This window comes from Aquarana catesbeiana, linkage group LG02 (genome assembly GCF_042186555.1).
Source record: "Aquarana catesbeiana isolate 2022-GZ linkage group LG02, ASM4218655v1, whole genome shotgun sequence".
NCBI lineage: Eukaryota > Metazoa > Chordata > Amphibia > Anura > Ranidae > Aquarana > Aquarana catesbeiana.
This window is the reverse complement of record NC_133325.1, coordinates 658,657,861-658,729,949: the sequence shown is the minus strand read 5'-3', so window position 1 is coordinate 658,729,949 and position 72,089 is coordinate 658,657,861. Positions and strand designations below refer to the sequence as shown.

General features: G+C 45.2%; 1 protein-coding gene across 1 annotated transcript; it reads left to right on the top strand.

Moving 5' to 3' along the window:
- Positions 1-34,089: 34,089 nt before the first annotated feature.
- LOC141127652 (uncharacterized) lies at positions 34,090-64,729 on the top strand. Its single transcript, XM_073614355.1, is given in 3 exon segments — positions 34,090-34,227; positions 34,229-35,455; positions 64,592-64,729. Coding segments are annotated over 3 exon segments (1,488 nt in total). The 5' UTR covers positions 34,090-34,104.
- The last annotated feature ends 7,360 nt before the right edge of the window (positions 64,730-72,089 follow it).

Genomic DNA, 72,089 nt, shown 5'->3' with positions numbered 1-72,089 from the left:
AACTACAAAAAATATTTTTCCGTGGTTCTGATGGCAATCTGTGATAGCAACTATAAATTTGTCGCTGTGGATATTGGTGGGTATGGCAGCACTGCTGACTCAAGAGTGTTTAGGGCATCCAGAATGGGGAGAAGGCTTCTAGAGGGCAGGATGAATTTACCACCTGACAAACCACTTCCTGGAACTTCTGGACCTGATATGCCTCATGTCCTTGTGGCTGATAAGGCTTTTGCGCTCTCAAAGCACATTTTAAGGCCATATGCAAAACATAATTTAAACAACAAAAAGAGAATCTTCAACTACCGACTTAGTAGAGCAAGGAGGTACATCGAATGCACATTTGGCATACTAAGTAGCAAATGGCGCATATTCCACAGTGCCATGCAATTGAAATTGACCAATGCTGAAGGTGTTATTCAAGCATGCTGTGTGCTGCACAACATAATTCGTGAGAAGGAAGGCATCAGCATGGAAGATGAAATCCATTTGCCCTCTGTCAATTTTTGTGGACCGCGTCCAAGCTTATCTGTTCTTGCTCAGCGTGACCAGTTTGCAGACCATTTTATGTCCCCTGATGGAGAGGTTATATGGCAGTATAATCATGTTAAAGCAGTGCCAACATTGCTATTCTTCGCCTATGTAATCTATCATCTACTTTGTTTGAAATTTTTTATGTAGTGTATAGAGAGTACAAAAACAAAATGCAGTTTTTAATGCAGTCAAATATTTTTTATTTATGTCATATAAAATAAAGTGACCACAGTATATATCTAACAATATATTACAAACATATTTTTCTTACATCCAATATCTCAAAAAAGTGAGTAAACACCTCACATTGTATAAACAAACAAACTATGAACATGGATTATTGTAACCATGTCCTGTGGTCTGATGTGACCAAGATAAACATATTTGGTTCAAATGGTGTCAAGCGTGAGTGACGGCGACCAGGTGAGAAGTAGAAACACAAGTGTGTCTCTCCTACAGTCAAGCATGGTGGTGGGAGTGTCATGGTCTGGGGCTGCATGATTGCTGTCAGCACTGGGGAGCTACAGATCACTGAGGGAATCATGAATGCCAACATGTATTGTGACCTACTGAAGCAGAGCATGATCCCCTCCCTTCGGAGACTGGGCTGCAGGGCAGTATACCAACATAACGACCCCAAACACCTCCAAGACCAACACTGCCTTGCTAAAGAAGCTGAGGGTAAAGGTGATGGACTGGCCAAGCATGTCTCCAGACCTAAACCCTATTGATCATCTGTGGGACATCCTCAAACGGAAGGTGGAGGAGCACAAGGTCTCTAACATCCATCAGCCATGTGATGTCATCTTGGAGGAGTGGAAGAGGACTCCAGTGGCAACATGTGATGCTCAGGTGATCTCACAGCCAAGCCAACAAAAAAGTGGCTCAAGAAGATCTTGGAGTGACCTAGCCAGTCTCCAGACCTTACGTGCCGGTTCACAGTAGTGCAATGACTGACATCGCATGTAATTCACAGCCCATTGCTATTCACATCACATGCAATGTCTGTCATCACACTAGTGGGAACCAGCACTTTAACCTTCGATAATATCTGTAGGGAGCGTAGCTGAAGGTTTGAATTACCAAATTAAAAAAGGACCAGATGGTGAACGTTGCGCTCGAAAACAATATTAACCGGTTCAATACAGAGCATTTTCACCCCCTTCCTTCCCAGACCAATTTTTAGTTTTCAGCGCTGTAGCACTTTAAACGACAATTGCGCGGTCGTGCGACATTGTACCCAAACAAAATTGACGTCCTTTTTTTCCCACAAATAGAGCTTTCTTTTGGTGGTATTTGATCACCTCTGCGGTTTTTATTTTTTGCGCTATAAACAAAAGAAGAGCGACAATTTTGAAAAAAACACTATTTTTTGCTATAATAGATATCCCAATTTTTTTTAAAAAAAACAAATTTTTTCCTCATTTTCGGCCGATACGTATTCTTCTACATATTTTTGGTAAAAAAACCCGCAATAAGCGTCTATTGATTGGTTTGCGCAAAAGTTATAGCGTCTACAAAATACGGGATAGATTTATGGCATTTTTTTTAAAAAAATATTTATTTATTTTTTTTACTAGTAATAGCGGCGATCGCAATTTTTTTTTGTGACTGCGACATTATGGCGGACACATCGGACACATTTTTGGGACCATTCACATTTATACAGCGATCAATGCTATAAAATTGCATTGATTACTGTGTAAATGTGACAGACAGTGAAGGGGTTAACCACTAGGGGGACACAAGGGGTTAAATCTGTTTCCTATGGAATGCTTCTAACTGTAGGGGGCGGGGACGTACAAGGGGAGGAGACCGATCAGTGTTCCACTGTACTGGGAACACAGATCGCTCTCCTCTCACCTGACAGGACGTGGATCTGTGTGTTTACACACACAGATCCACGGTCCGGCCCGGTTAACGGGCAATCGCAGGTGCCCGGCGGACATCGCGGCCGCCGGGCACACGCACTGGGTCCCGAGCAACGCGGCGGCGTGCGCGCGCCCCCTAGACGCCCGGGAACCCGAGGCCGTCATATGACGTCTACCCAGGATGGGAGATCCCATCTGTGGACGTCATATGTCTATACGCGGGTATTGAAGTGGTTAAAAAAGAAAAAATTGAAACAAATCAGAAATTGAAATAAATCAGAAAAAAAACATAAAGTGAGTGCAGCGCTAATAATACTGTAAGAAAAACACAAAAAATTCAAAATGTGTCAAATATTCAGAAGTGGTGAAAAACCTGAGTAAGTGAAAAGGAAAACTAAAGCCCCAATGTAAAATATATGATATTACATAAATAGTGAGCCTCATTGGACAATGTATGATCTATAGATGGCAAATGACATGAACAAATACCAAATATTATTACAAATGGTTCAAAAAGTATAAATGGTGAAGTCCACAAACATGATTCAGATGAATGAAAACAGGTATCCGTGAAGCATCACATAAACTTGACGGTAAAATAATACAATCAGAAAGTGATATAGAAATGTATAAATTTAAGCTGAACTAAAGTCCCAATAATAATAGACAGTGATTCAAAAGACATCCATGTGGGTATGAAGATAAATTGTAGCCATGAAGTTGTAAACAAGAACCCTTCCTCCAAGTAGACCTGTACACCCGAAGTGAGTATGTAGTCTCTTTTACCCCAAAAAATTACCACAACAGCGGTCTCACCAAGCACAGGGAATTCGGTCTCCCAAAAACCTAGCAGTGGATGTCTCCAGCTCCAGGATCTTTAGCACTCGAAAACATAAACAAAAATAACGGCCATTAAGCAGTATATTCTTTTAAATACTGCACTATGGGCACTATTTTTGTTTGTTTTCACACCCACATGGATGTCTTTTGAATCATTATTGTGATTTGAGTTCATCTTCATTTTATATATTTCTATATCACTTTCTGATTGTATTATTTCACTGTCAAGTTTATGTGATGCTTCACGGATACCTGTTTTCATTCATCTGAATCATGTTTGTGGACTTCACCATTTATACTTTTTGGACTATTTGTTCGAATATTTGGTATTTGTTCATGTCATTTGCCATCTATAGATCAAACATTGTCCAATTAGGCTCACTATTTATGTAATATCATTTATTTTACATTGGGACTCTGCTTTAGTTTTCCCTTTTCACTTACTCAGGTTTTTCACCACTTCTGAATATTTGAATTACCAAATGTCATCCTGGAAAAATTCACTGGTAGATGATCTGCAAAGAGGAGTGGGCCAAAATCCTTCCTGAGATGTGTGCAAACTCAGTGACCAACCAAAATAAACTTCTGACCTCTGTTTTTATCATGGGTATAATACTATTGCCCCACATGCAAAAAAACGTACTAGCTTAAAGATCCTGGTAATAAGGCTCTTTGGGGGAATTTGAATATGTATTTGTCAATTGGGAGGAACTCGGAAAGAGAGGCTGGGTAAGAGGCGCCACTTGAGGTGGGGTCACTACATTATGTACACTGGTGGTTGGTTGCTGATGGGGGGGGTAATTAGGATACATCTGATGTGATTACAGGTTTAGTGGAGCTGGAGTCAAAGCATAACCCTGGTAGGGGCGTTGCTCATTTATGAGCGGTGGCATAGGGTCACCTGAAATTGCAGCCCTTACACACACACCAGTGTAATTATACAGTGACATGTGCACCTTCATCTTTCTGTGCATGGGGACCTGTGTCAGTTGGTGGTACAGACTCCTCGGGTACACTGCATCCTGATTTGAGGGGTCAGAAAAAGGATCCCTTGTGTCAGCCCTCTTCCTTTCCCTCATGTCTTCCATAAATTCGTTTATAGCACCTTCTATGTCTGGCCTTGATTGTCCTCCGGGTTGCCTAGTTGCGCGAACAGAACGATTCTGTTGAGGGAGAAATTTTCTTAGAACATTTATCAATGAAAACATTTTAAAATGAGTCATTTTGTATGGGATTCTTACAGGCACGCGTTGTCTTTCCTGTCTTTCCTGGGCAGTTGTTCTTGATGAAGCAGACTGTAGTGACGGTTCTAATGACATGGGTCATTCGGCACCATGCTCTGCCGGTATATCTTCAGGTACAATTTCTGCAGCTTGGATTACATTTCCCGAGTCCGAATCCCCCTCCTTCTCTTCCATTTCAGAAATGTTGGTGCTTGTACTGTAAAAGATATTTTATTTATTTAATTTATTTCAGGTACTTATATAGCGCCGTCAATTTACGCAGCGCTTTACATATACATTGTACATTCACATCAGTCCCTACCCTCAAGGAGCTTACAATCTAAGGTCCCTAACTCACATTCATACATACTAGGGACAATTTAGACAGGATCCAATTAACCTACCAGCATGTCTTTGGAGTGTGGGAGGAAACCGGAGTACCCGGAGGAAACCCACGCAGGCACAGGGAGAACATGCAAACTCCAAGCAGGTAGTGTTGTGGTTGGGATTCGAACCAGTGACCCTTCTTACTGCTAGGCGAGAGTGCTACCCACTATACCACTGTGCCGCCCGATATGTTGATCGATAGATTACAGGACAGCACAGTAGATTTATTACAATACACAATCCATGTGTCCCATTACTGTTCTAAATGAGTCTATGATTTGAGTCGACTAATTTAACCACTTAAGCCCCGGACCATTTGGCTGGCCAAAGACCATAGCACTTTTTTGCGATTCTGCACTGCGTTGCTTTAACTGACAATTGCGCGGTCGTGCGACGTTGTTCCCAAACAAAATTGTTGTACTTTTTTCCCCACAAATAGAGCTTTCTTTTGGTGGTATTTGATCACCTCTGCGGTTTTTATTTTTTGCGCGATAAACGATATAAGCGATTAAAAATGCATTGCTTACTGTGTAAATCTGACTGGCAGTGAAGGGGTTAACCAGGAGGGGGCGCTGCAGTGTGTCCCAGGGATGTGTTCTAACTCTAGGGGGGGGATGGGCTACGTGTGTCTCCCGATCACAGGGAGCTGGGATCAGTGTCACTAGGCAGAACGGGGAAATGCTTGTTTACAACAGCATTTTTCCCGTTCTTCCTCATCATGAGACGATCGCGGGTATCCCCGCGGACATTGAGTCAGCGCGACCCACGATCACACTCATTGATTTTGCGGCATGGTCGCGTGCGCAACCACACGGAGGCAAATTTAAATTGATGTACCTGTACGCCCATTTGCCTGTACGTGCCATTCTGCCAATGTAAATGCTCGTGTAGCGGTTGGCAAGCGGTTAATTTTGGGGAGCAAAAAAATATTTAGTTATTTACTTACGCTCTGAAGTCCAGCGTGTCACTATTTTTTTACCTGCATATGAAAAGTAGACAAAATTAACAGAACATAAATTATTAGGTATACTATTTGTAAGCCATATATATTCAGCTGTAAAGATGCTCTAAAGCAAACTTGTTGACTACCTATGAAGGCCCTGGAGCACCAGGACAATGACACGTGACACTGATGTGGCACTGATGGCATGTGACACTGATGACAGATGGCACTAATACATGACACTGATGACAGATGGCCCTAATACGTGGCACTGATGACAGATGGCACTAATACGTGGCACTGATGACACGTGGCACTAATACGTGACACTGATGACAGATGGCACTAATACGTGACACTGATGACAGATGGCACTAATACGTGGCACTGATGACAGATGGCATTAATACGTGGCACTGATGGCACGTGACACTGATGACAGATGGCACTAATATCTGGCACTGATGACACGTTGCACTGATGACAGATGGCATACGTGGCATTGGGGGACAGTTGGCACTGATAGATGGCACTGGGGACAGATGGCACTGACAGGTACTGTACATGTGGTCTAAAGTGACATATGGGTGTACTACAAGTCTCACCAAGGCACCCCACCCCCATCCCCACAAACTGCTTACCACGTATCTTGCACTGCTTTGCATTCATTGTGGTCCAGTTTGGTGTGACCTCTTGGAAGATTTCTTCCCAAATCCTAGATTTGGTAATGCGGTCACTGTAGTCACAGGATTTCTTGTCCCAGATAGCTGGCCTGGCATGCACCAGGTTAATGAGGCGCTCATGGGATACATCTTTTGCCATGCTTCTCTTGTCTTCTCTTTTCTCTCTCTCTCTCTTTCTCTCCACACACTGGGCTCATGGGCTGCATGTGACTTCCTTTTAGACCACTACCTAGGTCATAGGCTACTTTTTTATTGAAATATAAAAAAAAAAACATATTTAGGTAAAAAATGGATGTCGGCGGATCGGATGTAAATCGGATCATCCGCTGACATCAGTTTTACATCCGTTACGATTTTCATATGGAAGAAAAAGTAGGGTTTTCCTCCGTCATGATAAACGGACCATAGCAGAGACGGATGTCAGCGGACGTTCATCCGCTGACATCCGCTATTCCATAGGGATACATGTATGTCCGTTTTCATCCGATAACGGAAGGATGAAAAACGGACATACGGATCGTTCATGTGAAAGAGTCCGAAGGGGGAAGGAAAGGAAAAATGTAATGGGAGAAAAGAAAGTGGTGACAATAAGGGAAGGGGGGAAAGGAAAGAAGGAGAGGGGGAGGAAGTGTCAGGTCACCGTGAGGCTAGGTGACAGATGCACACCGTTGGAATCAGGAGTGCACTGCAAGGTAGCGGACCCTATGGCTGACTGCTGCGGATGGGAGTCAGGGTGGTAAGGAAGGCAGGGCCGCTGGAACACCAACATGGATCCCACCGGGGTAAGAGCGTAAGATTCCCTAGGGCGCGGAGTCTAAGAGCCAGCAGGTGTTCACCAGAGCCTCTAGTGGTGAGGATGGAATGGGCTGCAACTGGCTCCAGGTTGCGTCCCCCAGCTCATACCCACAGTAGGCAACAGGGGTATAGGAATAGTAAGGGAATAAGCCAAGGTCGGGGCCACAAGTAGACAAGGATAACAGAGTTCACGCCAATGGTTCAGGGTCACAGATAAACAGGGATAGTCGGGGACATGCCAAAGGTCAGGGTCACGCGCAGGCAGGAATAGTTGAGAACACGCCAAGGTCGGTAACAGAAACTAACGTAGAGCACGCAGCAGGCAGGAAACAGGAAGCCAAACACACAAAGGTTGATCAGCAGGGCTGGCCGGCAGTGCAGAGGTTAATATAGAGTTCTCTGAAAGGAGCTGGGGTGGAACCATGCTAGAGGAGAGATTATAAAAGCAGTCAGGTGAGAATCAGCTGGTCTCTAGAGATGAACACATGGAGACAGGTAAGCTGACAGACAAAACTCTATTGCATAACCATGACAGAAAGGAGGAGTGAAGAAGGGAGAGCGAGAGTTAGGAGGAGGAATGGGGGGGTTTGGCAGAGGGGGTTAGGGGCAAGTAATCCGGGCATTGGGAATGGTAATAAACGGCAGGATTACAAAAAAGGTTTGAAACTAACAGTTTCATTGAGGCCAGGGTATATCATGGCCTTCAGGCCATGTATCCATCTGGTCTCAAGCTGCAGTAGGGCATGATCCACACTACCTCCTCTGGCATTCAGAGGTAGATGGTCAAGAGCGGTGAAAGAGATCATTTGGGGGTCAAAGTTGTGATATAAACCCACATGTGTGCTTACAGGTTTTACCTTTTTTTTTTTTTTTTTTCGTTGAACAAAGGTTTTTATTTGAATACAGCCATTGTACATGTAATCAAGAGAACATTTGCATATTTAAAGTGCATTAAAAGATCTGTAAGAGCAATAAAACATCTGATACAGGTATGCTTAGTGACGAGGTGTAGAGTGAACAGAGTTACATTGTTGTAAAAGTTTGTTGGATAGAACCGTACCAAGAACAGACAATCTTGCAGATGAGTATTCAAAGTGTTGACAAGGGTCATATTTAATTGCACGTTTCTGATTCTTGTAACCAACGATCCCAAATTTTATTGTATTTGGATGCGCATCCTCTATTAATGTTTATGTACTTTTTATAGGGTAGTGTCGCATTAACTTCTGTCTTCCATTCTGCGAAGCTGGGAGAAATGGGTCTCATCCATTTTCGTGCAATTATTTTCCTAACTGAGAATAAAACTTCATGCAAAAATATTTTAGTAAATGTATCTACTGTGTCTGGGAATATCCCTAAAAGACATTGCTTCGGATCTAGTGTTATGGGAGAACCCATGGTATCGTGTAGAAAGGTTACGACCTGTTGCCATAGTTACTGAATTTTAGAACATGTCCATATTAAATGGTAGAACGTACCTGATTCTTGTGCACAGAGTGAGCACAAAGTGGACTGGTTACGTTTATATCTGGCTACCCGGATAGGGGTGAGATACGACCTATGTATTATGTAGATCTGCGATAATCTATCTGAGAGTCTTGGGGACACCACTTTGCAGGTCTCTAGGGCCTCCTCCCACTCTTCATTCTCCATGAGGCCCACCTCTCTCTCCCAGCAAAGCTTTAGCGCAAACGCTATCTTGGAGGAGATAGGAGCCAAGAGCATGTTATAAAATGCAGATATCAATCCCCGAGAATCAGTGCTCTTGATTATGGCCATAATAGGATGAAGATCGGATATGGGGGAGACGCGGGAGAATTGTATTTGGGTTGCGTGTCTTATTTGTAAGAACCTGAAGAACATATAATTTGGGAGCGAGAATTCCTCTTTGAGTGTGTTATAAGTTTTAAGAGAACAAGCGTTAAGAGAACAAATGGTGTAAATAATACACACCCTTTGTTTCCCATGCCTCGGGTTCAGGGATATGTAAGAATTCTATCATATTTCTGTTATGCCATATTGGTGTGTAATCATTGTATTGAGGTAACCCTAGTTTGGTGGAAGCAAGGTCCCAAATGCGTCTGTAGTGATAAACCAGGGATTCAATGTCTCCTCTTGGTTCAGTTCCCTTGCAGCTCGCCGAGATTGCATATAGCGAGCCACCTGTGAGCCGTGTTCCTCTCGTGCAGAGTAGTATCTGGAAACGTGTATTGTCTGTCTTATCTATGTGAAATAACTAAGATAATTGGGATGCTATATAGTAGAGATTGAAATCTGGTAGGGCCATGCCTTCCATATCTGTTGGGTTTTTGAGCGCTTGCCATGCGAGTTTGTGTCTATTATTTCCCCAGACGAAGGATTTAAGAAGGGCTTCAAGCGATTTAAAGTATTTTAATTTGAGGTAAATTGGAGTATGCCATAATACGTAAAGTATTTTGGGAAGAAGGACCATTTTAATCAGGTTTATGCGGCCCCATATCCCCAGTGGTAGGCGAGCCCATAAGCGTGTTTTAGCTCTGACTAGTGCAAAAAGGGGTTCGATATTAAGAGAAATATAATCGGCTGGGTTCCTAGATATATAGATTCCTAGATATTTTATGGTATTTACTCTTTGGAGAGGAATTTCTATCTGTGGTTCTGGTGGCGGAAAGCTGTCTATGGGGAGGATTTGAGACTTTTCCCAATTGATTTTCAATCCAGAGAACATTCCGAAACGTTCAATAAGCTGAAGTGCATTTTGGAGAGAAGGGCCCGAGTCGGCAAGATATAGTAATGTGTCGTCAGCATATAAGCTGATTTTTTTCTGTTAGGGGACCCATCTGCAGACCTACAATCTCAGGGCATGTTCGGACAGACACGGCTAAAGGTTCCGCAGCTAAAGCATAAAGTAATGGGGAGAGAGGACAGCCCTGCCTCGTGCCTCGACTGAGGTCAAACACCTGAGAAGGCCATCCATTCGCCACCACCTTAGCCGTGGGTGCCAGGTAAAGTAACTGGACCCACCTAAGAAATCTGGGTGCCGAAGCCGTATCTCTCCAGGCATCTCCACAGGTACCGCCATTCTACTGAATCAAATGCTTTAGCCGTGTCTAACGTCACTATCACCCGAGAACCTGCATTTTCATGTGTGGCTTGTAAGTTAATGAACAATTTCCGTAAATTGAAAGATGTGTTGCGGCCTGGCATAAACCCTGCTTGGTCTGTGTGAATTTGTGAGAGTATTACTTGATTAAGTCGTAGAGAAAGGACTTTGGCTGATATTTTGACATCCACTTGTAGTGAAGATATGGGGCGGTACGACTCAGGGCACCCAGGGTCTTTCCCTGGTTTAGGTATGAGGACTATAGTCGCCTCTCTCATAGACGTAGGCAGTGTGAATGTCTCAAATAAGTGATTATATAGGGCTAACAGTTTGGGAACTAAAATTTCGCTATATTGGGAGTAGAATTCTATAGGTAGGCCGTCTGAGCTTGGGGACTTGGACCTGGCAAAGCCGGCAATGGCCTCCACTATTTCTTCCCCATTGAGAGGTGCCTCGAGAAGTTCGACCTGGTCCTCAGTTAGTTGAGGAAGCACCACCTCCTCAAGAAAGGAATTCATTGGTTCAATATCTGTCGGACTTCTAGATGTGTAGAGGTCAGTAAAGAAATCTCTAAACATGGATGTCACTGTACGAGGTTCAGTGACATATTGTCCGTCTGGGCCACGTAGCAAGATTACCACCGGAGGTCTATCTTCGCAGTGAACCAAATATGCAGCCTTTTCCCCATGCTCGAACCGTTTCTGCTTAGCAAAGAACAATTTTTGCCTGGCTTTCTCATACTGGAGTTGAGTCACTACTCTTTGAAGTTTAAGTGTACTCGCATTTATAGAGGATGGGTCATTCACATAGGTCTGTTCCGTGAGAGAGAGTTCCGTCACCGCTTTGTCAAATGCCTCCGTGGAGTCTGATTTTATTCTATTAATACGGGATGTGAGTTGCATGCGGGCATGTAATTTAAAGGATTCCCAAATTGACTCCACAGGGGCAGATTTGTCATTAGTGCTAAAATATGTCTTCCATTCATTAGCGAGGTCATCGTCCTCAGGAAGCAATGAGAGCCAGAATGGATTTAATCTCCAGTTCCGTATTGACTTATCTGTGGGTATGCCAATCGTAATTCAATACGGACTGTGGTCAGATAATAAGCGTGGGGAGAATACTGTCTCAAGCAAACGTGGTGTAAGGCCTTGCGATATTAATATGAGATCGATTCTTGACATGGAATTGTGAGCAGTGAGTATGCTCTCTTATGGGGAAAGTTGTGTCTCCATGAGTCCACCAAGTGGAAGGAAGAAATAAATTTTGAGAATTTAGTGTCTCTATCTATTCCTGAAGTGAGGTTTGAGGGTTGGAGTCTATCTAGGAGGGGATTTAGTATGGTGTTAAAATCTCCCAACCATATCGCCTGAACTGTGGGAAATTTTGCCATATACGCAAGTCCCTGTAGGATTACATGCATTGAAAATGGTGGTGGAATATAAAAGGCCAGTATAAGAAAAGGTTCTCCGTGCAATTTAGCGAATAAGATATAGTAATGTGTCGTCAGCATATAAGCTGATTTTTTTCTGTTAGGGGACCCATCTGCAGACCTACAATCTCAGGGCATGTTCGGACAGACACGGCTAAAGGTTCCGCAGCTAAAGCATAAAGTAATGGGGAGAGAGGACAGCCCTGCCTCGTGCCTCGACTGAGGTCAAACACCTGAGAAGGCCATCCATTCGCCACCACCTTAGCCGTGGGTGCCAGGTAAAGTAACTGGACCCACCTAAGAAATCTGGGTGCCGAAGCCGTATCTCTCCAGGCATCTCCACAGGTACCGCCATTCTACTGAATCAAATGCTTTAGCCGTGTCTAACGTCACTATCACCCGAGAACCTGCATTTTCATGTGTGGCTTGTAAGTTAATGAACAATTTCCGTAAATTGAAAGATGTGTTGCGGCCTGGCATAAACCCTGCTTGGTCTGTGTGAATTTGTGAGAGTATTACTTGATTAAGTCGTAGAGAAAGGACTTTGGCTGATATTTTGACATCCACTTGTAGTGAAGATATGGGGCGGTACGACTCAGGGCACCCAGGGTCTTTCCCTGGTTTAGGTATGAGGACTATAGTCGCCTCTCTCATAGACGTAGGCAGTGTGAATGTCTCAAATAAGTGATTATATAGGGCTAACAGTTTGGGAACTAAAATTTCGCTATATTGGGAGTAGAATTCTATAGGTAGGCCGTCTGAGCTTGGGGACTTGGACCTGGCAAAGCCGGCAATGGCCTCCACTATTTCTTCCCCATTGAGAGGTGCCTCGAGAAGTTCGACCTGGTCCTCAGTTAGTTGAGGAAGCACCACCTCCTCAAGAAAGGAATTCATTGGTTCAATATCTGTCGGACTTCTAGATGTGTAGAGGTCAGTAAAGAAATCTCTAAACATGGATGTCACTGTACGAGGTTCAGTGACATATTGTCCGTCTGGGCCACGTAGCAAGATTACCACCGGAGGTCTATCTTCGCAGTGAACCAAATATGCAGCCTTTTCCCCATGCTCGAACCGTTTCTGCTTAGCAAAGAACAATTTTTGCCTGGCTTTCTCATACTGGAGTTGAGTCACTACTCTTTGAAGTTTAAGTGTACTCGCATTTATAGAGGATGGGTCATTCACATAGGTCTGTTCCGTGAGAGAGAGTTCCGTCACCGCTTTGTCAAATGCCTCCGTGGAGTCTGATTTTATTCTATTAATACGGGATGTGAGTTGCATGCGGGCATGTAATTTAAAGGATTCCCAAATTGACTCCACAGGGGCAGATTTGTCATTAGTGCTAAAATATGTCTTCCATTCATTAGCGAGGTCATCGTCCTCAGGAAGCAATGAGAGCCAGAATGGATTTAATCTCCAGTTCCGTATTGACTTATCTGTGGGTATGCCAATCGTAATTCAATACGGACTGTGGTCAGATAATAAGCGTGGGGAGAATACTGTCTCAAGCAAACGTGGTGTAAGGCCTTGCGATATTAATATGAGATCGATTCTTGACATGGAATTGTGAGCAGTGAGTATGCTCTCTTATGGGGAAAGTTGTGTCTCCATGAGTCCACCAAGTGGAAGGAAGAAATAAATTTTGAGAATTTAGTGTCTCTATCTATTCCTGAAGTGAGGTTTGAGGGTTGGAGTCTATCTAGGAGGGGATTTAGTATGGTGTTAAAATCTCCCAACCATATTGCCTGAACTGTGGGAAATTTTGCCATATACGCAAGTCCCTGTAGGATTACATGCATTGAAAATGGTGGTGGAATATAAAAGGCCAGTATAAGAAAAGGTTCTCCGTGCAATTTAGCGAATATGAAGACGTATTGTCCCTGAGGGTCAGTAGAAATATCACTAAGTTCAAATTGAACAGATTTGGCCACTAGTACGGATACTCCACGTGCATGTGACGAGTAGGTTGAATGGAATGCCCATCCCACCCACGGGCGACAATGTGTGTTTCAACTAGCACTATAATGTCAGCATGTTGTTTTTTAAGAAATGTGAGGACGGCCGAGCGCTTTATCCTCTCACGCAGGCCCCGCACATTCCAGGTGAGGAATTTCAATGACACCATGGGTTCTCTAACAAATAATTGTGTGCTTCAGGTACTTTGAACCTATCAGTGTTCTTAAGTAAATTGTGTAATAAGTCATAAAACATTAGCATCATAATTTTCAATATTAAATAAGAAGTGACGATTAAAGCCTGTACCAGCATTAGATATTGTTGTTTCATGTACACTTTAAATGCGGCATATACAGATCTGTTCAACGAATAAACATCCCCTCCCCCCTCCCTGCCCTACAACCTTTCCAACTGTTGCGGGCATCATCCCTAAACCCTTGGAAAACTCCTAACAAGGAAAAAAAGAAAAAAAATACCACTGCACAGTGAGTCAAGGGGGAAAAACGCGTATGAGACCCTTGCATTGTTAAGCAGCGTTGGAGCAAGTTCCATATTAGATAAATGGTGCACTGTTGTCCTGTGCAGTGGCGCACATCTTCCCAATAGTAGTCTCCTGTGTTAGGTGGGGGTAAGTCTCGCTGCACTGTGCATTTAGGGAGCAGGACCCTACCAGTCCCGAGACTCCGTCCTTTAAAGAGGGTAATTTGGGGCCATCAATAACCCCAGGAGAAGTCGGACAGCAGAAAAAAAGAGAAAAAACTGAGTAAAAAGTTAGAGAACTTTCAAACCATCAACAGGTAAAGTTTTCAACTTGCCTCACATAGCGGATTGTTTTCGGATCCACTCCTGCGTCCGGCATGCTGTGTAATAAATTGAATCATCATAACTGGTAGCTTGGTTAAAGGAGCTGCGTCTGAATGTTTCCGATTCAGCATTCAACGTATAGTGTGGAGACCAGTTGCTTCAATCAGCTCTCTCCGGGGCTGCTATTCGTTCCAGCCAGGTAATTGCTTCCTCCGGGTCCTCAAAGAAGAAGGCTCGGCCATCTTGTTCCACTCTGAGGCGGGCTGGGAACAACATGGAATATTTGATGTTATGTATTCGCAGCCTGCGTTTAGCCTCCGTGAACCTCTGTCTGTGGCGTTGAATCTCTGCTGAGAAATCCGGGAATATTGCGACTTTGTTGTTGCCGAGTTGGATATTACCTTTTTCTCTGGCCATTCTCAAGGCCTCATCCCTGTCCTTGTAGTTAAGCAATTTTGCAATAAAAGTGCGCGGGGGTGCTCCCGGCGGAGGTAATCTAGCAGGCATATGGTGAGCCCTTTCCACGATCAACATGGGGGAGAAGGACTCTTTGCCATATGTGGAGATAAGCAACTGCTCTAGGAACGTGGTGGGATCCTTACCCTCTGCCCCCTCAGGGAGGCCTATGAAGCGTAGATTGCATCTCCTCAGCCTGTTCTCCATGTCGTCCTGCTTGGAGAACAGTTGCTGTATTTGGCGCTGCATGCGTTCTGTGTTCTCCTGCAGGGGGGGGATAACGTCCTCCATATTACTGAGCCTGGTCTCCGCTGTTCTGACTCGATCGCGGAGTTTGTGCAGATCTTGCCTAATTAGAGATATGTCTACCTTGACATCCTCTATTTGCACCGTGAGTGAGGTTCGGCAGAGGGTGATTACTTCCAGCAGCTGCTCCGTATCTCCCGCCGCTCTCTCTTCCCCAGGCTGTTCGGCGGCGCCATCTTCCTCTGCTTCCTCTCCTTCCTGACAGTGGTACTGGGCCAGTTTCGCTGCTGCCGCAGACTTTTGTGTCTTTGACGGAGACATTGTAAGCCGGGTGTCAGCGTGGATGATAGATCAGCCGGCAGGTGTGTTTTAAGTCCTCTTGTGGGAGAAGGATTAATGTGAAAAAGGAGTAATGGACAGAGCTCCACGGGAAAGCGTCCTGCCCCATGCGCTGTCAGGCCATGCCCAGCTTTTACCATTTTTCTTTTGGCGATGGGGCCTACATGATCGCTGATTCTTTTGGAGAATGGACGTTTCGTTTTGCCGATGTAGTAGCAATCACATCGGCATTGCATGATATAGACCACTCCAGGGGTTTGGCAGGTCACCTTATGTCCAATGGAGTGTGTTTGGCCATTGGGAAGGAGTATGCCACTGCTATTGCTAATGAAGTGGCATATATCACAACCACCACATGAAAAAGTCCCTGTTTTTTCAGGAACTGTGGTGGACACTACATTATGGTGACTGTGCACTACGCAATCTTTTATAGATTTCACTCTCTTATAGGTGATAACTGGATGAGGTTAAATATATTTATTAATCACGTGGTCTGCTGAGAGTAGTGGCCACAATTTTTTGAGGATTGCATGGATTTGTTGATGCTGCTTACAATACGGGGCAATGATTCTAATGCACTCATTGGCTTTCCTGTTCTTGTTTGAATAAATCAAGGACCTTCTCTCTTGTTTTGGGGTTTTATTAAAGGCCTTTTTTCAACAGCTATGACTATAGCCTCTATTGCGCAGCCTAGAGTATAAATCATTTGCTGCTCTGTAGAAGTCCCCATTGGAGCAATTTCTTCGTATACAGAGGTATTGGCTGTATGGTATGCTCTTTTTTAGCGGGACTGGGTGGGAACTTACTGCGTGCAATATGGTATTTGCTGCTGATGGTTTTCGACACAGGGAGGTGCCCAGAGAGCCATCACTGTTAAGGAAGATCTCAAGGTCTAGAAAATTTAATGGTAAGTTTACAGTTCATAGTAAACTGAGATTATATTGATTGTTTCCAATGGTAGTCATTAACAGGTCCAATTCTGCCTTGTTGCCAGTCCAGAACATCAATATATCGATGCCAGGCGGTGACGTACCCAAACAAAGCTGGCACGTTGTCCCTGGCAAAGAGTTCCTTCTCCCACCCCCTCAGGTACAGGTTGGCATACGATGATACGATGGGGCACAACGTGTCCCCATCGCAACCCCCTGCACCTGGAGGTAGTGGGAGACCCCAAAAACAAATACATTGCATCTGAGAATAAATCTCAAGAGGTCGACCATAAATTTATTGTAGTCGTTGGCTAGTTTACCCCTCTCTTTTAAATGACCCTCAATTACCGTCAAGCCTTTATCATGAGGGATAGCATTGTATAAGCTTTGGATATCGATAGTTACCAACCATGTATTGGGGGAAGAGTGACACCTTCAAGACTCCTAAGCAGATCCATTGTATCTTTAACATATGAAGTAAGTGGCATTACATGTGGATTTAGATATTGATCTATAATGCCCCATACACATGGTCGGACTTTGTTCGGACATTCCGACAACAAAATCCTAGGATTTTTTCCGACGGATGTTGGCTCAAACTTGTTTTGCCTACACACGGTCGCACAAAGTTGTCGGAATTTCCGATCGACAACCACGCGGTCACGTACAACACGTACGACGAGACTAGAAAAGGCCGGTTCAGAACCAAGCGCGGCACCCTTTGGGCTCCTTTTGCTAATCTCGTGTTAGTAAAAGTTTGGTGAGAGACGATTCGCGCTTTTTCAGACTCGTGGCTTTCAGATCGTTTTCTGCCGTTCAGTTTGTGCTTGTGGGTTTGTATCTGCTCTTCAGTGCGTGCAGCAAGTTCCGCGTGACTTTAAGTAGTCATTGTATTCTTGTTCGTTCGTTACTGGTTTTCAGGTCGCTCTTCACAGGCCTTGCTGTTCTTCAGTGCGTTCTGTTACTTCGTTCTGAGCAGCCGACCGTTTTCTAGCCATGTTTCGTATGCGTACTCCTCGTAGAGTTCGTGCTGTGCGGGGGCTTGGTGTTGGGGTCCTGACCTTGACACAAGTCCAGTCCATGAACAGGGTGAGGAGGAGTTCATGGACCAAGAATTGGTTGCTTCAGTGTGACCAGTTCTGTCATATGCCTTTGCTCCGTGAGATCCGTGAGAATAATCCTGATGATTTCAGGAACTTTCTCAGGATGACGGACCCCGTATTTCACCGTTTGTTGGCTTCGCTGACCCCCTATATTAGCAGGCAGGATACCTGCATGAGGCAAGCCATCACTCCGGAGCAGAGGTTGGTCGCTACCTTGCGGTATTTGGCCACAGGGAGAAGCCTGCAGGACCTCAAGTTCTCGACAGGCATCTCCCCCCCAGGCTCTGGGGATCATTATCCCAGAGACCTGTTCTGCCATCATACAGGTCCTGCAGAAGGAGTATATGAAGGTAAGATTTTTATCCTTTTATATCACATTTTATTGTATTGAATGTTTGCTAATATATTGTATTTCTTCCCTCATTCCCTAATTACCATGATTGTAATATGCTGTGAATGTCCCCTTTGTCCTCATGCATGCTGGATTTTTATGTAATTATTATTTTATGTCCTTCATACATATTTGCCCTTCAATAACCTCCCCAGCATTGTGTCTCCTGCCCTATATTCACCTCATGTAGTCACTTAACAATGTATTTTATCAGCCCCATAGTAGTGCTTTACCCCAAACACCCCCTAAAATGTTTTGAAATGTTATTTTTGATTTAAATTCAGGCAGAGTGCCAGAGGCTTTTTTTGTGGTGTCCCCAAATTTTTTGTAACCCTCCCTCCCCCAACTGCTAAGTCAGCTGATCCCAATTCTCTATCCTCAATCATCTATCTGCTGACTTTACCAAACCCATACACACTATACCCACCTCTTTACTGGTCAGATTTATGGATGAATTCCCCAAAGCATGTAGTGCAAGGGCCTGCCTGTATACTTTCAAATGGTACTGTTTAAAGTTTTTGTATACTATTATTATCTTTATAGGTAATAGCAGAATGTCCAAATGTCCTCAAATGTGTACAGTGTGTATTTATATCTTTGTATTATGACACTTCTTACCTGTCCAGTGGTCTGCCAATAGTGTAACTAAGGAGGGGCTCTTCCAAGTAATACCCTGTATTTAGGCATTCATCTCTCAATGAAGTGAAGAGGGTTACCTGTCCAAGAGTTCCCCCCCCCTATAATGTTAGAAATGGCCCATGAGAGGGGGGAGGGGGAATATGATAGGTGTACCTTATACTTTGTTGTTGTTAAATTCCCCTTAGTAAATGCTATCTGGAGGTTGCCCCATAATGTTTGTGTATAATCTGCTTGCCATGTATCTTTGAAAAAATAGTAATGTTTATTGTTTTTTCCTCAACAGTTTCCTTCAACGCCACAGGAATGGCAGACTGTGGCCTCCCACTTTGCCCAGCGGTGGGACTTTCCTAACTGCGGAGGGGCAATTGATGGGAAACACATCCACATCGTCCCACCACCCAACTCAGGGTCGTACTATTATAATTACAAGGGGTTTAATAGTATAGTGATGTTGGCGGTGGTGTCGGCTAATTACGAGTTCTTGTATGTGGACGTGGGGAAGAATGGCCGGATGTCCGATGGTGGAGTGATCGCCCAGACGGAGTTCTACAGGCGTCTCCAGAATGGCAGCTTGGACTTGCCACCTCCAGAGGACAATGTTGAAGGTCTCCCATTTGTGTTCGTTGCTGATGAAGCATTTGCGCTGGGGGACCACCTGATGCGGCCATTCCCGATGAGGACCCTCACCCCGGAACAGAGGGTTTTTAATTACCGGCTGGCCAGAGCCTGAAGAGTGGTGGAGAACACATTTGGAATCCTGGCCAGCCGGTTCCGATTATTTCTGACACCCATCCATATGGTGGAGTATAAACTGAACCATATAATACTTGCCTGCTGTGTTCTCCATAATTTTTTAAGAAAACATTCAGCCAACTATGCTGGCTCAGTTGGGCCTGAGGCCGGAATCCCAAATCCATCAACACTGACGGCGCTTGAAAGTGGCCGTCCTGGCTTGCCCTCCCTGAATGCCCGTGATGTCCGGTTACGCTACCTGGAGTTCTTTGCGGGTAGGGGGGCTATCAATATGCCAGACAATCTGTGACACCTTTTTCAAATAAAAAACAACCAAAAGAAATTCTTTGTGGACATTTACTGCTTGTGTTTGTTTTAGCTGACCCTGACAGAAATGTGTTGAGTGCAGAAAATGTCGTGATTGGGTAACCTTATAAAAAACACTGTTGGCTGGTACTTCCTAAATGCAAAAACACATTTCACTACAAGTGCACTTGTAACTGCACTGAACCTGCACTTGTAGTGCAAAGTGTATTTGCCCTTAGGAAATAACCCCCATTTTTGCATAAAACAGCAATTACATCACCCCAAAAGTGTTGTAGTGTTGAGACAATAATCCACACATTCTTGAGTAAGGCACTTTTTTATACCTGCACAATCACATGTGCATTTACCAAAGGTTTTTAAAACAAACCAACATGTTTGTTGTATAACAATGTTTGCAGTAGAATTATCAAAAATCTAAATATCCATTTCAGATAAAACAGGCCTGTGTAAAACCAACAAGAAAGCCAAAAAACTTGAACTTACAAAGTTCACATATGGTAAAACCTGAAGGCTATATCAGACATCAGTATTTAGGAACTGGGTTAGATATAGCGTTCAGATGGGGGGAAATCACCCCTGGAAAAGCCAAATTTGGAAGATGCACACCAATTTACGAATGTCAACATGTGCTACCTGCCATCAGGGGGGATCAAGGGACGTGTTTTGGGGGAGCAAGCCCTTCCTCAGCGCTACTTTATAATTGAGGAAGGGGTTGCACCCCCAAAACGCGTCCATTGATCTCCCGTGATGGCAGATAGCACATGTTGGTACACTGTGTGCATCCTCCAAATTTGGCTTTTCTAAACATTGAAAAAATTTTGGTAAGATTGGACCACGATAAAACAGGTGATTTTGTGGGGTTTAAATTTGCCCCAAAACATCAATGATGTTGTTATTTTTTTTAATAACATCACTGATTTGTTGCTGGATGTTTTGCAATTGGAGATTACACCCCATGATCTCCCCGATCAGTATCTGGGCACTTTCAGATGTAAAGCGTTCTGGATCACGATCACCTAAAAAGAGATAAAGAACAAAAAAAAAGGTCTCAAAAATCTGCCACCATCCATCTCTTTTACCTGAGCCTGTGGTCGCAGACACTCACCTGTTGTGGTGCCAATCTCCACCACATCTTCTTCTTCCTCCTGCTCAGCTTCTTGGGTTGGTATTTCCCTTTCTTCCAGAGGGGGGGGGTCTCTGGTCTCCTGGGATGAGGGGTGTCCGAGTCTTTTCTCCCCTATGTAAAACAAAAATGGTATAATTTGCACACAGATATTTGATGGCAGAACTAGAAATAGGAAACATTGCTTGGAAGTGGGGTACAATTGTCTATTTTAGCCGAGTTCCAAGATGTATATTTTTTATTGCCCTTTGTCAAGCTGCAATACTTTACCTGTTTAGTACAAGCTTCACAGATGTAGCCCCCCCCTTATAGTATACACTGGAGCATCAGTGTGCCCCCCCTAATAAAAATGGTGTTCTTGTGTCCCACATTAGTGCTCCAGTGTCCAGATGTGAAAACAGCTGCTCAGTGTCCTCTCCTTACACACAATCTAGTTTGCATTTCATTCTAGTAACAAACCCATCTACACAAACAAATATTTGGCATCCAAGTAGGCCCCCAAAAATGTGTGAAAATGCATATGGCCTAAACAATGGTGTTCTAGAGGCCGAAAGAAAAATGTTTGATACGAACGAATAATGGGCCCATGAACATTAAAGTTGACCTTTTTAAACGTTACAATTAATAAAAGCATATGGAGCAGAACGAACGTAATAAAGACAGAAAGAATAGGAACACAGCACAACTACTTACTTTTTTGCAGCACTCTCCGGATCTTTCGGTACTGCTCTGGCTCTCTCAACTTCAGGTCCCACCACCGCTTCCTGAGCTGATCTTTAGATCTTCGTACCCCGAAATTCCGCTCAAGACTCCTGACCACTTTCGCCATGATTTTGGCCTTTCGGATGTTGGGGTTGGGGTAAGGCCCATATTTTCCGTCATAGTCGGACTTCCTCATGATGTCGACCATCTCCAACATCTCCCCAAACGACATATTTATGGCCTTAAAACGTCTCCTTCTGGATCGGGACGTGCCTGGATCCGGGCTTTCCTCCTCCTCCTCCTCGTTGCTAGAATTAGCACGCACCTGTTGTAACTCCGCCATCATGCTCTTCCCCCACTGCGCCGAACGAAAAGGGGCGGGGAATAGACTAGAAAGAACGTCAGGGGCGGGCGGAGTTACACGCATGCGCAGTGTGTATAAAGCGTAACACACGTGCGTATTACGTACGATCTGTGAACGGAGGAAGGAGCATTGGACGCGCCGATCGTAAGAACGAAGGTAAGAGACAAACTTGTGCCTATACTGCTTCTAGATTGAGGCCTATATTGTAACAAGATTAGGAGAGTTTTGTCTGACATCAGGCTTTGTCTTGTGTTGTGTCTTGCAGTGAACATGGATATCTTAATGAAAGACAATGACTTCATGTCAGTATTCGTAGAGATGCTAAGTGAGCTGCCCTGTCTGTGGGAGATTACCCACCCCCATTTCAAGAACCAAACAAAGAGGAAGGCAGCACTGGAGCAATTGTGTGAAATTGTGAAGCAGGTGATCCCCACGGCAGACATCACTTATTTAAAGATTTTCATTGGTGGCCTGAGGAGCACATATCTGAGGGAGCGCAAGAAAGTCCTGGATTCACAGAGATCCGGAGCAGCAGATGACATCTATGTCCCCAGGATGTTGTACTATGACAGGCTGCACTTTCTGGCGGCCAGACTGAACCCAGGCCATCCCTCTCCAGTCTTCCTTCCACGCTTCCTTCCCCCCTGGCTGAGGCTTCTGACGCTCAACCTGGGCCTTCCAGGCCACATGTAGAGGAGCCCAGATTGAGCCAGGTATAGCATTCCTCTAAATATTTCTGCTTGTCCAATCAATGATGTTAACTAGATGTTAGTTGGGAGTACTAATTTAGGATTGTGATTGATGATGCAAAAACTAAAACTATGTCCCTTTTTCATACACAGGGAAGTCTCAGCCAGGAGGTGGCCGGGCCGAGCCGGCTGGCTGATATCAAGGTCCCTCCACCCCCCCCTGAAAAGAGAAAGTGGCAGTAGGAGGAGTACCCTAGAGGAGGCTGCTATAGCATTCTTTTGGAGGGCTACAGAGGTCCTGGGAGCACCCCACACCATGCAGGAGAACATTGCTGCCTTCATAGCCTATAAAATGCAGAGGAGGGCCAAAAAGCCATGTGTGAGGCCCTCATATCGGAGGCTCTGGAGAAAGGTATGAGGGGCCAAATTACACCTCACACACATCTTTGGGATGGTCCTACTCCTCCTCCTGCAGGTCCTCCTCCTCCTCCTCCCTCTCCTCCAGGTCCTCCCAGTCCTCCTCCAGGTCCCCCCAGTCCTCCTCCTCCTCCAGGTCCTACTCCTCCTCCAGGTCCTACTCCTCCTCCTGCCACATCTCCAACTGCACAGCCACAGCCGTGAAGGAAGCGTGGAAGGAAGACCAGACAGTGATTGCCCTGGGTTCAGTCTGGTCGGCCAAAAGATGCAACCTCTTGTGGTACCACAGCCTGGGGACACAGATGTCATCTGCTGCTATCCGGATCTCTGCGAATTCTGGACCAGACTGCCCTCCCTTACATATGGACTCCTCAGGCCACCAATTTTGATGTTGAAGAATTGATGTCTGCCGTGGGGGTCCCAGGCTTCGCTAATTTCTCATGTTGATCCAGTGTTGCCTCCCTCTTTGTTTGGTTCTGATCCCTTAATAAAGGATTTTTGTTTTGAATTATACTCTCCTATGTGTTTTACTTCAAAAAGGACCGTTTGTGAGGATTCAGGTACAATTCAAATATACAATGTGAAATGAACAAGGGACACCAACAACAAACAATCTCCTTGAGATTAAATAATAAAAGATATCAATGGTGTTGGGGTAACTTGACACACAAAACACACCCAAAAATATTCTGGAGTAAAAATAAAAATAACATTGAACAAAGATCAGCCTTGGAAAAAATCCAAACATTAAAGAAAAAAAAGGCTTAAAATCCAAAATAAAAAAAAAATTAAAAAATATAAAACTGTCAGATGTGACAACTAATAACAATATATTCAGGGAATCCCACTAAAAAAACACAAATAAAAGTTTATGAGAAGTGTGTGTGAATATGAGCAGCAAAACGACTTAATTCTTGTCACATTATAAAGAAGAAGAGAGTGCGCTGTATTAAACCATTTTTAACATTGCAGCGTGACGAAAGTGCTGTATCCATTGCGAACGCTAAGTTTACCAGAACGAGCTGTCCAGTGTCGGAATTTCTTCTGAGCATGCGTGGCACTTTGTGCGTCGGAACAGGCCACACACGGTCGGAATTGACGCGATCGGATTTTGTTGTTGGAAAATTTTATGTCCTGCTCTCCAACTTTGTGTGTCGGAAAATCCGATGGAAAATGTCCGATGGCGCCCACACACGGTCGGAATTTCCGACAACACGCTCCGATCGGACATTGTCCATCGGAAAATCCGACCGTGTGTACGGGGCATTACACTACACAGCCAGACACAATGGGTCTGCCCGGTGGTGATGTTCAGGACTTATGAGTCTTAGGAAGGGCATAGAAAGTTGGAATTTTCGGGTTTTTCACAGAAAGGAAATTCTCAATTTATATTTTTTTTATTTTTTATTTTTTTTTCTTGCATATGGACTGCATAATAGCATGACATCATTTTTAAGTTTGCAATATTGCATATTAACTAGGACTGTTCTCATGTTATAGGATCACTTAGCACTTGGCACTTTGTATATAATTTGCACGTTATATGTAGAGCAGATTTACATTTACATTTGTACGAGTGCATGTTATATCTGTATAGCAGATTTATGTTTACACACAGCACCAAATATTTATCACTCCAGATTCATTAGATTTTGTAACTGTGAAGGAGGTGCAATATTGGCATACCTCGGCAAAGGGTTGTGTCACCTGAACAGCGCCACACCTACCTTTTTAAAATTATAATTTAACTCTGTGACTTACTCTCCACGCTGCTCTCTCTCTCGCATCTGCATGCACCTGAGAGGGCTGCGTCCACTTCCACCACTGACGAGCTGATCGCACCCCTGCTCAATCAAATTACTAACTAACCTAGCAGCAGCAGGCTCCGCCTCAGCAGGGAAGGAAGCGGAGTCATTGCTGGCCTGGATCACCTGCGGTGGGGGGGGTGAAAGGATTCAGGCAGCGACTTGTATGATTCTCTCACTTGGGACCAGTGGTGTATTTTGGTTTTGTGCTGCCCTAGGCAAGATTAAAATTGGGCGCCTCCTCATCTAAATTAGCCCCACCCCTTCCTGTTTAAGTACAGATAGAAAATAATGCAGGCACCTCTGAGTATGTACTTCAACAAATTGTAAGCCATAAATAGTAAAAACTCACTTTTTATTACACAATGACGGATACATCGACAACATTCTAATTATTTGGGATGGTCCTAATGAATCCATCACACAGTTTGTCACACATTGTACTAATAATTCACACAGTCTTTCCTTCACATATATCACAGACCCAAATAAACTGGGTATTTTAGACTTAGAATTATACCATATAGGAGATAAAATACATGCTAAAAACAATTTCCAACGGCAGGGAGCTCTTTACTACATTATAATAGCTGTTATTATCACATGTGGACCAACAACATTCCTAAGGGACAATTCTGTTGTCTTCGACGTAACTGCACCAGAACAGAGGATTACATCAAACAAAGCGCTACCCTTAAAAATAAACTAATGGACAAGGGGTAGCCAGATTCCCTTATCCAGCAAGCATACACATACTATCTTGATGACCAACCCTCCAAAAAAGAAAAAAAAAACCCTTCGATCAAACCATTCGTTTCACCACCATGTTTCACACAGAACACAAAAAAAGGAACAAATTCTAAAAAACATTGGAAAATACTAAATCAAAAAAGGGGGGAAATGAGGGGGATTTTTGCGGTGTCAGATGTACAGATATACAATTGACTTCTTCTGAATAAAATATAATATTTATTAGCAAAATATGTTTAAAAAGAGAAAAAACAAACAAAAGCATACTGTGACTCAGCAGTATGAGGTTACAAGCATTTGGTGGTCTACAACACATACAGAGGAATATTGAATCACAACAAAAAGAAAATATTGCACACTAGCCCGACATGTTTCGCTACTCAAGCTTTCTCAGGGGATGTGCAAGAAGTTTGTTATGCTGAGACCACTAGATAGATGAAAAAGCAAAATTATAACGACAGTTCACGAGGTATACAAAATATACAGAAAAGTTATACACAATATTGAATAGAATATGAACCCAGTTGCAAGAAATGGACACTTACCCCATACGGTAATACCCATGAGCCACCTGGCAAAGCCCCTGACCAGGTCCCAAATAACCAGATCCCAGGGGGTCAATTTGGCAAGGTCATAGAGGGCTGATAAGGGGACACTGAGAAATAATAATGAAATTACCAAGGATTAGATTTCTGAATTGAATATATGAAATAAGTAGTCTAAAGAAAAACTACTTATTTCATATATTCAATTCAGAAATCTAAATTGATTTTATTCAGAATAAGTCAATTGTATATCTCTACATCTGACACCGCAAAAATTCCCCTCATTTCCCCCATTTTTTGATTTAGTCTTCATTGGAATGAGGTGTCTTTAAGAAGGGTGTTGCTTTCACCAACCGGACCAACAACTTAAATTGGAGAATACTAGTTGAAGATCCTTATCTACAACTTCTTCTCCCTGAACAACCACAAGTTACATACAGAAAAGCGGCCAATCTTAAAAGCAAAATAGTCCCCAGTAAGTTAAAATCATAACGGGGCACTACATTCCCTCAGCTTTGCCTTCATCCCATTATAGGCATGTACAGGTGAAAATAAACATTGTGCAAAACCTGTGATTTTATTAAACATGGAAATAAAGAGTTTATCGCAAAAGGAAAACTCCACAAATTTGAAGAGTTCTACAATTGTTCCTCCTACTATGTTGTTTATTGCTTGAGTTGCCCATGCAATCTACTATATGTTGGAGGAACTATCCGCCCACTAGGAGAAGGGTTTGGAGAACACCGCAGATGGATAGAAGGAGGTATAGTAAACATAGTGTCCCTCGCCACTTTGCCAAACAACACCTACAGTCATCTGCAGGTCTGGAAGTATGGGTACTAGAACAGATAACCAGAAACCTCTCGGCAGCCGAGAGATTCCACCAGCTTTGTGAGCGCGTGACATCCTGGATTTACTCCTTAGATACACTAACGCCTGCCGGCCTAAATGAAGAGTTAGATGTTTCCACAATTTTAAAATAATCACGTGTATTCTTTATTCCTTTCCTACAGAATAATATATGATTCTATGCTTGATATTTGGGAAAAAGATGTCAGGGGTGGTGGGATCTTCCTATAAAAGTAAGTACATATATCCATAAGAATGCTTCTTGATACCTAATGTGTATTGCTTGAAATTTACGGTTTTAGCAGCCGCAATAATAGAAATGTTGTTCACATCTAATCTATAGGAACAGATCACTTACATATACACTGACACAATCCCACAAAAACACAGAAAGTACACTGCATAATCGCCAATAGTGAATTATGCACAGATCCAGTGGTTTAGCCCCATCTAAACTCACAAATCACAAAAACTCCCCCCCCCCTTTTTGTTTTTTTGCTGCTCCCCCCCCTTTTAATCAATCCTTCTTCAATTGTATAAGAACTTGTAGTCTCCCATCTATAATAAAGGTACATAACCGACGTCTAGCAATGTCTGTATCCATTTATTTATCAGCAATTAACTATATATATTTTTTAAATCATTATTTGCTGCCTTTTATTGTCATCAATGTATGACATTTTTTATAATAATTGTGTATAATGATTTATTTAATCCATATGTATAAAGTACATGATTTATAGCCCACATACGAATGTTGCATGATATCAATTACTACTTGAACTATTATTAATTTTCCCAAAAGTTTGGACATTCCTTTTGACAATCTAACTTTGTACCACTAGGTGGCTGTATTCCACCTCTAATAATGCTGCCTATTAGCAATGTTATACTTTCCCCACTAGATGGCAGCACTAGCAGAATATAAATACTGCACATCCTTTTCTGTATCACTTGCTTGAAAAAGGAGTGCGCATTCCTCCCACCACCAGGGTGCACCAGCTCAGAAATGCGTTGCAAACACGTCTGTGATGTCATCACGACCAGCGTTGCGATCCAGAGAGCGTTCCACCCCCTCTCTTGGCTTTCCTCCCACAGACCACCATCTTGCCGTCCAGGACAAGCTGCCAGAGCAGGCAGGATGGCTCTTCATGTGGACCAGTGCCACAGATGCATCACCAGACTAACTTTTAGGATGTGACCATCATTGTTTGGATATCCCAGACTGCAGGAAGTGTCCCACTGCTTGCCACCAATTGTGACGGAACATCCCACACTCTGCTTGAGTGCTTCCGTCAGTATATCACTTCCTAAGTCCTGGAACACATGTCCAATGGATCTGGCTATGAAACCCCCAAGAACCAAACAACACCAGTCTTGGAGTACATCAGGAATAGCCTTTTATTTGAGATCTCACACAAATATATACAGCAGGATGACTAAAACCTAACCTAATCAACATGAGCTAATTATCTAATTCTTTATCCAGCCTAGGTGACTGAGACATGATCTTCTGGACAGACTTGTGGTCACCGAGCTTCAAGCAGTAGCAGAGTTAATTAAAACAAACAACAATGGGTGAAAAGACTCTTAGAGCCCACACTAGACTTATTTACAATAAACACATTATAGCAGATATTGACATTAGCATCTAACAGTATGAGTCCCAACAGTATGAATCAGTCACTATTCTAATATGGCATATGGAGGGTTCCCAGAGTCTGTGTGTCTTGGGGGGGCATGGACCTGAATCCAAAGTAATACCACCCCCAGGGTCCCCAGGCATACAGCTCACAGAGAGCACCATTCCCCCAAATGCCAGGGCCCATAATTGGTGGGCAAGAGGCTTGCATTCAGTCCCCTCCAAACGCCTCTGTCCTGGCTAGGTCTATCACATTTCTCCCTTTTCGGTAGAAGACTAACACAGGAGGAGACCCCAGACGGGTTGACTCCAAAGTTAGTCCATAGTTCCAGTCCTCTAATGCCTGTACCCACACAGTACCCCAAACAAATTGTTTCAAACAAAACATTACTCACCCAGCCAACCTCTGCCTCTCTCAGAGAACATGCCCACCACTGGGGACAGGCGTGGACTGGCCCTTCTCCCTGGAGTCCTTTCAGCCGCTGGAGAGAAGACAGGGTGACTGGGTTCACTCCGTCATGCTGTTGGGGATTTGGGCCGACTGCCCAGCATCCCTGGGGTAGACAGGTGGAGACTGAAGTCCCGTCCACTTTTACAGGAAATCCATCGTTTGTTAGTGGAGGGCAGGGGCCAGCAGCGCTCTGTTCCATTGCCAGCAGTTCAGCTGGGCATAGGAGCTTCCCTACATCATCTGCTCTAGCTAACTGTTGGGGAGAGAGGCCGACTGCCCCAGCTCCCTGGAACTCCGCAGTTGTTGCCGGTGCTGGGCAGAGGTTGGTAGCACTCTGCCTGGTTACCAGCACTTCTGCTGGTTTTCTGTAAGACCCCTTTCACACCAAGGCGTTTTTGCAGCGTTTTAGCGCTAAAAATGAAGATATTAAAACGCTCATAAAACGCTCCCCATGCATCTCAATGGACCCTTTCACACTGAGGCGTTGCGCTGGCGGAGCGTTGAGAAAAGTCCTGCAAGCAGCATCGTTGGAGCAGCTTTTGGGCGTTGAAAAAAGCTCTTCAAAAACGCCCCTCTCCATTGAAATGAATTGAAAACGCTGTAAAAACGCCTGAATAGCGCCTATATTCTGCCCTGAGTTGTAGAAAATTCACGTGATCTCACAAAAAGGTAAACATGCAAGCAGAAAAGAGAGCATCTACAACAACAGGACTGAACTTGTGGGAAGGTCAGAATGATTAAACAGACCATCAAAGTGACAAAAAAAAGAATTAATCCCAGAAAAATGAAGATTTGAAGTAAAACAAGACACTGCTTGTTTTACATGATATCACAAAGGATAAACATGCAAGCAGAAAGATAGCATCAATAACACATGCTTCAATAACGCTTGAAAAACACTGTTAAAACGCCTGCAGCGTTGCGTTAATTTTACCGCTAATGCCCCTAAAACGCGCTAATAACGATAAGGCGTTTTAGGGCGTTTTTGAAGCGCCTTGGTGTGAAAGGGGTCTTAGTGGAGACCACAGGCCCATCCACCGACACCAGATCAAGCTGCAGTTGTGAGGTGACCACTGCATTCTCTCCTTGGATCCTGATCTGCAGCTCGCGATAGACTGCCACCTCCTCACCCTGGGCCTCCAGAATTGCTGCAAGTGTGGGACAGAGGTCTTGGACCCTCTGTCCGGTTGCCAGCATTTCTGCTGGGGGTTTGCTAGGTGGTTCCTCCTCTACAGAAACCTCTATTAAATCCCCAGTCTCTGGAATTGCTAAAAGTGTGGGACAGAGGTCTTTGGACCCTCTGTTCAGTTACCAGATCTTCAGCTGAAGAAGTTTTGTTGTAACTCCATAGATGCTGCTGGCAGAAAATCACATGTCCCTGTCAGTGTTGTGGGAGAAAGGCCGACTACCTCTTCTCTCAAGAAGGACAAAGCCACTGTTGGTGCTGGGCAGAGGTTAGCAGAGCTCTGCCCTGTTGTCAGCACTTCAGGTTTGGGGACGGCAATCTCCAAAGTTTCCACTGCCGATTCTCTGGCATGCTGCTGAACATGTTCTAGCAGTTTCCTGTATGCCCTTTCCATAGGCTGTTCCTTCCTTAGCAAATGGTCCAGATCAGGTTTAAACTATGAGACACCTGCAAGACCGAACATAACCTCTCTATATTCTCGCAAGTCCTCAAGGGTAGTTTCTCCTTCATCGCCAAACACAAAACGATCTGTAAGGCTCTCCCACAGCAATCCAGGGCCTCCAAACTCATATTCCTCTGGAGAGCATTCTGTTGTCTCCCCTAAATATCCCTGCTCTGCGTGCCATTGCAGAGCCTGATAATGATTGTCCAGCTCTATCTCCTGCTGAACCAGCCTGTCCAACTCACTCACCCATTGCTCCTGGGGCTGCTCTCCCAGGAATGCCATCCGCAATGCCCGTTGGTCACTGGCCCATTGCTCTTGGGTTGGAAAGCACTTGCCCTGTTTTATACCAGCGAGCTGGAGGGCTCCAATCCAGAGCTCCACCCAAATTTGCTGCCTGAGCTCCAGGTATTCATCCTCAGACACAGTCCTGGTGTATGCTGAAAGGACAATCCGCAACAGCCCTGGGAACGCTGATGCCAGGTCCATATCTCCGCTGAGGTGACCGAAGTCTGCTATCCTGATCTTGGATCCAGGTGGAGGTTTGGATATCCCAGACTGCAGGAAGCGTCCCACTGCTTGCCACCAATTATGACGGAACATCCCACACTCCGCTTGAGTGCTTCAGTCAGTATATCACTTCCTAAGTCCTGGAACACAAGTCCAATGGATCTGGCTATAGGAACCCCCAAGAACCAGACAACACCAGTCTTGGAGTACATCAGGAATAGCCTTTTATTTGAGATCTCACACAAATATATACAGCAGGATGACTAAAACCTAACCTAATCAACATAAGCTAATTATCTAATCCTTTATCCAGCCTAGGTGACTAGCCTAGGTGACTGAAACATGACCTTTTGGACAGACATGTGGTCACCGAGCTTCACACAGTAGCAGAGTTAATTAACACAAACAACAATGGGTGAAAAGAGCCCACACTAGACTTATTTACTCAGTTACATAGTAGGTGAGGTTGAAAAAAGACACAAGTCCATCAAGTCCAACCTATGTGTGTGATTATGTGTCAGTATTGCATTGTATATCCCTGTATGTTGTGGTCATTCAGGTGCTTATCTAATAGTTTCTTGAAGCTATCAATGCTCCCCGCTGAGATCACCGCCTGTGGAAGGGAATTCCACATCCTTGCCGCTCTTACAGTAAAGAACCCTCTACGAAGTTTAAGGTTAAATCTCTTTTCTTCTAATTTTAATGAGTGGCCACGAGTCTTGGTAAACTCTCTTCTGCGAAAAAGTTTTATCCCTATTGTGGGGTCACCAATCCGGTATTTGTAAATTGAAATCATATCCCCTCTCAAGCGTCTCTTCTCCAGAGAGAATAAGTTCAGTGCTCGCTGTAACGATATCACGTACGGGACATGAAAAGCTGTAGCTAGCTGCCATCTTGTGTGGAAGTAGCCATGACAGTTTGGCTAACTATGTAACATTACAGAAAACTCTGAACTCCCTCCTCCCTCCTTTCTTAGGAATTCAAAGCTTTTTAAGTTCAACAGAAAAGGTTATCTCAACAGAGAAAACAGAATCAGGTTAGGTCAGTAGAAAACATTTGTTGTAAGGGCAGTGTTCAGGCCTGTCGTAAAACTGTCACCCTCTCCATTCAGAGACCTAACAGGCCCCGGTTGTAAATTGTCTGAATACACCTCCAACTTATAAGTTTGAAATTTCAGCATGTGTCCTAACTTCTGACTTAGTAATAGCACAGCCATAATCTGGACATATTTAGTTTCCTCAGATAATATGGAACGTTTCAAGTCCAGACACCCCTATGTCAGGTCATATGGGAAACCCCTGGGACCACTTATTCCTCCAAAGCAGGCTATACGTTCTAGAGATGGCATGTTTAGACTTGTTTTGAAGGATATCTCAAGTTGAATAATAATATGGATATTTGGAGTCTGTAAACACTATAGATGCAGATATATGAATATGTATTACAAAATCTACCTGGGACGTGGTCATGAGTGTAGACACCTCCCAGCAACCAACCCCTAAACAAGATGACCAGACGATTGGTTACTGGTCACTGTCAACACCCCCTTTGATTTGACAGAAAAGAGGAGATGCCAGGACAATGGGCAGTTCTCCTTTTACCATCCAAGAAGAAACATCTGCCAAGTCGAGAACCGATTACCTAGCTCATCAATCGAACTCTGATCAACCCTTGGACATTAATTGCAAGTATTCTTTCTTCCCAATTCTACCTTATTGCTTTGTGGCTGTATATTGTCTTTATCTTGTGAAACATCTTTTTTCTGTAAATGTTTTATTTGCATCAACTTTGACCTTTTCCTAATAAACCCTTATGTTGAAAAGTGTTAACCTTGTCTCTAAAGCTCTTAATGCAAGCTATAAACGAACCTGTCTCTTGAAGGGCACTACTGTTGTAGAGTAAGACTCTGAGCAGACCTGTCTGTGGTGGCAGTGTGTGTGGCAGACGCTTATTCTAAAATTATAATTGGTATTGCTAAAATTACGAGTCTCCTCCGGCTCGGTCTTTTAAATGGGGGTGGTGGCAGTTAAAGGGTTAATTGTGTAATTAGCCCAGTGACAATCACTCTCAGGCTGCTCGCACCTAGATTGTGGTCCCGCAAGCTGGAAAATCTTTGTGCTGGGCGCAGCTGAGAGTGGCATTGTTATGTAAGTGACAGCGTGGTGTGAGGTTGGCCGGTCCTTCGTTGCAAGTTAGCGAGGAGGGCAGGAATCTGACACCCGCGTTCGTCACATATTGGCTGGCAGCGTAGCAGGATAGTTTCGCATTAAGAGCATTCAGTGCATTGTTAGGAATTAGCTCTGCACTGAAGGATTGTAACCTTTGTGGGAACAGTCCTTAGAGACAAGCTGGTGCATATTTTTTGATTTTTATTTTTTCAAGAGAGACATACAGCAACAACTCTTTCCTACACCTTCTTCCTATCTCTTCTTTCTGTTCTATCTTTTCTGCTTGCAAAATGTCTGGGTTATCAGCATATAAAAAGATGAGCAAGAATGAACTGACTGTTGAGTGCGCAGAAAGAGGAATTGACGTCGGTGGCAAAAATCGTGAAGGCTTGATACATGCCTTACAGGAGTTTGATATCCGTGCAGACCAGAATCTGGGGGAAACTGGACCAGAAAGGGTTTCCGCTACTCCAGAGCCCAGTGGTTCAGAGGCAGCCTCACCAGATGGGCAAGCAGAGACTGACACTCGAATACCACGGATTGTTACCTCCAAGCCACCACAAGAGCAGGCCAGCATCAGATTGCCTGAAACCATCATAGACTCTCTTCAAATGCAAGAAACTCTACAAAACCTCAGGGAGACGGATCCTGTGGTGTACCTGCAGTTTCTGGAACGCCAGGCTGAGCGAGAGGAATGCAGGGCTGAGCGAGAGGAACGCCAGGCTGAGAGAGAGGCTGATCGTCGACACGAATTGGAGATGGCTAGGCTCCAGCAGCAGCGACAGGCTCAGAACCTCGGATCCCTAGAGCACAGGGATGCCTCTCTGCCAGTGATCCCGGCAGCCAAATTTCCAGTTATGGAAAAGGACAGTGACATTGACCTTGTATCTACTGTCGTTTGAAAAAACTTGCCGTCAGTACCATTTGCCCCCAGCACAATGGGCCCGGTACCTGACGCCAGGGCTACGAGGCAAGGCCCTGGATGCTTATGTCGAACTGTCAGAAGAGCAGTGCGACGATTATGAGGCCCTAAAGGCTGCAATCATCCAAAAGTTTCAGCTAACCCCGGAAGTGTACCGGAAGCGTTTTAGGTCCTTGCAAAAGGGGCCTGGGGACTCATACATGCATGTGGTAGGTCGCTTACGTACCACATTCCGGCAGTGGACTAAAGGCTTGAAAGCCGATTCTTTTGAATCCCTGGAAGATCTTATGATTGAAGATCAACTGTTGCACATCTGTCCTACAGACGTCAGACAGTTTGTGCTGGAGCGAAAGCCAACCTCTGCCAAAGCAGCAGCAGAACTGGCAGATACCTATATCCACTCTCGGGTATCTGACTATCGCAAGGCTCCTCCGAATGGCTGGAAAGGAGGGAAATCACACACGGCAACCCCTCCTCCGCCTACCAACCAAGTTCCTCAGCGGCCGGAACCTGCAGCTTCTGGAGCCAAGGCCTTCCTAACTGACAAACGCAAATGCTACAACTGTGGGGAAGCCGGACATCTCAGCACGCAGTGCCCTGAGCAGAAGAAGATGACATCACCTGGCCATCCAGCCAGCAACCCTTCTTCCGTGCTGTTCGTCCGCAGGAAAACTCGGGTAACCACCGCCAACTTGCAGCCAGTCACCGTGGGCCACCGGATCGTTACTGGTTTCCGGGACACAGGAGCTGAAGTCACTTTGGTCAGACCAGAGGTGATAGAAAGAAGGGACATCATCCCTGGAAAGTTTTTTACCCTCACCGGAGTCGGGGGGACCCGCTCACGAGTACCCCGTGCCTATGTTTTCATTGATTGGGGTGCCGGAAGTGGGATGAGAGAAGTGGGAGTCTCGGAGGAGATCCCCACTGCGGTGTTGTTGGGTGCTGATTTAGGTACCCTTGTTTCTTACTATGCCCCTGCTAAAAGCACCCAGGATGCTCCCACGGAACTCTCTGGACCTACCAAGGTACTGTTTACAGATGTTGGGGTAATATCTGGGCAACCTGTGGATGGACAGAGGGAGGGGGAGGGTGGAGTGGAGGTTCAGGGGTCTTCTTCACCTACAGAAGGAGAGGAGGCCCCCTTGCATGTGCCAATATCAAATGCTTGTGTAGTTGATGTTAAGAATGTAATTACTGAATGTAATGATGTTATGTTGTTGGTCACCCACAATGCTGGGAGGGTGGAGAAGATAGAATCTCTGGCGGCAGAGCCCAGGAGTGGCCCAGGTGGCCCCATTCCTGACTCTGACCCAGAGTATTCTGCCTTGACTACACCCCAGCAGTTGTCCTTGTGTGTCACAGGACGGCTGGTTGGTACTTGTAGTCCCACGCCTCAGCCAGCACTGCTGAGAGACAAAGGCTTTGCAGTGTTCAGCAGGCCAGCTGTTAGCTCCCCTGCTGTGAAAAATAAACAAAAGCATGATAGGGACAGTGGGCAGAGAGGCTGTACTGGTCTACAGGCAGGAGGCCTGGAGACTGAAAGGGTTAAACAGTTGCTCACTGTGTCCAGTCAGCCTAAGGGGAATGTGTTGAAGGTGTCACCTGATATGGTCTGTGAAGGTCCAGGTGAAATCAGGAAGGCCAGGGTTGGAGTGAAACACAATGGTTTGTGGCCTAACTTGATGTTCACACAATGTCCCAGCACAGCGCCTGTCATTGGCAGAGACCGTATACCTGAACGGAAAGAGTTAGGTGCCCTGCTAGTAGTGATAGCTGACACTCAGGGAGTGGGCTTAGGCCTTCAGTCCCACTCACCTTTCCTTCCCCTCCAGGCACCCATGATGCTGGCAGTGCTTACAGCATGCCGTGTTTGGGTCATGGGAAACCCTGGGAGGGCACCCCATGGCGTCCACAAGGTGGGCGACCGGGTGTATCCTCCCCTCACCCTTGCAGCCCACCTTGCCTTGCAGGAGGCGCAGACAGGCGGGGCAAAGGAGACTGAGGAAATTATGCAGTTAGGGGTCGTTCAGGGAGCTCGGACAGTCTGGGAGCCACTGGTAGTCTTGGTCCCCAAAAAGGACCAGACGACCCGGTTCTGTGTGGACTACCGGAAGCTGAATGCCATCACTACTGCAGATGCCTACCCCATGCCCCGGATTGATGAGTTGTTAGGCTGGCAGCCGCCCGTTTATATAACAATCATGGATCTGAGCAGGGGGTACTGGCAAATTCCTCTTGCCCCTGAGGCTCGGGAAAAGTCGGCCTTCATCACCCCATTCGGATTGTTCGAGTTTACCGTCATGCCGTTTGGGATGAAGAATGCCCCAGCCACCTTCCAGAGAGTCATGAATGACTTACTGGAGGGGCTGGAAACCTTTGCCTTAGCCTACCTGGATGACATCGCCGTGTTCAGCCCTACCTGGGAAGAACACCTGGTGCACCTGTCACAGGTCCTGGACCAACTGACAGCTGCCAATCTGACTGTAAAACCCAGTAAGTGTCAGATTGGCATGACTGATGTGCAGTACTTGGGACACCAGGTAGGAGGAGGTACCCTGAAACCCGAGACAGGGAAGGTTGAGGCCATCCGGGCCTGGCCTACCCCTCAAACCAAAAAGCAGGTTATGTCTTTCTTGGGGACCGCTGGCTACTATAGGAAATTTGTATGTAACTATAGTAGCCTGGCCAAACCTATGACTGACCTAACCAAAAAGAAACTGCCCAAGGTGGTGTCTTGGACACCAGAATGTGAGCAGGCATTTCAGGCCTTGAAGGAGGCGCTGGCCAGCGCACCTGTACTGCAGGCCCCAGACTTCACCCGCCGTTTCCTTGTGCAGACGGATGCCTCTGCCTTTGGATTGGGTGCAGTCCTGAGCCAGGTGGACGAGGCCGGAGAGGAGCATCCCATCCTCTACCTGAGCAGGAAGCTGCTTCCCAGAGAAGTAGCATATGCCACGATTAAAAAGGAGTGTCTTGCGATCGTGTGGGCTCTCCAGAAGTTACAAATGTACCTTTATGGACGGCACTTCACTGTGATCACGGATCACAATCCCTTGAGCTGGCTAAATCGTGTTGCTGGGGAGAATGGCAAACTACTTCGGTGGAGACTAATTCTTCAGCAATACGATTTCACCATCCAGCATAAGAAAGGCAGCGCCCATGGCAATGCTGATGGGCTGTCACGACAAGCCGAGCCCGCAGGAGTCGGTTGCGTCAGGAGGGAAATTGTAGTTCCCTCCCATGCAACCACCTAAGGGGGGAGGTGTAACGATATCACGTACGGGACATGAAAAGCTGTAGCTAGCTGCCATCTTGTGTGGAAGTAGCCATGACAGTTTGGCTAACCATGTAACATTACAGAAAACTCTGAACTCCCTCCTCCCTCCTCCCTTGTCTTAGGAATTCAAAGCTTTTTAAGTTCAACAGAAAAGGTTATCTCAACAGAGAAAACAGAACCAGGTTAGGTCAGTAGAAAACATTTGTTGTAAGGGCAGTGTTCAGGCCTGTCGTAAAACTGTCACCCTCTCCATTCAGAGACCTAACAGGCCCCGGTTGTAAATTGTCTGAATACACCTCCAACTTATAAGTTTGAAATTTCAGCATGTGTCCTAACTTCTGACTTAGTAATAGCACAGCCATAATCTGGACATATTTAGTTTCCTCAGATAATATGGAACGTTTCAAGTCCAGACACCCCTATGTCAGGTCATATGGGAAACCCCTGGGACCACTTATTCCTCCACAGCAGGCTATACGTTCTAGAGATGGCATGTTTAGACTTGTTTTGAAGGAAATCTCAAGTTGAATAATAATATGGATATTTGGAGTCTGTAAACACTATAGATGCAGATATATGAATATGTATTACAAAATCTACCTGGGACTTGGTCATGAGTGTAGACACCTCCCAGCAACCAACCCCTAAAAAAGATGACCAGACGATTGGTTACTGGTCACTGTCAACACCCCCTTTGATTTGACAGAAAAGAGGAGATGCCAGGACAATGGGCAGTTCTCCTTTTACCATCCAAGAAGAAACATCTGCCAAGTCGAGAACCGATTACCTAGCTCATCGATCGAACTCTGATCAACCCTTGGACATTAATTGCAAGTATTCTTTCTTGCCAATTCTACCTTATTGCTTTGTGGCTGTATATTGTCTTTATCTTGTGAAACATCTTTTTTCTGTAAATGTTTTATTTGCATCAACTTTGACCTTTTCCTAATAAACCCTTATGTTGAAAAGTGTTAACCTTGTCTCTAAAGCTCTTAATGCAAGCTATAAACGAACCTGCCTCTTGAAGGGCGCTACTGTTGTAGAGTAAGACTCTGAGCAGACCTGTCTGTGGTGGCAGTGTGTGTGGCAGACGCTTATTCTAAAATTATAATTGGTATTGCTAAAATTACGAGTCTCCCCCGGCTCGGTCTTTTAAACGGGGGTGGTGGCAGTTAAAGGGTTAATTGTGTAATTAGCCCAGTGACAATCACTCTCAGGCTGCTCACACCTAGATTGTGGTCCCGCAAGCTGGAAAATCTTTGTGCTGGGCGCAGCTAAGAGTGGCATTGTTACGTAAGTGACAGCGTGGTGTGAGGTTGGCCGGTCCTTCGTTGCAAGTTAGCGAGGAGGGCAGGAATCTGACACCCGCGTTCGTCACACTCGCAACCTTTCCTCATAACTAAGATCCTCCAGACCCTTTATTAGCTTTGTTGCCCTTCTTTGTACTCGCTCCATTTCCAGTACATCCTTCCTGAGGACTGGTGCCCAGAACTGGACCGCATACTCTAGGTGCGGCCGGACCAGAGTCTTGTAGAGCGGGAGAATTATCGTTTTATCTCTGGAGTTTATCCCCCTTTTAATGCATGCCAATATTCTGTTTGCTTTGTTAGCAGCAGCTTGGCATTGCCTGCCATTGCTGAGCCTATCATCTACTAGGACCCCCAGGTCCTTTTCCATCCTAGATTCCCCCAGAGGTTCTCCCCCCCAGTGTATAGATTGCATTCATATTTTTGCCACCCAAATGCATTATTTTACATTTTTCTACATTGAACCTCATTTGCCATGTAGTCGCCCACCCCATTAATTTGTTCAGGTCTTTTTGCAAGGTTTCCACGATACTAAGCTAAGTTATTGCCCTGCTTAGCTTAGTATCGTCTGCAAATACAGAGATTGAACTGTTTATCCCATCCTCCAGATCGTTTATGAACAAATTAAATAGGATTGGTCCCAGCACAGAACCCTGGGGAACCCCACTACCCACCCCTGACCATTCTGAGTACTCCCCATTTATCACCACCCTCTGAACTCGCCCTTGTAGCCAGTTTTCAATCCATGTACTCACCCTATGGTCCATGCCAACGGACCTTATTTTGTACAGTAAACGTTTATGGGGAATGGTGTCAAATGCTTTTGCAAAATCCAGATACACCACGTCTACAGGCCTTCCTTTATCTAGATGGCAACTCACCTCCTCATAGAAGGTTAATAGATTGGTTTGGCAAGAACGATTCTTCATGAATCCATGCTGATTACTGCTAATGATATCGTTCGTATTACTAAAATCCTGTATATAGTCCCTTATCATCCCCTCCAAGAGTTTACATACTATCGATGTTAGGCTAACTGGTCTGTAATTCCCAGGGATGTATTTTGGGCCCTTTTTAAATATTGGTGCTACATTGGCTTTTCTCCAATCAGCTGGTACCATTCCAGTCAGTAGACTATCTGTAAAAATTAGGAACAACGGTCTGGCAATCACTTGACTGAGTTCCCTAAGTACCCTCGGATGCAAGCCATCTGGTCCCGGTGATTTATTAATGTTAAGTTTCTCAAGTCTAATTTTAATTCCGTCCTCTATTAACCATGGAGGTGCTTCCTGTGTTGTGTCATGAGGATAAACACTGCAGTTTTGGTTACTGAAGCCCCCCGATTCACTCGTGAAGACTGAGGAGAAGAATAAATTCAATACCTTCGCCATCTCCCCATCCTTTGTAACCAGATGTCCTTCCTCATTCTTTATGGGGCCAATATGGTCTGTCCTCCCTTTTTTACTGTTTACATACTTTACATGTTTACAATAAACACATTATAGCAGATAACAGACAGGTGACTGAACTTGATGACATTAGCATCTAACAGTACGAGTCCCAACAGTATGAATCAGTCACTATTCTAATATGGCATATAAAGGGTTCCCAGAGTCTGTGTGTCTTAGGGGGACATGGAACTGAATCCAAAGTAATACTACCTTAAGGGGCCCCAGGCATACAGCTCACAGAGAGCACCATTCCCCCAAATGCCAGGGCCCATAATTGGTGGGCAAGAGGCTTGCATTCAATCCCGTCCAAAAGCCACTGTACAGGCTAGGTCTGTCACACTGCCCCTCTATGCTAGCCTAGCCAAGTCCAGGCCAGCCCCCCTGCTCGAGGCCAGTTGAGGTGAGCCGAGCCTGCCCTCCCCACCAAGCACAGCTGAGACTGCCTCCCTGCCTGAGCCCAGGTGAGCCGAGTCGAGACCGCCCCCTCCCCCGAACACAGCTGAGACCCCCATGCTCAAGCACCTGAGACCACCAGAGCCCAGCCAAGCCAGCCCAATACAGTCTGCTCCTGGTAGCGACGGCACTGGTCCCTTCTGGGTGGCACCACCCTCCTGAAAACTGCCGCCCAAGGCAAACATGCCCCTACTTGAGACGCTCGGGCCCCTTAAGGGGTACGGCGTTCCTGCTGTGGAAAAAGTACAGGAACACCGTTCCCATGCGTTCCTGCAGGACCAGTGATATGTTAATAACACCCAAATGCATTTCACAAATGCAGCATGTTTGCGGTAACCAAAACACGTGATATCACAGTACTATGCAGTTGGTGCGGCACGTTCTGATTAAGTAGTAGAGTATGCACTCAATTTTTTGTGATCCAGTGCTTTTTGCAGCCCATTCAAATGAATAGGCTGTCAAAACCACACGGGACTATGCAGGATCGCTGGGAAGGTACGCATTCTAGTGTGAACCTGTCCTTAATCCAGAGACCATTGGCAGACAGCATAATTATGTTCTGGGTCTGCTATAGGCTTCTGTGCAATTCAGCTATGCAGCCTCATCCAGGATATTTTGGCTACCTTTAGGCTTTAACTTAACCTAAATATTGTATGTTGGGTTTTGTCATATCACACACATGTACAATAAAAATAAATGGCACTTTCTCAGAGTTTAAAACATGCATCAAATTATTTCAGAAGCACAAGAAATGCTAAGCCAGCAGCAGTCATTGGACAGTGACACCAAAATGTATTCACTGTATAAATTTGACACCTCTAACATTTTGGTACAGGTTTTTAAATTTTAATTGATGTCACGTGTCAGGCTCATGAAGATTTACTGTTGCAATATAAGCTTCTAAACATGCTTTCGTAGATATTGAAAATAAGTTGTTTTGACTTTAAAAGTCTACTTCCAAATGATTGTCACGTGGGTTATAGCCAGAGTTGCCACCTCATCCCTTTAAACCCGAACACCTTTGAATTACACAGGTTCTGAGGCTAATTAAATGCAGATAAGGCACCAAGTGAGTTTAATTACCACCTTAATCAGCCACAGAACCTGTGTAATTAATATGTGTTCGGGTTTAAAGGGATGAGGTGGCAACCATAGTTATAGCACATCAGAATAATGCTAGCTGTACCGTTGTTTGCTTTACAGGCCAAGTTCACAAATTTAAAGAAAAGTCAAGAAATTTAAAGAAGATTTCCCGCATTACCACCAGTCAATTCTATGCCCCCCTACCCATGCATTTTTTTTTACTTTACTCCTTCAACAGCTACAATCTAACTGTGCTGCTCATGGTTGCTCACTTATGACCTGAAGATTTAAGTAGGATGTTGTTTCCTCAGTGCAAGTATGCCTGAAGTCTATGGGACATTAGTGCGCAGGAAGCCTGGTACTACATTTTTACTGGCCTGGCTGCAAAGAGTGCAGGAGGACTGGAATGTGTCACAGTTTACTGTACTGAGGAATCTAGGGAGGGGGGAACTATAGGAGATTTTTTTGTTTGTTTTTTTTTACATTTTTGAGTTTATCCTTAAATGCACTCTTACCCAGAAGCACATACCTGCCTTTCCTTTACTGTTCCACTGCTCTAGTAGGTTGTCAAGGTTGGAAAAAAATAGCCAGTACTTCTGGGTATCGAGAAGCTTGTGACTCCCTCCTGTTCTCATGGTACAGTGTTGTCACATGCAGAGAGTCATTAAATCTGTGTAACCTATGACTAGAGCAATTCTGAGGTCATATAGAGCAGGGATATGCAATTAGCGGACCTCCAGCTGTTGCAAAACTACAAGTCCCATCATGCCTCTGCCTCGAGGTGTCATGCTTGTGGCTATCAGTGCCTCACGGGACTTGTAGTTCTGCAACAGCTGGAGGTCCACTAATTGCATATCCCTGATGTAGAGCTTAATTTCCTTGCTTCTAGTGCCCCGTCAGAGCCGTGGCAAAGCAAAATAATGGCAAGTATGTGCTGCAGGGAAGGGGTGCATTACAATGAACTTATTGCTTTGCCCTGCATGGGCAAAGCATAGTTACATGTTTAGACAAATGATTCCAGTGAGCTGAAATATGAGTTGGTCAAGATGGTGATAAAATAATGATATATGAGAAAATATGGTTTTCAACAATTAAACGTACATATGAAGTGAAAAAGAAGTGAATTCAACATATAAAAGTTATATTTGTAAGTGTCCTTTTTTGGGAGAAAGTTATGATTACAGCGGGTGAAATAAGTACATTTTCCATTCATCCTCTCTTCAATGACATGAAGTTTGTCAGTACTGTATGCTGAAAAACAGCCCCAAACTATGATGTTACCACCTCCAAACTTTACTGTTGGTATGGTGTTTTGGGGTGATGTGCAGTGCCATTTGACCTCCAAACATGGTGTGTATTATGGCATCCAAAGTGTTCACTTTTGGTCTCATCTGACCAGACTATATTCTCACAGTATTTCACAGGCTTGTCTAAATGTTGTGCAGCAAACTTTAAACAAGCTTCAACGTGCTTTTTCTTCAGCAATGAAGTCTGGCGCTTGGGTGCATTACCTATTCATTTCTTTGAAACAATTGTACCTGCTAATTCCAGGTCTTTCTAAAGCTCTCCACAAGTGGTCCTTGGCTCTTGAACAACTCTTCTGATAATTCTTTTCACTTCTCTGTCAAAAATCTTGTGAGGAGCACCTGGTCGTGGCTGGTTTATGGTAAAATTATGTTCTTTCTACTTCTGGATTATGGACCCAACAGTGCTCACTGGAACATTCAGAAGTTTAGAAATCCTTCTCCAACCAATGCTGTCAGTATGTTTTGCAAGACAAAGGTCTTGAGAGAGCTCTTTGCTTTTACCCATCATGAGATGTTTCTTGTGTGACACCTTGGTAATGAGACACCTTTTTATAGGCCATCAGAGACTGAACCAGCTAATAATAATTTGCACTGACAAAGGGCAGGATTGCTTTCTAATTACTGATATATTTTAGCTGGTGTCCTGTCTTTCAATGCCTTTTTGCACCTCCCTTTCTTAGTGTGTTCAATACTTTTTCCCCGTGTCATTCCATTTTATTACATATAACTTAATTTCTGAACTTATTTGTTTTGGTCTCTTTGTATTAATTGCATGGGTTGTTACCGACCTGTGGTGAAAATTTCATATCAATAGCATCTTTAGAAATATATTTACTTAGAAAAATAGTGATGTGTTTAATACTTATTTTACCTGCTATATACTGTATATTATAATGAACAGAGTTAAAATAAAATCCATCTTTGTGAACTAAGACTAATATTTCTCTATCCCCTTCTATAGTAAATATGAATATTTTTGGTTGGCTAACGAATAGGATTTATGATCTAGAGAGAACTGTTCAAAATCAGAGAGTTTGCTAAAAAAGTGCATCAAAGGACATTGATGTAGGACATTTTTCAGCTCTACCTATTTTCAGATAGTTTTATATAATATACTGCCAATAAAAAGAAAAGTATAATAGCAAAGACAAATAATACAACCAAAAAGACCTTTTGCATCTTTCATGAACATTGTTAGTATTCAACTTTGGAAACCAGGACAGTTACTGTCAGTATTTTGCATTTGTCCTCTTTCATGCCACAGTCTTAGCGTTGACATGACCCCATCAATTTTTTTTCTGTGGAACATAAAAAAAAAATCCTCTCACACAGGATTCATTCCTATTAACCGTAGAGGAAAACACTAAATAGCTTTTCTCAGCATGAATTTTGTGAACTGCAGCAGGATATAAAAGAAACACAGGAATTCAGCATTGAAAGCAAAAACTTCAAACTTATGCTCTTTGAACGTTCTACCTATTCCAGAAAACTCTTTAATATAAGTCCCAGATTTCAGATTCTTTATAAATAAGTCATTTTTCAAATTAACGAAAAGATTTAGAGCTGTGCATGAATAGAAACTTTTTGGTTGTAGTTTGTATTACCTTTCTCATGTTATTTTGGGGGCTGATTGAAATTGTGATCAGAGTTCTACAACATTTCTGTGTTTTTCATAATAGTTGTCCACTGTGGTACTTATACTTTGAAGTTCTCTAGTGTTCGTGTGCCAATGCTCTGGAGTGCTAAGTTTCATTGTTTAAAAACCTCAAGGGATACTGTTTCCAATTTAATTATAGGGCAAAATCAACAATCTAGAGTCCACAGAAACAAATTCTGATGCCCTGGAGCCCCCTAGATAGTTTACTGTTTTAAATATACCTTTTGTAGCCTCATTTCTGGTATTTTTTCATGTGCATATTCCAGTACCTGGGTACCCCTTAAGCCACACATTTTTTAACTTTGACAATTGTATAGTGACTGTATACCAACAGTGGTTAAGAGAATAACTGACACGAGGGCATGCAAAGGGAGCTCAACCCAAGATGACTTAAGTAGAATTAAAGGGAAAGACACTGGGTAGTCATAGTTCAGGGAAAGGGTGAATCAGCGAGATGGTGCAAAGGTGTAGAAAGACATGTTGATGAGACAAGGCAGTGAATGTAAATCAAGATCAGAGTAAACTTTTAAAGCAAATGTTAGGAAAGGCAGAATTTGGTCAGTTTTAGGTTATTCAGAACCAGGAGATGAAGAAACACAATTAGGGCCACACCCACAAATTTAAAATAAACACTACAATGGGCAGCTAGACTTTATGGTCAAGTGCCCTTTAAAAGGGCAGTCAGTTAGTTGGAACGTGTGCCTAAAGGCATAAACAGCCTGTACAGGTAGTGAACCAATATGCATTGCCACGGTCTACTAGAATTAGAGCTGCACAATTAATTTTGCGCAAACCAATCAATAGACGCATATCGCGATTTTTTTTTTTTACCAAAAATATGTAGAAGAATACATATCAGCCTAAACTGAGGAAAAAAATAGTTTTTATATATATTTTTGGGGGATATTTACAGTGGGGACGGAAAGTATTCAGACCCCCTTACATTTTTCACTCTTTGTTATATTGCAGCCATTTGCTAAAATCATTTAAGTTCATTTTTTTTTCTCATTAATGTACACACTGCACCCCATATTGACATAAAAACACAGAATTGTTGACATTTTTGCAGATTTATTAAAAAAGAAAAACTGAAATATCACATGGTCCTAAGTATTCAGACCCTTTGCTCAGTATTTAGTAGAAGCACCCTTTTGATCTAATACAGCCATGAGTCTTTTTGGGAAAGATGCAACAAGTTTTTTACACCTGGATTTGGGGATCCTCTGCCATTCCTCCTTGCAGATCTTCTTCAGTTCTGTCAGGTTGGATGGTAAACGTTGGTGGACAGCCATTTTTAGGTCTCTCCAGAGATGCTCAATTGGGTTTAAGTCAGGGCTCTGGCTGGGCCATTCAAGAACAGTCACGGAGTTGTTGTGAAGCCACTCCTTCGTTATTTTAGCTGTGTGCTTAGGATCATTGTCTTGTTGGAAGGTAAACCTTCGGCCCAGTCTGAGGTCCTGAGCATTCTGGAGAAGGTTTTCATCCAGGATATCCCTGTACTTGGCCGCATTCATCTTTCCCTCGATTGCAACCAGTCGTCCTGTCCCTGCAGCTGAAAAACACCCCCACAGCATGATGCTGCGACCACCATGCTTCACTGTTGGGACTGTATTGGACAGGTGATGAGCAGTGCCTGGTTTTCTCCACACATACCGCCTAAAATTAAGGCCAAAAATTTCTATCCTGGTCCCATCAGACCAAAGAATCTTATTTCTCACCATCTTGGAGTCCTTCAGGTGTTTTTTTAGCAAACTCCATGCGGGCTTTCATGTGTCTTGCACTGAGGAGAGGCTTCCGTCGGGCCACTCTGCCATAAAGCCCCGACTGGTGGAGGGCTGCAGTGATGTTTGACTTTCTACAACTTTCTCCCATCTCCCGACTGCATCTCTGGAGCTCAGCCACAGTGATCTTTGGGTTCTTCTTTACCTCTCTCACCAAGGCTCTTCTCCCCGATAGCTCAGTTTGGCTGGACGGCCAGCTCTAGGAAGGGTTCTGGTCATCCCAAACATCTAACATTTAAGGATTATGGAGGCCACTGTGCTATTAGGAACCTTAAGTGCAGCAGAATTTTTTGTAATCTTGGCCAGATATGTGCCTTGCCACAATTCTGTCTCTGAGCTCTTCGGGCAGTTCCTTTGACCTCATGATTCTCATTTGCTCTGACATGCACTGTGAGCTGTAAGGTCTTGTATAGACAGGTGTGTGGCTTTCCTAATCAAGTTCAGTCAGTATAATCATACACAGCTGGACTCAAATGAAGGTGTAGAACCATCTCAAGGATGATCAGAAGAAATGGACAGCACCTGAGTTAAATATGAGTGTCACAGCAAAGGGTCTGAATACTTAGGATCATGTGATATTTCAGTTTTTCTTTTTTAATAAATCTGCAAAAATGTCAACAATTCTGTGTTTTTCTGTCAATATGGGGTGCTGTGTGTACATTAATGAGGAAAAAAATGAACTAAATTGATTTTAGCGAATGGCTGCAATATAACAAAGAGTGAAAAATTTAAGGGGGTCTGAATACTTTCCGTCCCCACTGTATGATAGCAAAAAGTAAAAAATATTGAATTTTTTCAAAATTGTCGCTCTTTTTTTGTTTATAGTGCAAGAAATCTAAAAACCGCAGAAGCGATCAAATACCACCAAAAGAAAGCTCTATTGTGGGAAAAAAAGGACGCCAATTTTGTTTGGGTACAACATCGTACGACCACGCAATTGTCAGTTAAAGCGACGCAGTGCCGAATTGCAAAAAGTGCTCTGGTCAGGAAGGGGGTAAAATCCTCCGGGGCTGAAGTGGTTAACCAATTCTGTCAGCTGCTGTATACAACACAATGCGTGTTTCGGTATTTAATTAATCTAATACACAGGGCTTACCCTGTATTTCACAATTCGTATATAAAGTGCAATTAACTAGTGAAGAAGTGTATAATGATAGTGAAAAAGTGTATAATAATGCATTCTGTTTACAATTGTAAAATGTTTGTTTACTAATTGTGAAATAAGCTCTGTCTATTAGATTAACTAATCACAGATTAAAATTGCTGCTGTCCAAGTGAGGCTACACTGCTCCTCTGTAGATACAGTGGAGGAGAGAACGTAACCACCCTAAGACAAGAGGTGCGCTGCTGGCCAGATCACTGGGTCAAAGAAAAGACAAAAAAAAAAAAAAAGAAACGCAGCCACCAAAACTAAGAACCGATACGCTGCAATATATTACTTTTTTGTTCTTAGGTTTGGGTATGCTTTAGCACAGCAGTCTCTAGGCTGTCTCCCACAACACCTCTTCATTGCCAGGATAAGTCTTCTACATTGAATGTTGCTTAGTGTCACACAACTTGAATAATTGTGAGTTCAGGGCTTGTGGCCCCACCCCTTAAATATGGCATTCTGCACTCAGTGTGTTGATGTAGAGCACAACGTTGATGTTATACCAGGACTGCCCATCCCTGAGAGATAACCAAAGAGGGCCCAGCGCATTACATGACTTGCCAGAAAACACATAAAAAGTCAGGTAAAGTAGAATGCATAACATACTCATAGCAGGGCTTCTGTGGGAGTGGGTAGTACAGAACCCAGAGTCGGGCTTTAAACAAATGTTAGCTGGAAGGGGGGTTCTCCAAAGCAAAGGAATATGGCGGCTTGGTTATCTTGCTTCTCAACCCCCATGCATATCTGCAATTGTTTTAGTCACTTGGAGAGCTCTTAACCTCCCACAGCCTCTTACACATGGCTACAGATCACCCTGGGCTCACGGTAGGGAAAAGAACTCCAGTGGTGTGTGGGTCCAGCTCCAAGATTGCCAGACCATCTCAAGATGGGCCTACCTCTCGAGCAACATACTGGAAACCCCAGCCTCAATTTTGAATCTGGAACCATTCTCTGATGCTGAGAGTGTCAGTGCTTTGCTCAGCCCTTCCTTCTTTGAGCTGGCCGCTCAGCTGTTGGTTAATTGCCAGCTCATATCTCTCCACAGTGACTCACCTGTTGATGATATCCTGCTGGTCAGTCCTGCTTACTTAAGCCGTCCAGCCCAGATGATCTCTGCCTTCGACTGGTCAACATCACAGAGTTTCTCTCCTGCATGCCTGTTAAAGACTTGCTTGGCTGACGTTCCTTCTGGCTCCAGATCCTGCTTGCTGTTCCACTACGCTGATTCCTGACTTTCTGGCTTGTCTGACTATCCGTTTCGGTTACCTGTAAACTGTACCGGTTAACTGTACTTCTGTCTCGGTCAGATTCATGGTTTCTGACAGTAGGCGAAGGCCATGAATTTAGAAGATGCACTCAATTGTTGGTAATATTTTTTCCAGATTGAATGAGCAGGATCACCGCATGGATCAGTTTGCCATGACGTTACAGATGCTCCTGAGTCTCACGGCTCACCTGGATCTCCCACTGTGGCTGCTCCCGTACAACCCGTGTTGCAGGCCGTCCCTGCTGCTGCTCCAGTCTCTGTGCAGGCACCCGCCTCGAGTATTACCTCTATAAGAGGTGTGTCTGGTTCCACTCCGCTTCCCCAGTGATTTGGGGGCGATCCATTTCTATGCAGAGAGTTTCTCAACCAGGTTGAGATATACTTTGAGATGCTGCCCCAGGTGTTTCCCACGGACAGATGCAAAGTAGGTTTAGAGATATCTTTGCTTTCTGAGAGAGCCTTGGCCTGGGCAAACCCTCTATGGGAGACGCAAAAACCCATTGTCCTGAGTTACGAGTTTGTGGCTTCTTTTAAAAGGGTATTTGACATTCCCACACGCTCCGCTTCTGCTGCCAAGTGCCTCATGTTGTCAGGAAAGGTCTCCTCTGCTGGTAATATTGATCATTTGGCGTGCAATAATGAGGTCCACCAGCAGGTGTCTCCCGGCAGTTTGGAGCTGTCAGAAGAGCTTTTTCCTGCTGGTATTCTGTCACCTTTGGGCCGCAGTACTGGCGTCCACCAGTGGAGGAATCCTGGCAGTATGGAGCAGGTATTCCCCTCTGCAGACAGATGTCACCTGACCTTAATTAGCAGCTGCAGTATAAATACCCGGCATGTGCACACTCGTGTTGCCCTGGTATTGTCCTTGAGCCCTGACTTGCCTCCTGTTACTCTGATCCTGATTCCTGAAGCCTGATTCCTGAAACCTGTTGATCCTGTTTCCTGTCTGTTACCTGAATTATGGACCCTGAGCCTTGTACCTGACCCGTCCCTCCTGTGATCCATCCATCCTCTCTTGTCCTGTTTGTTTCCCTTCCCAGCTACTGATCTCCTGTTTATGACCCTGGCCTGGCTTGACTACGATTCTGGTACTCCCTTTTGCTACATATGCTTGTTGTGTATTATCACTGTTTGGTTGTTTGGTTTGTTCACGTTGTATTTTTGGTGTGTTCACATGTATATGCATTTACCTTAATAAACTTACTTTCACCTATTTATGTCTGGTTCACTCTGTTGCAGTCCACACAGTTCTGGTCTTATCTGGTATATGACAGAATACCAGGGCCATCCCTGACCGGAAGTGGCTGCAGAGGGGAACCATTTTGATTCAGTTCGGTTGCAAACATGAATGCCGATGAGGTTATTTATTTTTCTCTGCTGGCATCTGAAAGTGGTGATTATTGCTGCCAGGCTTTGAAAGGATGGTCTAGTGACCAGTTGTTTGCAACTATATGTTTGGCTCACTCCCTGGTCGATCAGGGTTATATAATGTTTGGGGAGGTGCAGCCTTTGATCAAGATATGTACTGAGCTGGCCCTGCCCTGTATTCCAGAGGGCCGTGATGATTTTACTCCTCCTTTTGATATGAATCAGGTTGTATCCCTAGTATGGCTTTTTGAAGATGATCCAGCCGATTTTTGTGAGCACTACTCAGCCTGCTCCCCACAGGTGATTGCTGAGTGCATTGTGCCTGCTCAGTCTTTTGTTAGACAGGGAGATTTAAAAGCACAGTTTGTACAACCTATACTTTCAGCATGGTCTGACATGGTGTAAGCAGCTCCAGCCAAAAAACCACCTCTGCCACCAAACACCAGCCTACCCAAATGTATGTTTCCCCATCACCCATGTCGACCTCAGTTGCAGCTCAGTATACGCTGCTGCCAACCAAAAACTCATATCCAGTCTCTGCTCCCTGTACCTATCTTGCATTCAACCCACCTGCCTCTTCTCAGCTGCCTACAAACCCACAGGAACTTCCCCCAGCTACTGTTACCTCTCATCTACCATATCCCAATCCTCCTTTCCAGTCTGCTGCACCCCTCATCTACAGAGCTTCAGTGGCTAAGCCAAAGAAAAAATGAAAGTTTTTTCCGACCAAGACGATCCTGCCAGTAACCCAACCTGTCTCCGCACCAGCTAATCCAATCCAGTCTGACGTCCCAGTGCTTGCTACCCAGTTTGACGTCCCAGTGCTTGCTATCCAGTCTGACGTCTCAGTGCCTCATATCCAGTTCGATGTCCTGATGTCCGCTTTCCCGCCTGATGTCCTGGTACCCGCCTTCCAGCCTGAAGCGCCAGAATTCCAGCCGGAGGGGCCAGTGTTCCAGCCGGAGGGGCCAGTGTTCCAGCCGGAGGGGCCAGTGTTCCAGCCAGAGGGGCCAGTGTTCCAGCCAGAGGGGCCAGTGTTCCAGCCAGAGGGGCCAGTGTTCCAGCCAGAGGGGCCAGTGTTCCAGCCAGAGGGGCCAGTGTTCCAGCCAGAGGGGCCAGTGTTCCAGCCAGAGGGGCCAGTGTTCCAGCCAGAGGGGCCAGTGTTCCAGCCAGAGGGGCCAGTGTTCCAGCCAGAGGGGCCAGTGTTCCAGCCAGAGGGGCCAGTGTTCCAGCCAGAGGGGCCAGTGCCTACTTTCCAGCCTGATGTCCCCGCTCTCCAGCCTGATGAGCCCGCTCTCCAGCCTGATGAGCCCGCTCTCCAGCCTGATGAGCCCGCTCTCCAGCCTGATGAGCCCGCTCTCCAGCTTGAAGTGCCCGCTGCCCAGCTTGAAGTGCCCGCTGCCCAGCTTGAAGTGCCCGCTGCCCAGCTTGAAGTGCCCGCTGCCCAGCTTGAAGTGCCCGCTGCCCAGCTTGAAGTGCCCGCTGCCCAGCTTGAAGTGCCCGCTGCCCAGCTTGAAGTGCCCGCTGCCCAGCTTGAAGTGCCCGCTGCCCAGCTTGAAGTGCCCGCTGCCCAGCTTGAAGTGCCTGCTGCCTAGCTTGAAGTATTCCTGTCCGCTGCCCAGCCTGGTGTGTTCCTGTCCGCTGCCCAGCCTGGTGTGTTCCTGTCCGCAGCCCAGCCTGGTGTGTTCCTGCCCGCAGCCCAGCCTGGTGTGTTCCTGCCCGCTGCCCAGCCTGGTGTGTTCCTGCCCGCTGCCCAGCCTGGTGTGTTCCTGCCCGCTGCCCAGCCTGGTGTGTTCCTGCCCGCTGCCCAGCCTGGTGTGTTCCTGCCCGCTGCCCAGCCTGTGGTGTTTTTGCCCGCAGCCCAGCCTGGTGTGTTCCTGCCTGCAGCCCAGCCTGGTGTGTTCCTGCCCGCTGCCCAGCCTGGTGTGTTCCTGCCCGCTGCCCAGCCTGGTGTGTTCCTGCCCGCTGCCCAGCCTGATGTGTTCCTGCCCGCTGCCCAGCCTGATGTGTTCCTGCCCGCTGCCCAGCCTGATGTGCCACTGCTTGCTGCCCAGCTTGAGGTGCCTGCTGTCCGGGTGGACCCCATGGACTTTCCCCAGCAACGGCTAGTTGGAGCGTCCGGAGATCGCTCCTTCGAGGGGGGGTACTGTCAGGAAAGGTCTTCTCCGCTGGTAATATTGATCATTTGGCATGCAGTACTGAGTTCCACCAGCAGGTGTCTCCTGGCAGTTTGGAGCTGTCAGAAGAGCTTATTCCTGTTGGTATTCTGTCACCTTTGGGCCGCAGTACTGGCGTCCACCAGCGGAGGAATCCTGGCAGTATGGAGCAGGTATTCCCCTCTGCAGACAGGTGTCACCTGACCTTAATTAGCAGCTGCAGTATAAATACCCGGCAGGTGCACACTCATGTTGCCCTGGTATTGTCCTTGAGCCCTGACCTGCATCCTGTTACTCTGATCCTGATTCCTGGACCTGAAGCCTGATTCCTGGAACCTGTTAATCCTGTTTCCTGTCTGTTACCTGAACCCTGTACCCTGAGCCTTGTACCTGACCCGTCACTCCTGTGATCCATCCATCCTCTCTTGTCCTGTTTGTTTCCCTTCCCAGATACTGATCTCCTGTCTTTGACCCTGGCCTGCCTTGACTATGATTCTGGTACGCCCTTTTGCTACATATGCTGGTTGTGTATTATCACTGTTTGGTTGGTTTGTTCACTCTGTATTGGTGGTGTGTTCACATGTATATGCATTTACCTTAATAAACTTACTTTCACCTATTTATGTCTGGTTCACTCTGTTGCAGTCCACACAGTTCTGGTCTTATCTGGTATATGACACATGTCCATCAGAGTACGAGAACTGTTGTCGATTACGCCATTGAAGTCCGTACTCTGGCAGCAGAGGTTGCTTGGAACAATGAGGCCCTTGTGGCTGCTTTTTCTCATGGTCTCTCGGATACCATCAAAGATGAGATAGCAGCCAGAGATATACCCACTGAGCTGGAGAAGTTGATCGCATTTGCCATCCTCATTGACTCCAGGTTCAGAGAAAGGCTCTCTTTTAAGGAGCTCTTGCGGAAGCCTCCTGTACATTTGTCTTCGAGCTTTGCAGTCCCACCCTTCCCTCCCTCCCCTCCCCTCCCATGCCTCCTGGAACTGAGTCGGATAGTGAAGGTGACCCATGCACTTGGGCTTCCGCGTCTCTCTGCGGATGAGAGAGCTCTTAGGAGGAGGTAGACATTGTGCCTTTATTGTGGCCAGGCAGGTCAATTTTTGAAGTCTTGTCCTACCGGTTCAGGGAACCTCCCGAACCTTGAGGTCCTGTCACAGACAGACCTTAGGTGGCGTTGTTTCATCCCCAGGATAAGCCCCCGGTTCTGGCTACCCTTTCTTGGGCTGAGTTGCCCGTTGAGATACAGGCTCTAATCGACCCTGGGGTTGCAGGCCTGTTCATTGATGCTGCCTTTGTATCGAAGCACTCGATTCCGCTGCAGCTGCTTGCCACTCCACTTGCCATTGAGGCTCTTGATGGGAGACCTCTACAGCCTGCCTATGCGACTCATGAGACTGCTCCATTGTCCATGGGCGTAGGGGCTCTTCATCATAAAATAATTCATTTCTTCACCTAAATTTCTGCTGGTTATTGGTTATCCTTGGTTACAGAGGCACAACCCCTCTTTCGATTGGCTTTGTGCTGAGGTTCTCTCCTGGTAGCCACAATGCAGTAAGACATGCTCTTAGGTGGCTAAGGACCTGTGCACCTCTTCACTCTCCTCTCTATCAGAGCAGTACCGTGATTTTAGCGATGTCTTTGACAAAGGCCAAGCCGGTAGTTTGCCTCCACACCGGTTGTATGATTGCGCAATTGACCTTCATACCCCCTCGTGGCCGGGTTTACCCTTTGTCAGTCTCGGAGGATAGGACCATAGAGGAGTATGTTGCAGATGCACTTTCTTGAGGTTTCATCCGCAAATCCTCATCTCCTGGCGGTGCTGGTTTGTTCTTTGTGAAGAAGAAGAGTGGTGAACTGAGACCTTGTATTGATTATAGGGGTCTCAATCGTCTCACAATTAAGAATGCTTATCCAATTCTATTGATTACGGAATTATTTGAATGCCTCAAGGGAGCAACGGTTTTCACAAAGCTTGATTTGAGAGGGGCATACAATCTTGTGAGGATTAAGGAGGGCAACGAATGGAAACTGCATTTAATACCAGAACAGGCCATTCGGAGTACCTCGTAATGCCATTTGGCCTTTACAACGCTCCGGCAGTTTTCCAGGAATTTATTAACGATGTCCTCCAAGATTTGTTGCAGCTATGTGTGGTGGTTTATCTCAACGATATCCTCATATTTTCCAAGTCCCTAGAGAGCCACCACACAGATGTCTGTCTTGTGCTTCGGAAGTTGAGAGAAAACAATCTTTATTGTAAGTTGGAGAAGTGCGAGTTCCATCGTGAACAGGTTAAATTCCTGGGTTATGTAATTTCCACTGCTGGTTTTTGATGGACCCAGAGAAACTTTCAGCAGTCCTACAGTGACCCCGACCTGTAGGTATATGTCCTCTGCAATGTTTTCTTGGCTTTGCCAATTATTATAAGAAGTTTTATTCGTAACTTATTGTCCCTGATCAAACCCCTTACTGATATGACCAGAAAGGACGGTAACTCACAGAGTTGGTCTCCAGACTCCGTTAAGGCCTTTGAGAGGATACCTTTGTTTCTGCTCCTGTGTTGGCACATCCTGATCCTACGTTACCCTTTATCCTTGATGTTGATGCTTCAGAGACTGGAGTTGGCACCCTTCTGTCTCAACGTCCTACCTCTGAGAGCACTATACATCCGTGTGGCTACTTTTTGCAAGAAATTGTCACCTGCGGAGTGACATTATGAGATTGGGGACAGAGAGTTGTTAGCGATCATTAGGGATGAGCCGAACAACCCCCTGGTTCAGTTCGCACCAGAACCTGCGAACGGACCGAAAATTCGCTCGAACGTTAGAACCCCATTGACGTCTATGGGACTCGAACGTTCAAAATCAAAAGTTTTCATTTTAAAGGCTAATTTTCATGGTATTGTCCTAAAAAGGGTTTGGGGACCCGGGTCCTGCCCCAGGGGACATGTATCAATGCAAAAAAAACTTTTAAAAACGGCAGTTTTTTCAGGAGCAGTGATTTTAATGATGTTTAAAGTAAAAAAAAAAAGTATAATATTCCTTTAAATATCGTACCTGGGGGGTGTCTATAGTATGCCTGTAAAGTGGCGCGTGTTTCCTGTGATTAGAACAGTCCCTGCACAAAATGACATTTTTAAAGGAAAAAAAGTCATTTAAAACTGCTTGCGGCTTTAATGTAATGTCGGGTCCTGGCAATATGGATGAAAATCAGTGAGACAAACGGCATGGGTACCCTCCAGTCCATTACCAGGCCCTTTGGGTCCTGTATGGATATTAAGGGGAACCCCGCACCTAAATTAAAAAACGGAAAGGCGTGGGGCCACCAGGCCCTATATACTCTGAACAGCAGTATACAGGCGGTGCAAACAAGACAGGGACTGTAGGTTTGTTGTTAAGTAGAATCTGTTTGTAATTTTGAACTGGTACATTTTTAAAGTGTAGCTCCAGCCAAAAAATCTGTTTTTAAGCTTTTTGGAAAACATAGGGAAGGGTTATCACCCCTGTGACATTTGTTTTGCTGTCTGTGCTCCTCTTCAGAAGATTTCACCTCACTTTTTGTCCCAATGACAGGAGAGAATTTCCCTTCCTATGGGGTAGATTTCATCTCACTTCCTGTTGTCTCATTCCGTTTGCAAGTAGGAGTCGTTTGTAAGTTGGATATTTGAAAGTAGGGGCCTGCCCTATATATTCAGCAGAAATTTGGGCCTTAGGTGTTGTTGTGGCCTCAACACTGTAAGCCCTCACAGGGCCCTGCTGTGAAATATTAGATCAAGAATTGTAATTACATGCCCCTGTTGAACAGGGCCAGAAAAATTGGGCCTTTGGTGATGGTGGTGGTGCTGGTGCCACAACACTGTAAGTCCTCACAGTTACTCTTGGTGGGCGCTGGAACAGGCCCTGCTGTGAAATATTCAATCAAGAATTGTAATTACATGCCCCTGTTGAACAGGGGCTGAAAAATTGGGCCTTAGGCACTGGTGCTGGTGCCACAACACTGCAACCCCTCACAGATACTCTAGTTGGAACGCAGGAACGAGCCCTGCTGAAAAAGAATTGCAACAAAAATTGTAATTACACGCCCCTGTTAAACAGGGGCTGAAAAATTGGGCCTTAGGCACTGGTGCTGGTGCCACAACACTGCAACCCCTCACAGATACTCTAGTTGGAATGCAGGAACAAGCCCTGCTGCAAAGAATTGCATCAAAAATTGTAATTACATGCCCTTGTTAAACAGGGGCTTAAAAATTGGGCCTTAGGCACTGGTGGCGGTGCCCAGAACCAAAAATGTTCTTACAAGCTATCAGCATGATCATTGAGGAGGAAGAGGATAATTACTCAGCATAACAGGATAGTCACTCAGCATCAGCATAGGCAGTCTTTGAAGGGATCTGACATTTCAAAAAAAATTATTCGATTACATCAGCATCAGGTGCTTGGTAGCTGGTGGTGATACAAGACTGATTCATTTTTATGAAGGTCAGTAGATCGACCGAGTTGGTGGACAGATGCACCCTGTGATCGGTTACAAAGCCTCCAGCAGCACTGAATGTGCGTTCCGAAAGAACGCTGGATGCAGGACAGGCCAGTAGCTCAAATGCATACTGTGCAAGCTCTGGCCAGTGATCCATCCTTAAGACCCAGTAACCCAGAGGATTTTCGGTGGGAAAGGTGTCCAAGTCAGATCTTGCCCCTAGGTATTCCTGCACCATGTAAAACAGACGCTGGTGATGGTTGCTGGAACCGATCATACCTTGGGGCTGCGGACTAAAAAAATTGTCTGAACGCATCGGTCAGACGGCCACCTTCTCCACCGTTCCTTCTTTGACTGACCGAAGCCTCAGCAACACATTGTCCAGAAACAGGAGTTTGTAACCTCCCAGTCTCTGACAACGTGTTGGACAGACCTTTCTGCAAGGCCTCCCGAAGAAGTTTCATCCTCTGCTCCCTCTGCGATGGCAAGATAAGGTCCGCAACCTTACCCTTGTAACGTGGATCAAGGAGGGTTGCCAGCCAGTATTGGTCCTTCTCCTTGATACCATGAATACGAGGATCCTTACGCAGGCTTTGCAGGATCAGGGAGGCCACGCAGCGTAGGTTTACTGAGGCATTCGGTCCGGAGTCCTCTGGGTCACTAAGGACGAAATGGTCCGCAGCCACCTCCTCCCAGCCACATACAAGTCCATGTGTTTCTTGGGACTGATCCCTTAAAGACTGCTGCTGATGCTGAGTGCCAGGCTCCACCTCCATACTGACACAATCCTCCTCCTCTTCCTCCTCCTTGTCCTCTTCCTGTGTGATCGGCGGGCACGCAGGAACACTGTCTGGATAAAGGGGGCCTTGAGAGCTAAGGAAGTCCTTCTCTTCCTGCCTCTGTTCTGCCTCAAGTGCCCTGTCCATTATTCCACGCAGCGTGTGCTCCAACAGGTGGACAGGGGGGACAGTGTCACTGATGCATGCACTGTCACTGCTCACCATTCTCGTGGCCACCTCAAATGGTGACAGGACAGTGCATGCATCCCTTATCATGGCCCACTGGCGTGGGGAAAAAAAAACAAGCTCCCCTGACCCTGTCCTGGTGCCATAGTCGCACAGGTACTCATTGATGGCCCTCTGCTGCGTGTGCAGCCGTTGCAGCATGGCCAACGTTGAGTTCCACCTGGTGGGCATGTCACAGATTAGGCGGTTCTTGGGCAGGTTAAACTCCTTTTGGAGGTCTGCCAGCCGAGCACTGGCATTATATGACCGGCGGAAATGCACACAGACTTTCCTGGTCTGCCTCAGGACATCCTGTAAGCCCGGGTACCTGCCCAAGAATCACTGCGCCACCAAGTTAAGGACGTGAGCCAAACAGGGCACATGGGTCAGTTGTCCCTGTCGGAGGGCGGAGAGGAGGTTGGTGCCATTGTCGCAAACCACCATTCCTGCCTTAAGTTGGCGTGGCGTCAACCACCTCTGAACCTGCCCCTGCAGAGCTGACAGAACCTCTGCCCTAGTGTGGCTCCTGTCCCCCAAGCACACCAGCTCAAGCACCACATGGCATCTTTTGGCCTGCGTACTTGCGTAGCCCCTTGAATGCCTACGGAGCACCGCTGGTTCCAAGGACAAAGCACAGGAAGAGGCCATGGAGGAAGAAGAGGAGGAGGGGGTGGAGGAGAGAGGTGTGTCACAATCATTAGTGGCATTTTGGAGGCGTGGTGGCGGAACAACCTCCAACACTACTGCACCTTGTCCTGCATCCTTCCCAGCTGCCAGCAGAGTTACCCAACGTGCTGTGAAACTTAGGCAATGTCCCTGTCCATGCCTGCTGGACCATGAGTCAGCGGTAATATGCACCTGACCGCCCTGTCCAGTGAGGCCAAGACATTGCAAGTGGCGTTTGGGTACCTGCCACTGAGGAACCGCACATTCCACAAACTCACGGAAGGGGGCAGAGTCTACCAACTGAAAAGGTAGCAGTTGAAGTGCTAGCAATTTTGCCAAGCTAGCATTGAACCGCTGGGCATGTGGATGGCTGGGAGCGAACTTCTTTCGGCGGTGCAGCAGCTGGGGCAGGGAAATTTGCCTGGTACAATCTGACGTCGGTGTACCGAAAGCAGATTGCCCACAAGTACTTGGCTGTGACACACCTAATTCTACACCTTCATTCCTCTCAGTGCAGGTCTCAGAGAGGACTGAAGGTATAGTGGGGTTGGAGATCTCAGCTGATGAGGAGCAAGAAGAGGTCCTCTTTGTTCTTTGGTGTGGGTCTTTTAGATACGCTTGCCAACGAACTGCATGTCAGATCAACATATGTCTGGTCATGCATGTGGTGCCCAAGCTGGAGATGTTTTGGCTTGAGTCATATGGTTGAAAATAGCAGTGGTGCGATCTGATGCACTTGTCTCAAAAAAGGCCCACACCAAAGAACTTTTAGAATAACGCGCAGAGACAGCAGTGCCCTGCACATGCAGAGCTTTGCGGTGTGATGCAGTCAGTGTGCTGCCCTTAGGCTGGCCCCTGGAGGGCATCCTGCCTCGTTGGTGATGTGCCTCCTCCTCCTCTCTCCTATCAGGCACCCACGTTGAGTCAGTGACCTCATCATCCCCTCCCTCATCACTGGAGCAAACCTGGCAGTATGCTGCAGCAGGGGCAGCACGACTGCCAGATTGCTGTCCTTCTTGGGCACCCCCTCTGTCCGTGCTCACGTTACTGTCTTCATCTAGCTCAGTATCATCATCAGAGCCTTCTAAACGCTGGGCATCCTCCTGGAGCATGTACCCAACACTGTGGTCAAACAGTTCAAGGGACTCCTCAGGAGGACATGGTGGGGCTAGGGAAGGAGTCACTGATGCCATTGAGCCGAGGGAAGAGGCCGCGTTGGCAGCTGCTTTGCCAGACAAAGTACCGTGAGCATTAGTGAGAGAGGATGAGGAGGATGAGGACGGCTTGGTCATCCACTCGACCAAGTCTTCCACATGTTGCAGCTCAACACGGCCAGCTGCTGAAAAAAAGGCCAAGCGTGTCCCACGGCCACGTGCTGATGAGGATGCACCGTCTCCACGACCAGCACTGTTACCTCTAGACACAGGCTGCTTGCCCTCTTTTATTGGCTTGTGACTGTCTGCCTCTCCTTGTTGGCCTTCCAGACATACTAATGGCCTGTAGCTGCACTAAGCTGGGATATATATATATATATATATATATATATATATATATATATATATATATGAGAGAGAGAGCTATACTGATACTGCAGCTAGCAAAATCAACTGCCTGCCTGTAGTATGCGAACACCACCAACCTTCTACAGGTAGCTTTAGCTGAACACTGTGCAGAGCTCGCAAAAACCTAACTTGTAGCTTATTTAGCTGCCTGCGGTATTGATAGGATCAGGAAAACACCACCAACCTTCTACAGGTAGCTTTAGCTGAACACTGTGCAGAGGTCGCACTACACTAACTTGTAGTTTTAGCTGAACACTGTGAGGAGGACGCACTACACTAACTTGTAGCTTTAGATGAACACTGTGCAGAGGTCACACTACACTAACTTGTAGTTTTAGCTGAACACTGTGAGGAGGACGCACTACACTAACTTGTAGTTTTAGCTGAACACTGTGAGGATGACGCACTACCCTAACCTGTAGCATGTAGCTTTAGCTGAACACTGTGCACTACACTAACTTGTAGCTTTAGCTGAACACTGTGAGGAGGACGCACTACCCTAACATGTAGCTTTAGCTGAACACTGTGCACTACACTAACTTGTAGCTTTAGCTGAACACTGTTCAGAGGACGCACTACACTAACTTGTAGCTTTAGCTGAACAGTGTGCAGAGGTCTCACTAAACTAACTTGTAGCTTTCACTGAACACTCTGAGGAGGACGCACTACACTAACTGTAAATAGTCTAGCTGCCTGACTGTGGTACTAATAGGATCAAAAGAACACCAGCAATTTTCTTCAGGTAGCTGTAAATACTGTAACAACGCAAGCCTGCCTGTCAGTAGCAAGATAACAGGAACGGATCTAGCTAAACTGAATACAGTGTGTATATATATATATATATATATATATATATATATATATATATATACACAACTCCTGGGATGCATATATTTATACACAATACACTGTAAGTGCAGCTAACTCACTGACTGTCCTGCCTAATCTATCTAACTTAAATCAAATGACACTGTCTCTCTGTCTGTCTATCTCTCTCTCTCAACACCGGAACACATACTACACAGGGTGGCCGTGCAGGCGGCCTTATATAGTGTGGGGCATGTACTAAATCCCCTGAGCCATAATTGGCCAAAGCCTCCTTGGCTTTGGCCAATTACGGCTCTCTGTTCAGACGGCGCTGTGATTGGCCAAGCATGCGGGTCATAGTGCATGCTTGGCCAATCGTCAGCCAGCAATGCACTGCGGTGCCGCAGTGAATTATGGGCCGGGTACGCGCCACACGAATTTGGTGCGAACTGCCCATATCGTTCGCAATTCGGCGAACAGACGATGTTCGAGTCGAACATGGGTTCGACTCGAACACGAAGCTCATCCCTAGCGATCATTTTAGCCCTAAAGGAATGGAGGCATCTCCTTGAAGGTACCACTGTGCCGGTTCTCATTCTTACTGACCATAAGAATCTCACATTCTTGTCTGAGGCTAAATGCCTCTCTCCCAGAAGGGAGCGATGGGCTCTTTTCTTGTCAAGTTTCAGTTATATTGACTCATTCTTACCCGGTACTAAGAACGTAAGGGCTGACGCTTTGTCGCAACAGTTTTCCTCCACTTCCAAGATGGAGTCGGTTCCGGTTTCTGTGATTCCTCCTGATCGTGTTTTGGCTACGGTTCGCACCAGTCTCACTTCCCCTTTGGGTGACAAAATTCTTGCCGCTCAAGTCCATGCTCCTACTGAGAAACCTTGTGACCGCTGCCTTGTCCCTGAGAGTCTCCGCACTGCTGTGCTCCAGACTTGCCATTCTCCCAAGGCTGCTGGCCAACCTGCGAGGAATCAACCCTTTTGGCCCATTTCTCAACAATTCTGGTGGCCTAGCCTACGTGCTGATGTAGCTGCCTTCGTAGCTGCTTGTTCTGTGTGTGTTCAGAGTAAGACTCCAAGGCACCTTCCAGTGGATCTCCTACAACCCATACCCAATGGAGAGAGGCCTTGGACCCATCTGTCCTATGGATTTCATTGTGGAGTTACCCAACTCCCAGGGCAACACAGTTATCCTTATGGTGGTTGACCGGTTCTCGAAAATGTCTCATTGTATTCCACTGTTGCCCACATCTAAGGAACTGGCTTCCATTTTAGCTAGGGAGATCTTTTGCTTACATGGGCTACCCACAGTGATTGCCTCGGACAGGGGTAGTTAGTGTGGGTGCTGGTTCTGTCAGCTTGCCCTCTCCTCTGCGTATCACCCGCAGAGGGTCTAATGGGGCTGCAGAACAAGCCAACCAGTCCTTGGAGCAGTTCCTACATTGCTATATTTCTGACCATCATAACAACTGGTCAGACCTCTTACCTTGAGCGGAGTTTGCTCACAATAGTGCCTTGAATTCTGCTTCCCGATTGTCCCTGTTTATGGCGAACTATGGTTTCCAACCTTCCATGTTGCCTGACTCATTTGTTCCGCAAAGCATTCCTATGTTAGAGGAACATCTCCGTGGTCTTCGTTCCACTTGGGCACAAGTCCAAGAGGCTTTGCGACATGCCAATGATAAGTACAGACTCCATGCTGACCGCAGATGCCTGCCTGCGCCTTCCTACCAGGTTGGGGACAGAGTCTGGCTGTCGTCTCACAACCTCAGACTCCGTGTTCCTTCGCTTAAGTTGGCACCTCGGTTTATTGGGCCTTTCCGTATTCTCCGCAGGATTAACCCAATGGCTTGTGCTTTAGACCATCCTTCTAATATGAGTATCTCAAATGTATTCCATGTCTCTTTATTAAAACCTTTGGTCTGCAACCGCTTTACCACCTCGGTGCCACGTCCTCACCCTGTACAGGTTGAGAACCATGAGGAGTATGAAGTAAAGTCCATTGTTCACTCCCGTAGGTTCCGTGGGTGCATACAGTACCTGGTGCAGTGGAAAGGGTGCAGTCCCGATGTAGCTGTTGGGTCTCATCCTCGGACGTGCATGCCCCTGTCATCCTCTATGATTTCTATAGACGTTTTCCCCTCAAGCCTGATGGTCCTCTGAGGGGGAGGGGTCATTGAGGAGGGGGTACTGTCAGGGTTGGGCTCAGCCCTTCCTTCTCTGAGCTGGCCGATCAGCTGGTTAATTGTCAGCTCCTATCTCTCCACAGTGACTCACCTTTTGATGATATCCTGCTCGTCAGTCCTGCTTACTTAAGCCGTCCAGCCCAGATGATCTCTGCCTTCGCCTGATCAATATCACAGAGTTTCTTTCCTGCGTGCTTGTTAAAGACTTGCTTGGCTGACGTTCCTTCTGGCTCCAGATCCTGATTGCTGTTCCACTACGCTGATTCCTAGCTTGTCTGACTATCCATTTCGGTTACCGAACTTTGGCTATGTTTTGACTACGTTTGTTTTATTTACTTTTATTATTAAACAAGTGTGATTTAACTGTACTTCTGTCTCAGTCTGATTCATGGTTTCTGACAGAGTTTTGTGGACTCTTCAATGGAACAACGGACCCCTGCACTCTGCTCTGCTGACGTCCTTGCAAGATTTAAATCAATGCTGCAGACAGACCTTATGACAGCATCTAACAAACTGGCTTCTCACCTGACATGGGAAATAAGGAAATTGTGAAACTATACGAATATACTGGAGGACAAAACGGATGCTGCAGCTACAGTGATTGTAAATCACGAACAGGCTCTCACAGACCTCAAGGGGGAACTAGCTCAAGCCTTATTGTGCCTGGTGGACTTTGAGAATCAGTTGTGGATCTCACCTCCACAGCCACAGCTGTTTCAGGAACGGACACCCTTCACCCTCATTGATTGCTTGTCATATGACTGCATTCATTGGCCTCTCATGAGACATCATCATTAGATTCACTTTTACCATACTAAGGAGACCCTACTGCAAGCAGCCTGCAATAAACCTGACTTTGTTTTCAAGGGCAAACCTGACCCTGATCACTATGGAGAAACACAGGCACATGAAGCCTTATAATTTTGTATTGGTAACCCAACAGATTAAATATAAATGAGGATTTCCACCTAAACTGAACTTCAACTGCCAGGACCAGAATCACTCTGTCAGCAACACGGAGGACACCAAAGCTAAACTTGAATCCTCACATATGTTACCTGAACCGGACATCAATTGTAGCACAGTAAAATTATCCAAGCCATGCTATCCATCCAGTCATTTGAGACCCCTATGAGAGAAAACATTAAGCAAAGAGAACATCTTTCTGCATACGCCCTCAACATCTGGAGCTCCATGCTCAGACCCAAGTCAAGTCCACAAGGGGGTAAAAGTTCTGTTTCTGAGTTGAAGATCTCAACCATCTACTTGGGCATTGTCCTACAGTTGTGGAATGCTATGACAGATATACCCATTTGTCCTAATGTTCTTTTTCCTGTTTCCAGGGAGGGGCTTTGGGACACCAAACCCCTTGGGGGCTATTTGTCATCATACAGACCCTGGACTTCCCGCTTGCCTTCTGGGCTGACAACACATTTGACCACCAAATGACCATTTCCTTGTGTTTGGCTAACTACTGTTAAGTTCTGAAGACCAAAATACATACCTATTACATTGAATGTGTGAGTTTAATTCCACCTATAAACTATTCCCCAGTTGTGGCGCTTGATTGCTTCTCTGGGACTGTTTGTAATACCAGCTGACCTGGTAGTATCTCCTTAAAAGTAGTGTACTGGAGAGTTTGACAGTGTCTCATTTACATTACTAACTTTATTCTAGTTGGGTCTTCTCCAGCTCTTATGATTTCTGTGAGGGGATTCTGGAGCAGGCCTACCTTTTTTTTATCTTCATGATTAACCTTTGCTTAGTACCAGGAAAATCCAATTGATAAGCATCCAAATACTACTTGAACTTCTGATTACGGAACACTGTTACTGTCACTTTTTGGCCACATTGGGGCTCCCCCAGATAACTGGACACATCTGGGAAAACTATTTTTTGGCTGTCTCAGGGCCTCACCAGACTGGTGAAAGTAATAACAGGCTTGTCCCTACTTTATATGAGTTACTGTTTGCAGATGCATATAGAGAGTTTTTTCAGTGAAACTTGGATAACTTTTAAGTTTCAAATGACCAATTTGTATATTGGTTTCTCTTTGTGTGTAAGCTAAATACCACCTATGAAATGTTCTACATTTTATGGATCTTGCTAACAACCCTACTAACATAGCTTACCAGAGAGCAGTTTGCTTTACCTGAGTTATAAAATTTGTTCCGGTTGGTCCTTCTCAGGACTTACATTACTACCCAAGTTATTAGGCTCAAGGCCACTATCTGTGAACACTTAATTCGGATGACCTCTGATCTCTATTCAATTAAAAAATCAAGGTGGTGGTCTTACCTCTGGTCCTTCTAAAATAGTGTCTCTGTTAGCTGACTTCCTTGCTTCCCTATATGACAAACCAATCCCCTTTTCAGTTGATAAAGCAGACCAAATTTTTCAACATTTATGTCTTCCTACCATCTCTGAGGAAGCTGACAAACTCACTGAAAACATCTCTGAAGCTGAAGTTTTATTAGCTATAAAATCTTTAATACTCTCTAAAACTTTGGGGAAACAGTTGGATCCAGAGGACTGGCAGGTCATAACAATAGCACTTACCAAGAGCTCTAGGAACATTCTCATTTTAGAAAATGCCTACAAGGTGTTCTATAGATGGTACTGTAGGCCAGCTATACTAACTCGCTTCATTCCATACTATTCCCCTGTTTGCTTCAGGGACTGCTCACAGGAAGGAACCATGGTCCACATTTGGTGGACATGTCCTAAGGTCTGTAGACTATGGGTCAGAGTTTTTTCCCTTCTTCGTAATATGTTTAATTCCAATCTTAAGAGACCCCTATGAAGTCCTTTGTAAACCTATCCCCGAACGCCTTAATCCGGAACGCCAACTTACCATGCACCTTTTTAATGCAACTAGGTTGACCATTGCGAGGGCTTGGAAAACCCCTGTGCTTAGTTTTGAGGCAGTTAAACAGAATGAGCAACATTATGATCAACGAGAAACTGGCGGCCCTTGCCTCTGACACTCACAATATATTTCTTAGGGTTTGGCAGCCATGGATAACATGCAATCAACCCTCCAGGTTTAATAATATACTTCTTTCAATTTAATGATCTCCCAACGCTGCTTCTTCTCTTCTTTCTCTCTTGCATTTCACCTCTTGTTTCTTTTTCTGTACAATTCTCTTTCTGACACACCTGGGTCCCAGGAGTCTAGTTTAGTCAAGATGGTTACAGTGATAAAAAAAATTACAAAACTAATCTACAGTTCATATATGCCTTTCCTCTTTTGTTTCAATGTTTTTATTTCAATTTTCACATTTTCCATAGTAAAACATAAGTATAAAATATATAAACCATTTCATAGCAAAATTTGTCTCTTTACACTGAAAGTGATTATAAACTATCAATGATATGGTGCTGACATATCAACCTCCAAGCTGTGATTAATATAGTAATTACTACATTCGTGTTATTCCATTGGGGTCTGTGTCAAAGTTAACAATACATTTCTAGATTTCACCTATATGACCCACTTTATTTCGTCAGCCCAATTAGAGATATTGAAGAAGAAAGTTGTACCCAAGGAAAGGTTGTTAGGAAGAAAGAAAGAGAGAAAGTTAGAAGTTTAGAAAGTGATCCCCCGCCCCCCACCGGTCCCCCTATATCAGTGCATCCCTAGAGCTTCCCGTTAAATATTGAATCCAGGGGCTCCATATCTTTTCGAACTGTTGCATTTTATCATTTAGAATTGCTGTCATTCGTTCGTTGAGCATGATCCAGGAGAGTTTGTTTGAGCTGGCCGAACGGAACCACTGCCAATTTCCAGGATTTTACTATTGTGATTTTTGCTGCTATAAATATAAACCTTATGAGACACCTTTGGAACTTTGAAGCTGATTTGACCTCGGCACCCAGTAACGCCTGTCCCAGGGATTTAATCAGTTTTACCTGAGTGAGGGTGTACACAAAATTGTACACCCTGATCCAGTAGCGCCTCACCTTAGGACACTGTCACCATACGTTGTACATCGTCCCCAGTTGTCCACATCCACGAAAACATCCAGGGGATGCTTCTGGTATGAAGGTCGCCAGTCTTGCTGGGACCATATACCACCTCATGAGGACTTTGAAATTTGCTTCTATTAATGAGGTATTTATGGTAGATTTCGTGGCTCCCTGGGCTATTTTATGCCACTTGTCCAGCTCAATACTCTCCTGGAGGTCTGCCTCCCATCTCTTCATGTATTCTAACTTTTCAGTACAATTCGATAGGATTGTATATATTTCTGAGATATGTCCTCTGATCTTATTGTACTGTACACGCAAATGTTCCATCGGGGTCATCGTAACTATGTCTGAATTTCTTGATATAGTAGATAGGAAATGTGCTATCTGTGTGTATCTAAAAACTTCTGATGTCGGCAGCTGATGTTTTTCTTCTAGTGCTTTTCGTGTTAAGATACCCCTATGATCACATAAATCCGCTATTCTCAGTAACCCCTTGTTCGTCCACCATTCAAACGTTTTGGGGGTGAGGGCTGGGGTGAACCTTGCGTTTCCCAGTAGCGGGGCTAATGGAGTGTGTAGGGATTGGAGCTTGTGAGATTTAAGTAGTCTGTCCCATATGCTCAGAGAAATAGAGAGTGCCGGACATAACATCGGGGGTCTTTGCTTAGGAGATAGCCAAAAGATGGAGGAAATTGAGTATGACTTACAGGCTGCGGCCTCTACATCCAAATTGGATGGGGTCGTGAGCTGTGGAATCTGGTAATATGTGCCAGCTGTGCAGCATAGTAGTACTTTAGTAAATCTGGGAAACCTAGTCCACCTCTTCTCTTGGGAGCGTATAATGTACGTATGTTCACCCTAGGCATCTTATTCCCCCAAATGAACGACAAAAGTTTAGTTTGAAATGATTTCAGGTCTAGTTTGACTTATGCCACTGGTAGCCTTCTGAAGAGATATAATATCCTGTAGTAGTGTAGTCTGCCAAACCACAACGGCGGGTGAAGTGACCATTTTGTCAGATCTGTTCCTAAGTTTTTAAACAATGCAGGGTAATTTTGGGAGTATAGTGTATTCCATGATGGGGTGAGGTTTATTCCCAAATATGGGAGGGTATTTGTTTTCCATATGAATTTGTAAGACCTTTTTAGAGTAGAGATCGTGGATTCTTCCAAGGAAATGTTCATAGCCTGAGATTTTTCATGATTGATTTTTAGGCCTGAGATTTTGGAGAATGGTTTAAGTATAGCGTGTAAATTGGGGAGGGTAGTAATAGGGGATGAGATTGCCATTAATATATCATCCACAAAAAGGATGCATTTATGTTCGATACCCCCACATGCTATACCTTTGACATCTAATGAGGCTCGTATCTGATTTGCTAGTGGTTCTAAGGCCAACACAAAAAGTAATGGGGATAGTGGGCAGCCTTGGCGTGTTCCTCTTTGGATGCTAATTGGACCTGAAAAATAACCTTTCACCGTTAGTGCTGCCATCGGGGAGCTATATAGTGTTTGAAGTGTGGTTAGGAAGTGAGCTCCAAACCCCAGTCGATCCAGGACGAAGAAGAGGTAGTCCCAAGACAGGGAATCAAATGCCTTATGCATGTCTAGAGAGAGCAGCATTCCCTGCCTTGGGCCCCCCCATCCCAGTCCGAGTGGATAGCTGATATAATATCTATGACCCTTCTCGTTTGATCAGTTGTCTGACGTCCCGGTACGAAGCCCGCCTGGTCTGGGTGGATGAAATTTGCCAAAAATTAGTTCATTCTAACCGCCAGGATCTTTGTCATGATTTTTAGGTCTGTATTGATCAGTGAAATGGGGCGATAATTTTCGGAGCTTCCATGATCTTTTCCCAGTTTTGGGAGAATATGTATAAATGCTGTGTTTTCCTGGTCCGGGAGGGCAATGCCCTGTCTGATTGCGTTAAAAAATGTACAAAGATGTGGGGTCAGAATATCTTGGAATTTTTGGTAGTAAAGACCTGGGAACCCATCTCGACCTGGTGCTTTGGAAGGATTTAGGCTCTTAATTGCCGTATTATCTCTGTTTCCATTAGTTCTAGATGTTCTTTCTGCAGTTTAGGAAGAGGGATGTGTCTAAAGAATTCCTCCATTTCTTCTAATCTTACTTTCTCCGAGGCCTTATATAGCTTGGTATAAAATTTTGTAAATTCATTGACTATTCTTTCCGGTGACCATTAGTTAATCGCAGCTTAGGTAACGCTGGTGTGTAGGGTCTGGGTACTAACCTCCTCGCTAATAATGTGGTGGGTTTATCTCCCATCGTGTAAAATCTGTGTCGTGACCAGCGTATTCGTTTTTCTGCCCGTGTTGTAAGACTTAAGTTCAGTGCTAGTCTAGCCGCGTTTATTTTGTGCCTGATGTCTATGTGTGGGATCTCTTTTTGTTCTTTAAGAAGGTCGCGCAATATCTGTTCCTGTTGTAACACTGTGCTGTCTCTAGACCGCTTGTGTCGTGCCGCCAATTGGAGTAGTTTGCCTCTAATTGTATCCTTGTGTGCTGCCCAGTTTATTATAGGCGAGGTTGTTGCTGGTAAGTTTTCCTTAAAGAACAGGTGAATCTCCTTCTCTATTTCTGCTGCCGTTATCAGGTCATTTAATATTGTAGCGTTAGGTCTCCACGGGGAGGGATGGGGCTTTTTCCATAAATTGGAGAGTGAGAGTCTGACCGGCGAATGATCTGACCATGGTGTATTAAGTATTTCAGCAGAGGTTATGTATGGAGATAGTGGGGTCCCGATAAAAATGTGATCTTTTCTAGAAGAGAATGGAAGGTATAGTCCCTAACGGAGGGATTATCCTCTCTCCATGCATCTATAAGGTCGTTGTTATGTAGCAGCTTTGCTTCTAGGTATGCTTTTGTATGTTAGTTTACTGTGTGATGATTTGTCTAGTGTTCGGTCTATCGGTAGGTTGCTATCCCCTCCTAAGATTGCCTGTCCCCTGCACTTTAGGGAGTAATACCGAGAACATGCTACGGAAGAATTCTATTTGACCTGTTTTCGGGGCGTAGTAAGAGATTAACGTAATTACCTGATCGTTTATGTGGCCTACTGCCATTAGATATCTGCCTTGTTTGTCCTTGATTATAATGATAGGGACAAATGGTACTTTGCGAGAGAAACATAAAGCTACACCAAGTTTTTTCTCTGGGCCCGATGAAGTATAAAACTGTGGATATTTTGTTCCCTAGATATCTTGGGGTTGAGGTTTTAGAAAAATAAGTCTCCTGTAACATCAGGATATCTGCCTTTTGTTTGTGATAATAGGTGAAGGCTTTCCTTCTCTTAGTGGGGGAGTTGAAGCTCTGCACGTTGTGTGTGATAATGCAGTATTTTGTTTGATCAATCGCCACAGTGGTTTCGCAGAGCACACTTACCCAAACCTAGACACGGGGCCATCTGTTTTCCCGAGCTGGAGGGTGAGGAGGCTTCAGTGGTCCACAGGGGCGAAGCCGGTCTGGGGGGGGGCGGCCACCGCCCCATAGAAAAAGATAGGAAGAAAGAAAAGATTGAAAAAGATTAGTGATTTCTGGGGAAAATTCCAGAACATTACTATTAGCATAGAAAACAGCCCTGTCTCGTTAGGGACAGGGTCCACTCCAGATAAAATTCCTGGGAATTGTGTGTGAGGTTACTCTCATCCGAAATGAGAACAAGATCACTAGGGAGGCATGGGTGTCCACCCCGGCTTCAAACCTTAATCCTAAAAAAAAAATTTTGCAGGAAATGAACTAAACAGAAAAATTAGTGACAACCGAATGGTCTAGCAGGAGTCCACCATAAGCACCCAAGGCATTCCAGCCTCCTCCCGCCCCATATAATGTATATGGTGGGTCAGCCGACCCCTCTTCCATGTGGTGGATCAGTTCGCTCTCTCCATTTAAACTCTAAGAGATGTAACCTAGTGAACAAGAAAGATCATGTCGTGACCTGTAATCTCTCATCAACAATATAGTAACTGTCATAACTTTCATAACTTTAAAGCCTTGTTTTCCTTTCAGGAGGGTAGTCTCCACAGGTGGGCTTAATTGGTCAGCATTTAACCTTGCTCCCATTGTGGGTAAAAGGAAAAAGATATCCCATGGATAGAAGCGAGTCCCCTTGTTGGGGGGGGGGCGCAAACTGTTCCATTATGCCCTTCCTCTTTATCGCTTGGGGTTTCCAAGTCTTTCCTTGGCATATAATATACAGTGGGGACGGAAAGTATTTAGACCCCCTTAAATTTTTCACTCTTTGTTATATTGCAGCCATTTGCTAAAATCATTTAAGTTCATTTTTTTTCCTCATTAATGCACACACAGTACCCCATATTGACAGAAAAACACAGAATTGTTGACATTTTTGCAGATTTGTTAAAAAAGAAAAACTGAAATATCACATGGTCCTAAGTATTCAGACCCTTTGCTGTGACACTCATATATTTAACTCAGGTGCTGTCCATTTCTTCTGATCATCCTAGATGATTCTACACCTTCATTTGAGTCCAGCTGTGTTTGATTATACTGATTGGACTTGATTAGGAAAGCCACACACCTGTCTATATAAGACCTCACAGCTCACAGTGCATGTCAGAGCAAATGAGAATCATGAGGTCAAAACAACTGCCTGAAGAGCTCAGAGACAGAATTGTGGCAAGGCACAGATCTGGCCAAGGTTACAAAAAAATTCTACTGCACTTAAGGTTCCTAAGAGCACAGTGGCCTCCATAATCCTTAAATGGAAGACATTTGGGACAACCAGAATCCTTCCTAGAGCTGGCCGTCCGGCCAAACTGAGCTATCGGGGGAGAAGAGCCTTGGTGAGAGAGGTAAAGAAGAACCCAAAGATCACTGTGGCTGAGCTCCAG